This window comes from Arvicanthis niloticus, chromosome 4 (assembly GCF_011762505.2).
Source record: "Arvicanthis niloticus isolate mArvNil1 chromosome 4, mArvNil1.pat.X, whole genome shotgun sequence".
Taxonomy (NCBI): domain Eukaryota; kingdom Metazoa; phylum Chordata; class Mammalia; order Rodentia; family Muridae; genus Arvicanthis; species Arvicanthis niloticus.
Window position 1 is genome coordinate 127534872 of NC_047661.1, and position 72089 is coordinate 127606960.

At 40.7% G+C, this 72089-nt stretch overlaps 1 protein-coding gene across 3 annotated transcripts; it reads right to left on the bottom strand.

The window, feature by feature from the left end:
• Positions 1-11882: 11882 nt before the first annotated feature.
• Positions 11883-49870, bottom strand: Ptgfr (prostaglandin F receptor). Of its 3 annotated transcripts, none has more exons than XM_034500532.2 (3): positions 49061-49870; positions 46789-47658; positions 11883-15757 (listed from the first exon to the last, which is right to left on the bottom strand). In XM_034500532.2, the coding sequence occupies exons 2-3, from the start codon at positions 47584-47586 to the stop codon at positions 15455-15457; spliced, it is 1101 nt and encodes a 366-aa protein (XP_034356423.1). In that variant the 5' UTR covers positions 47587-47658; positions 49061-49870; the 3' UTR covers positions 11883-15454. The 3 variants fall into 3 exon arrangements, with proteins under 3 accessions (XP_034356423.1, XP_076789524.1, XP_076789523.1); XM_076933409.1 differs by lacking the exon at positions 49061-49870 and adding an exon at positions 48468-49044; XM_076933408.1 differs by lacking the exon at positions 49061-49870 and adding an exon at positions 48089-48441.
• Positions 49871-72089: the final 22219 nt, after the last annotated feature.

The following is a 72089-nucleotide window of genomic DNA, read 5'->3' on the forward strand; positions in this document are numbered from 1 at the left end:
AAACGAGGCTTTACTCTGTAACACACACGTGGAAAACGCGGAAGGACACGGAAGGGCGGAAGGGAGCGGAAGGGCTGAGACGCGGAAGGGGCCTAGCTTAAAATACACCCTAGAGTGACGTATTCACTTCTGATTGGCTGTTCGCTCACCACCCAATATTACGCCTCAGGATTGGCCAGTGACTTTGGTGGGCTTTCTGCCTTTGCAGCTGCACAGTTACTTGTTTACTACTGGGAAGACAGGAGGCCAGCGCCATCTTGGGATGGCAGATTATACCACTGTTAACAGCGGCTTCCTACACAAAGTAAAGAGCAGAGACTGAAGGAAAGGCTGTCCAGAGACTGCCCTACCTGGGCATCCATTCCATATAGAGTCACCAAACCCAGACACTATTGTGGATGCCAAGAAGTGCTTGCTAACAGGAGCCTGATATACCTGACTCCTGAGAGGCTCTGCCAGAGCTTGACAAATTCAGAGGCAGATGCTTGCAGCCAACCATTGGACTGAGTACCGGAACTTCAATGGAGGAGTGAAAGGACTGAAGGAGCTAAATGGAACTGCAACCCCATATGAAGAAAAACAATATCAACCAACCAGAACCCCCAGAGCTCCCAGGGACTAAACCACCAACCAAAGAGTACACATGGAGGGACCCATGGCTCCAGCTGCATGTGTAGCAGAGGATGGCCTTGTGTGTCATCAATGGGAGAAGAGGCCTTTGGTCCTGTGAAGGTTTGATGCCCTAGTGTATGGGAATTTGGGGAGTGAATAGGTGGGTGGGGGAGCACCCTCATAGAAACAGGGGTAGAGGGGGATGGGATAAGAGGTTTCCAGAGGGGAAACCGGGAAAAGAAATAACAATTGAAATGTAAATAACTGAAATACCCAATAAAAAAAATAAAAAGTAAAAAGTAATTTTTTTAAAAAAAGAGGTAAATACGTTAAAATTTGTTGTAGAGATGGACCCTAATCCAGTTCTGACTAGTAACATATAGGGGAACACAGACACAGAGGGAGAACGGTGCGAGGTCACAGCATAGGCCAACTGTCAGTAAGACAATGAGAGAGGCCTTACGAGGAACCATACTTGCTGGTATTTTGATCCTGTAGTTATAGTTTCTAGAACTGTTAGAAATGAGTTTCTCTTTTAAGTCCTCAGCTTAGAAAGTGTCTTATGGGAAACCCAGCAAGCCAGTATTCTCATTTTACTCTTGCAACAGAAATAAAAATCACTTTCATGTATAAAGTATGAGCTGCAGAGTAGAAATATAGCAAAGATCTTGCAGTAAAATCCAACATGTGCAAAGTGCTAGAGTATACAAGTGGCCACGGGCTTTGATTGATTTGGTTTGGTTTTTTTCTAAAATAAGAAACATTTAAGACTTACTCTTCACAGTGACCTCCATGTGTATGCACCACCATATTCAAGCATGTTTGTTTCCTTGTTGTTTAGTGTTAAGACTTATTGGACACCAGATCTTCATCAGATATTTGATTTGCAAATACTTTCGAATTACTGTCTTTTATTTGCTGAGCAATGTGCTTTACTAAGAAAATTATTTTATTTAAATAATGTCTGGCTTCTCACTGGAAAGAGCCAAGATGTCCCTCAACAGAAGAATGGATACAAAAAATATGGTACATCTACACAATGGAGTATTACTCGGCTATTAAAAATAATGAATTCGAGAAATTTTTAGGTAAATGGATGGATCTAGAAATTATCATCCTGAGCGAGTTAACCCAATCCCAAAAGAACACACATGGTATTTATTCACTGTTAAGCGGATGTTAGCCCAAAAGCTTGGATTAGCGAAGACTCAACCCACATATCACATGAAGCTCATGAAGAAGGAAGACCAAGAGGGGATGCCTCAGTTCTACTTAGAACGAGTAACAAAAATACTCAAGGGAGCAAATATGGAAACAAAACATGGAACAGAAACTGAAGGAGGGGCCATCAGGAGACCATTACACCTGGGTATTCATCCCATGTACAGTCACCTAAGCTAGACACTGATGTGGATGGCTGGAAATGCATGCCGTCAAGAATATAATATAGCTGTCTACTTAGAGGTCTGCCAAAGACTAACACACTCAGAGGATGATGCTCACAGCTAACCACTAATATGATCAAGGGATTCCCAATGGAGAACTTAGAGAGAAGACTGAAGGAGCAGAAAGGGTTTGTGACCCCAGGAGGAAAGTAACAATACCAAACAACCAGAGCCCCCCAGGGTCTAAACCACCAGCCTGGGAGCACATAGGGAAGGACCCATGACTCCAGCAGTATATGTAGGGGAGAATGGCCTTATTGGGCATAGGTGGGAGAGGAGTTTCTTGGTCCCATAAAAAACAAACACAGAGTGGGGGGTGGGAATCTGAGGGTGGGAGAAGGTAGTGGGGGGATAGGTGCAGGCACTGCCTCATAGAAGCATGAGGAGGGGGGATGGGAAAGGAGGTTTCTGGGTGGTGGGAGGAAGTGGGGTAAGGGGATAAAATCTGAAAGGTAAATGTAATACACAATTTTTTTTTAAAAGATGAAAAAAAGGGGGGAAAGGAGAAAAAAGAGAAAAAAGAAAGAAAAAATAGGAGATTTAATAACATAAAGGGAAGGATTTAAAAATTTAGGTGGCAATTTATGTTAATGGAAACAACATCATAGAAGCTGGAAAATCACACCATCATAGAAGCACAAGGAGGGGGGATGGGATAAGGGGTTCCTGGGTGGTGGGGGGAATGGGATAAGGGGATAAAATTTGAAATGTAAATATTACAGCCAATGTTTAAAAGGGGGGAAAAAAAGAAAAGTTGCTGGAACCAACATCTTTAAAAAAATGTCAACACTCCAGGAAAAAAAATTTTTTTCTTAATACTAAAACAGAATACACAGCCTTGGTGTATCTACTCATCAAGCATACTGAGCAGACCTGCCCAAACCTCTGATGTCCTGGAATTCCACCTGGATGCAGTGAAGACACAGCGTCAGAGGCTTATCAATTTACTCTTCCCCCCACCCCTCTTCTAATATCTCAATACCCTTAATCAGCTTGAAGAAGTTAAAGAAGAGTCAGCGCCCCTATTCCCTGGGCTTGGGGACTAAGGTGGTTAATATTGGTCTGTCTTTCTAGGGAAAAGTAGTGGTTTTGTTGGAACAGGGAGGATTAGCTAGGACTCATTGCATAGCCATAACCTATTGGTAGAAATCTGTATAATTAATATCAAAATGAAGGTATAATTTCTTAAATGGTACAAAATTTACTTTGATTTCAAATTTAAGGTTTTTATTGGTATGAGCTTCTTATTGATATAAAAGTGAGATGAATATTGATACTCTCATGGGCATTGTGCCTGTATAACACATTTAGGAATACAAGGCTTAGACCCAGTCCTTCTTTAACTTTTTTAAACTGATTTGGGATGGTTAGCCTATTATTTAAGGGACTATAGCAAATCCATGGCTTTGAGTTTATTGTTAGGGTGTTTTCCATATTTTATTTAGAAATAGCTGAGAGGAGTTACCTTACATGGATAGTTGGTTTTCAAAACATCAGAAGTCCATAAAATCGACATTACAAATATTTCTATATTAATGTTAATTTTGATCAGAGACCTGTCTGCTCCTGACAGCTTCCTGTCATGGATTTTAAGAAGAAATTGAGCATCCTTGGAGTTACTCCAGTTGTGCAGTGACAACCACTAGGCAAGAATTGCCTCTTTCCATCTACAGACAAATTACTGTCCAGAAAAGGACACACTTGCAGAATAGTCGACTGATTTATCTGCCTAGACAGAGTAATCAGCCCTTAATAATTCTGCATCACTAATGTCTGTCAGATGATTCTGGGCCAGAAGGCTGAAAATTTGATGCTCCAACATTCAGTAGTATAGGGGCTTTCCAGGTGTTCAGCGGTCTCTATAAATTGGCTATGTTTTAGAAGCTATGCTTAGTGCTTCCCATAATTTTAGTTAACTCAGTCATTCTGGATTTCTGACGGGGTGAAGACCTATAGTCTCATAGCCAATCCTGGCTATTTACTTTGAGAGAACAGATCTGAGTGGATGGTTTTCAGCTGACATTCATCCTAAAGCCAAGTAAAAAGCCAGGTTCAAAACTAAGTGCTTTAGTTAGGACAGATGACAGAGGTTCTGGTTAGTCAACAAAATGATGGACTGGGTATTAGGACTATCCTGTACCTCACTGGTACAATTAGGAATACCTATGCTCTAATTGCATTTTGAGAGAAAAGTTTTATTTTAACAGGAAGGGTGAAGCTAGGTGATGAGAGAGAGAAAGAGAGAGAAGGGGGGGCATGGAGGCAGATGTTCACGTGTCTCCACCAGTCAAAGATAGTTGATATATCTAGGTTGGGTATTGGGTTACTCTTCTGATTGAGCATTACCAAACTTATAAAGCCTTTGATTAACATTTTTAAAAAGTGTATAAAAGCAAAAAGGAAAAGGGGGCATGGATAGGGGTTTTCTGGGGGGGGAGGGGAATGGGGAAAGGGGATGGCATCTGAAATGTAAATAAAATATTAAATAAATAAATAAATAAATAAATAAATAAATAAATAAAAGAAATGAAAAAAACTGTCTGGCTTCTCATTCTTTCTTTGGTGAATTGTGCTTTTGACATTATATCCAAAGCTCATTATCAAAACAAAGAAAATCGTGGGTTTCTGCTATGCTTCTTTTCTGAGTCTTGAAACTTTGTATCTTACATGTAAGTTTCTCATGTAGTGGGTTAATTTTTATATAGTCTGAGGTATGTGTTGAGGCTTTTTCTTGCTTGTGGTGTTAAATGCCAGTCTTTTCATAGTAATTAAACATCAATTTGACTATATGTCTATTGCATGCAAGACATGTTATACGTAGGGCCCAAGTAAAAAACGCAAATACAATGTTCTATGTTCAAAATTATTAAGAAGTTTAATACTGACCTCAAAACATTAAATCAAGCACAGCCTGCATCTGCGGTCAGACATGTCTCACAGCCATGAATCTGACCTTCTCCGCATATCTGTTCTTTCAATTGTACCAATGTGCCTTCCTTCATTGTCGAGGAAAAGCCAAAGATCAGATGGTGTTCCTTCTTCACCCATACTCTTCAGAAATTCTCTACTACTCTGTTTCTTTGACTATTCAGCTATGAATACCCACAAAATAGCTTGCCTTGCTGAGACATTCATTGGGGTTATGAATCGTTAGTTGAAATTGAGAAAAATTGGCAGCTTAATGCTGAGTCTTCCGATCCACAAAATTTCCTACTGATTTGTATTTTTTAAATATCTTTATTAAGTTACTAATTTCAGCATATAGATCCTGTATATATTTCATTTTATTTCTATGTAAAAGGGTCATTTTGTTGATACCATTTTGAAGTGAGATTTGTGTGGGCTTTTTTAAAATTTCTAACTGGAGTTGTTCGTTACTGATAGAGCGATTGATGTTTATCTGTCGATCTTGTAGGCCACGACACTGCTAATCCCATCTCTAAATCCTAAGAAATGTTGGAGGTTTTTCCATATAGATACAGTGAGAACAGAGATAACTGTGCTTCCCCACCCATTCCCATTCACACGCACATCCCCACCGTCCTCTGCAGACCCACGAACTCTGTAAGCTTTTTCTCGAGTTGCTGAAATGGATATTATAACCAATAATACTAGTAAATTTGATCAATGTGCTTTTGTGTCTCTTAAAGAAGCTAGCAATTATATTAAAGCAGCTTAAATTTAATGAGCAGATCTCTTCACTCTGCCATCCGTTTCTTGTCTCTATGCCAACAGAGTACCAGTCATCCTTGCCTGTTAACTCATGCATCAGACTCCGTCTTTGTATTTCTGTACCTGCCTCTACAGCCTGGTTGGTTTTTTTTATTTAATCACACTTATAAGAATGATCATCTTTATTCCCAACTGAATGTTTAAATTATCCACACAAATTTTTGTTTTGTTTCATGAGACTAGAGTTCTTAAACAATCCACCATAATTTCTATACTTTCTTCTAGCTCAGTGACCTAGGCCTTTTCTTTCCTTTCATTCTTTTTTTCTGAAAAAGGAGTAAGTTTATAGAAAGTCAGATATACAGATTCCCAGTTGAACTATTGCTTTTACAGGTAATGTAAAATGTACAGTTGTTTCTCTCTGATTCGCTACTTGGCCAGTCCACTGGACAACTGATTATCATTTCTCCCTGCTCCTGGCCTTCCTTTTTAGCCAGGAATGGAATTCGTTTACATAGATATGTTATAGAACAGGTGGTAGAAATTTTAAGAGGAAACTAGACAATTAACTCTTTTCTCAGCAAGTCCCTTTCTGCTGACAACTCATATAGCTGTGATTCAAGTGGGTCCTGGCTGACTAACCAAGAACCTGAGCCAGTCCTCTAGCTTGATGCTCTCAGGAAATTATTCACTTTGCTTTCTCAGTAACAGGTCTTGTACTGCTTCCCTGTTTTCAGACTGTTGATCTTAATCTGTTAAGGTCTCCATTCTATATGACCACAGACAGTGTGGCATGAACAACAAGAATTCATTTCTTATACTTCTGAGAGCTGATAGACTGGTATTTAGGTGCTGGCCCATCCTGTGTCTGGTGAAGGCCTGCATCCATATTTGAAGGTGGCTATCTTCTTAACTCTTCACACAGAGGACACAAAAGAAAGACAACCCCTCTCTTGTCTCTTCTTATATAAGTAGTAATCCCACTCTTGGGGCTCCACCCTGATCACCCCCACGTAACTAGATACCAACAAAGTCCCTACCTCCATCTTCCACTACAGTGGGGATTGGAGTTTTAGTTTCTGAATTCAGAGAAATGCTAATGTTCCGTTCATATCACTGTTGTTGATATTACTTAGTAATATTTTATTTTAAGTTTTAAAGTAAGTTTTTCAGAGCTTCCTAGAAACTAATCAATTATCTCAGGTACATATATTATAGTATTATATATAGATATATACATATATATATACATATGTGTATATACATATATGTATATGCATATAATACATAATTATATATGATAGACAGATAGACAGATAGATAGAGATAAAGAGATTGAATTCTATCATCGCTGAGTAAGTTAAAGTAAAATGAAGAGGTCAAATTATTGCTAGAGTGTCTAGTGCATAGAACTATACCAGTACTTAGGGGGTCAGTTATGTAACAATGCAGCCCTTAGATATTCATAAAAGTATCAAGATGAAAAAACCTAAAAACACCAAAAAGTCCCTTATGTCTATTCATAAATTGGAGACTCCCTTTAATTACTATGTAAGAATTATTTATTTCCTCTCCACTCCCTCTACCAATTTGTTTGTTCAATCATCTGTATCAATGTACAACATATATATATATATATATATATATATATAAAACATTATATTATTGTATATTATATAATATATATTGTATATGTTGTTCATTCTTCAGCTTTGGTTGTGAATGCTTTCACATTGGTGCCTTTGTCTGTTTAACATAGGCTAGTGTTTGGTTTTATTTCAGTTACTATGAGATACTACAGGCTCCTTGTATTTTCTCTGACCTGATCCAAGAAGCAATCATTATCCCAAGAAGCACATGACTAATTTCACTCCAATATGACACAGATAAGCCAATATTTAGGCACTGGGAAAGAATTTGACATAATTTGGAACCAGCCAGCAATATTCACTCAGAGACTTCACCAAGAGCAGGATGCCAAGGACTGTCAGCCGGAACAATAAGCAAACAGGATGCAGCACTAATTAAAATAAGTAAGCCTGTGGTTGCCAGGTCAGTGGGAGATGCAGCACTAATTAAAACAAATAAGCCTGTGGTTGGCAGGTCAGTGGGAGATGGGGAGACAGAACTTAGAGTTGAGGCATCATTAAAATATAAGATGTTCTTCTTGGAAATTTGAGTAGGCCATTACTTCTTACTACAGTCCATGGAGTTGCTATGTATCCTTGGGAAACAATTCATGCAGAGAGAGTGGAAAACTGCTTAATATTGTATGAATAAATTCCACTACTGCTGCCTGCCTATTTTCTCAGAACTGAAACACTTCCCTTACAAAGAAGAAGAAAACTCACACTAGTTACCTACCTCAGGAAGCTCAAAAGTGACAGGGTTCACAAGGCCTCTCCCCAAGCTTAAAAGCAGTGAGTAATTGTAGGGGAGACAAGTCTATAGATTCCACGTGTGTGTGTGTGTGTGTGTGTGTGTGTGTGTGTGTATTAAATTGTTTTGTTATTGTTGCTAATATTATTTTTGTTTGTTAGTTGGGCTTTTTTTGTTTGTGTTTTTATTTCCTTAAGAATACCATTTAGATATATTAAAACTTTTATAAATAAATCTCTTCAGGATGAGATTTGATTGTCAATTTATTCTTATTTTGTTTTCATCCACTGATGCCATTTTGATTCCATTTTGTAGAATCCATTGTAATAATTTACTTGCCATAGAACAAAAGTATTACCCTCTCATTTTATTTGGAAATAAATACTCAGTGTTCATCTAGAAAGCCAACATGAATTAAAGAGGTTTTTTTTTTTTTTCCTACAGTCGGAAGTGATTTTAAAACCAACTAAACTCAAACAAAAGTTGAAACTACAAAGATCAAAGAAGAATAGCAATACTATAAACAATGGAATTGTACAGGGGAAACATGAAATCAATCCAAATGGCCTTGAATTCTTTCAAGAAGAAAGGAATGGAGAAAGACACCAAAAGAAAAAAGTTGAGCTACAAAATCAAAGTCCAAACAATATTCTAAGAGACTAGTGTAGAAATTTTGTCTGCTTTCTAAACAATCTTTTGGAAGCTAGCAAGAGACTAGATACCAGCTACCCCTTGTTTCACTGCTTTTTGGGGTTGTTTTATACAACTTCTTGTCTGTGTTCTTTCTGCATTTTTTTCCTATTCAATTTGCTTAGGGTTAGGGAAAACCCAGGCTGGGTATGAACTCTCCAGTATGAAAAATGGTGGTGCGATTTTGCATTTTTACAAAGCTTCTTTGCTCTTTGTGCATTTCATGCCACAACATATGTCTGGTTAAGCTCATGCTCAAGTGGGATTAGGTCAGCCTTTTCCAGAGTGTGCCCGTCAGACTAGCATTGCCTGATGCCCTCATCTGAAATCCCATTGCAAATAAATTCCCTACAACCCCAGACATACCAAATCAGTCAAGGTAGCTGGTCACAGCAATCTGATTTCATAAATACCCATGCCCAAGTGATGCACCCCAACATTCGAGACTCAGCCCCTGTGTGTCAGTCACTGTAGCTTCATATTAATATCACTGTCTGTTCTGCTACTATAAACTGAATTGTGATCCTCTAGATGTCATGTATTGTAATTTCTTTTGTTAGTAGGATCCTCAGAGTTAGGATTCCTCAGAACTCATGTAAAGGCCAGACAGCCTTGGTGGCTCCCCTGTAATTCTTGCCTTGCAAGATGAAGACAGGGAATTCTCTGAACAAACTAGCCAGACTAACTGAATTGGTGATCCCTGGGTTCAATTGGGAGACTCTGATTGAGTGAATAAGGTGAAGAGGGAGCAAGAAAGTCTCCTGGCATCAGTCTTGGACCTCTATACAAATGTGTCCGAATATGTTACCCACACAAACATGGATTTGCACACACACGCACACACATGCACACACCCTTCTCAGAAAAAACAAAAGGCCTAATGGCAATCTCAAGTTGGACATTCTTTGAAGAATATAAATGAATAAGAGAGAGGGAGAGGTGACTTTTTTTTTACATTTAGATACCATTACATAAGATGGATGTACCGTAATTTAAGCAGTTTTCTTCTTGTAGAGGTAACAAGTTTCTCAGTACTTACAAACAAGGACTCCTAGATATTATTCATGCTTAAACTGAGAAACAAAAATCAAACAAATAGTTAAGTAGGCTTTGTTTGATGCTTTTAAGAAGCTAAGAGTGGTTTGTTTTTATCTATGTTGAAATCATTGGTGTTGTCTACCAGTCATTTCTGAGCTATAGGATACTTTATTCCATCCTTACCTGTCCCCATTGAGATCAGACAGCTGCATCACTTGCTTTATCTGGAGATGGGTGATTGAAGCTCATCCCTCCAATCAAGGCCTTAACAGCCTGTTAGATGCTCCACACTCTCTTCCCTCTGGAATGAACAGCATCGTGTAATGTTGGCTAATTCATGTTTGAGTTCTCTGAGCCCAGTGACCAAATGGCTGACTAGACAGGAGCCACAGGCAAGGAACACACCGTTGTGAGGATAACGGCTCTGACATTTGAGGCTGTTTGACATGATGGACATCTGTAGACCACTTGACTGTTCCTACCCTATCAGATTTTAGGATCAGTGAGATCTGAACTATGGCATGCCTAGGGAAAGTGAAGCTCAGATAAAAGAACCCCAAAGGTCACAGAAGAGTGGGCAAGAAAGGAGAAACAAAAGCATGAAAAGCAAATTGAAGTTCTTCCCTCTCAACAACAAACATAAATGAAAATTCCCCTGTAAGAGTCCCACATTTGTATGACTTTCTAAAGCTAACCTCTCATGGTAAATACTCATCTATGCTGATCATAAAAACATTTAAAGTTTCAAGCTAGCCAAAACTTTTAAATAACATGCAGTGCATCCTAATGCAAGTAACAGTATATACATATCTTTATCATTTACTCTTCTTCTACAAGTATGAAGAACACAAAATAAATTTATTTACGTAACAAAAAACACTCACTTCCTCTCCAATTGAAATGTGTCAGAAATGACTTGAAGTCCAATACTATTTATCAGGTGGTAAATTCTTCTGACAACCACGTGAAGAATTAAGAAAATGTATAGTTCCAGTCTTTATATTCTGACCGTAGAAAACAGTTCTTGTGTAGCTCTTGCTGGTACACAGTAAAGCAGGCAAGTAACTGTTTACACCATCTCGTTCCACATGTTTAGTGATTGCCCTTATTTATGTCCTAACCTCACACTAGGCACAAAAACAGGGCAGGATTGCCTTTTAAGTCTGAATGTGAGAAACGAAAACTATTTATTACATAACAGATATATCCATTTATGTGTGTATTGACATCTAGAAATTCTCTGCTTCACAGTCAATTAGAAGCAGCATCCTGTCTTTAGAATATTTCTATTCCCTCATTAAATGGGGGCGGAAACAGCTGGGGAACCTCAGGGTTCATCACGCCAGTCTGTGTGTAGTTGCTGGGAACCCCCTGGGTTCCTCCAGCTGGAAGTTAGGCCAGGCTGCTCAATAACTAAAGGCCTCTCCACGGTTCCTCACGGCGCAGCCCCAACACACGAGGAAGTCCTTGGGTTTCCAAAACCAGTTTTGGAATGACGGATGGTGGATGGATCTGGATGCACACCCCCTAAAACTCAGGGCGGACCTGAGTTAAATAGGGAGGGGAAGAGAGGGGCGGGGCTGGGGAGGAATGCTTAATTGGCTCCACCCTCTGGCCTTCAGGTACCTTATTATAAATAAGGTAAATCTCTCTATGTAAATCTCTCTAGGGCCTGGGGCCTGTTTATCCCACCGACCTGTGTATGTGACTTAAGGGTAAAGGTGGAATGGAGATTAGACCTCATGTCAGGCCCAACAATTAAACCCACTACAAAGTGTCTTGTTTGGGGGTCATACCCATAGCTAATTAAAATTCAGTATTCTTTCTGTATATGCAATTCTTGAAAAATGTGATATGTATTTTATTTCATTTTCATAAGAGATTTTAAAAAGACTCCAAAAGGTTTAATGTTTAGTGTTTGTTTGCTTATTAAGATTGCAATTCTCCAGAAACCCAATAGTTGGAAAATATGTAAAGTTGTGCGGACAATAGTTTACCTCATACAACAAACTATAAATGTCAAAACAGCTTAAACACTCACATTAGTGAGCTTGTTAGAACAACTTGTACTATTTATTTTAATGAATAAGAAAAAACACACTTTCACTCAGGTCTATGAAAGTTATCAGCAAACACATTGCTGATAACTATTGCTCACTGCACAGTAAACTGTATACAACAGCCACTGTAACAAATAGAAATTTAGAGTCAGGTATAACATGAAACTTTTTCAATTTTTTATATTTACACTGTGGGTTATCCTCATCATAAGATCAGTTATTTTGCCCTAAGAGTATACTTAGGTGGTGTAGATAAATCTTCCAGAATATGCACTGAATAAGCTCCTTAGCACTTCCCAGAGTTTTGCCTTCATCACAGAATGATGTTAAAAGATGGTCTCATTGTAGACATCACAGCAGTAGAGGAACAGTTGTGTCCATACCAGAGGCTCACATTGAAGAGAACTGGAGCCTTGAAGCAGGTTCCTGCTCGGTGCCTTTCCTCGGCTGAAATGCATGGTAATGTTAGTTGCAGAGTTTTACCAACTATGACTAGAGAAGACAGAGATTTGGCTCCTCGTGCCTCAGTTTTTGAGATGCCAACATCGTATTGCTGTGGGGAATAAATCCGCTTGGAAAGTAAGTGAACTGTCCAAAAGTTTTTCTGAGCTTTGAGTACTCTTGAAATTAAAAATGATAACATTTACATAATATAACAGCAATCATAAATTGCAATGCTTTTTTACAATCATATGCATTATACACATAAATGCACATACATATACACATATATCATAAACACTTGCATGCATTCACATAGGAACACACATACATATATGTATACATATATACATCACAATAACCAACATGTAGCTGTCAGCTTAAGTTTAAATTGTGCACACTCTTTACAACTGCAGGCTCAATTTACACCAAAAATTGTTGTCTAATTCTCTGACATATTGTCTACATGAGAATCAGTTGTGTGATTGATTACTTGTCTTTAAGTTAAGATTATCACATAATAGTGTATATTTCTTTCAAATCACTACAAATAATTTTCTATACATCTTCAAGAAGGCTATTTGCTTAATTTCTTTTAATTTACTTATGAGAATTTACCAAAAGCAGTAACCAAATACAATATAAACTACCAATCCAAAGCAGAAGTTTTTGAAAATACTCCTTTGAGTCTATTGAATTCAGAGTTCCTAGAATCTAAAATCATTCTTACAGATAAAAACAATTTGGAAAGGCTGGAGAGGTGGCTCAGCAGTTAAGAACAGTGGCTACTTGAAAATGATGCTTTCATTTCCTCAGATGAAGGGATGAAAGCCATACTCAAGCTGAGTGAACACACAGCTTAGGCTGAACCCAGAGCATTTCTTTCTCTGTTCTAATTATTCCTAGGCCTAGACCTAAAAGCTTCTAGACTCCAAACAATCTAATCTTCCAAACTGACTGATTCAATCTGACTTCTCTCCGCTTCTGCCTGATTGCTTGCTCGGCCTCACACTAACTTTGGCAATAAGTTCTACTCTCCTGGCTCCTTCTCATTCTTTGGTTTTCTCTGTCTTCACCTGTATCCAGCTTGTTCTCCCTACAGCCAATCTATGTAAAACTGTCCTGACAAAACTGCCATAAACACACACCACAGCCGTTGTTGTTGTTGTTGTTGTTGTTGTTGTTGTTGTTGTTGTTGTTCTTCTTCTTCTTCTTCTTCTTCTTCTTCTTCTTCTTCTTCTTCTTCTTCTTCTTTTCCTCTTCCTCCTCCCCCTCCTCCTTCCTCTCTCTCTTTCTTCCTCCTCTTCCTTCTCTTCCTCTTCTTCCTCCCCAGTATACACTCTTTCCTGTGCTGTACTTATGTGAGTTGGGCATATCCTTTCTCTAACTCATTCTATCAATCAAAACTTTCTGATTCATCACTCTGTCTGCCCTTCAATTGGGCATTGCTTTCAAAAGTGAGTACTTCCTTCTACAAACTAATTTTACCTTCATTGTTAGAGATTAAAGGTGCGTACTAAGGGTGTGTCTATATTACAGCCAGATTGTACTACAATCCGGGGTATGTCTGCATTCCATCTAGATCATATAGACTTAGAAGGTCTTCAGATGTGATCTCTTGCCAGAGAAACCATGTTGGAGTTACTATTTTAAGTCTATTGAATTCACAAAGTTGCTGGATTAAAATTCCTCTACAGCTGCTTTTCCAGAGAACCTGGGTTCAATTCCTAGTACCCACAAGGTAACTTACAACCATCTATAACTTCAGTCCAAGGGGATCTGATGCCCTTTTCTGGTTTCAGTAGATTCCAGGAAGGTACATGATGCATGGAAATACATTGAGGTAAAACATCCATACACATTGCAAAAAAAAAAAAAGTAATAATTTTTAAATGAAGCCAAACTTGATGAAAGCAAGGAAAAAGATTTAAATATGAAAATACATGTCTTTATAAAACATAACCACTAATCCTAGTCACTGGATGGACCTGTTTAGATGATTACTGAAATTGATTATCTTTGTGTTAAATTATATAAACAAACAAAGGAGAAGTGTGAATGAAGACTGGGAAACTTGGCAACAGAGTCTTGTCACTTAGCCTCGGGTTAACTGTAGCAATGGGTCCCAACTCCTGGCTAATTTCAGATCTTTCCAGTCCTTACTATTAATATAGGCTTTTGGAAGTGTGGTTCAAATTGCTGTTAACAGAACTTCCTTATGCCTGTGTGTGTAAGGCAGAAAGACAATAGCTGCAAACAGACTTTGAATGTGTCTTGATTGTTTTTCTTTTATTCTCTGACACAGAAACAACAGCTCAGGTAGAGCAATGTTTGCCATGTTCTTCACATGTATAAGTAGGATTTCAATGTTTGCATTATCCATAACAGGGCTTATGATATGCTATCATGAGCTGAATCTGTGCTAAGATAAAGCCTGCATTTCTCTACAATTTTCAGAAGAAAGGGAGATCACTAGACACTGAGAACCTATGACTTTATAGGAGAGTAACAGTCTGGGAACAATAAATGACCTTCATAGCAACAAATGCAAGCAATCACACCTGTGAGTTGTGACAAGAATGATTATCCTCATCAGCTTCACAATGTCAGGCTGAGCAGCCTACATAGTGGCCATCAAAGCCACCATGAGTCTCAGATGTCATGGTCATGCAAATAATGATTGAGGACACATGGGGATAGTAAACAGAGCAGAACTGCACACACAAACACAAAAAGGCTTGTGTTACTTTAAGCTTTGTTTGTAAGTTAGGGGTTCTCAAATGGCAATGTCATTAAGCATTAAGGTGTCTTGGAAAAATAGATCAAATAAAGGCACTGGGCCTCAACAAATTCTCTTATTCCAAGACCACAAGTCACACAGATAAACTCAAATGTGCGTTCTACTCAACTCCACCACATTGTATCTGTTTATCTCTTGTTGACACAAACAAATGAAAATACACAACCATGCAGCAGCCAGCATAACAAAATTCAGAAGCTGCGTCTGACCAGTAGTGTATCCCCGAACTACAGAGGTCCAAATATTCCAGTTACACTGAGTCTGATCAGCTGAGATGTTTCAGAAGTTCCATAACTTTCTTCTAACCCTGCATTGACTTACAGTCCAGCTTCACTAGATGCTTGCTGACTCTCCTTCTCTGCAGCCGGTGACTCAGAAATAGCAGCAACCTTTAAGGAATTCTTGATGGAGCTGAGTTCCCAGATGTGCAAGCTGATGACGTTCACTCCACAGCAGCGACTGGCAAGTTTATACAGGTTCCTAAGGACAGCCTTTCGTAGCAGAATGTAGACCCAGGGGTCTAAGATCTGATTCCACGTTGCCATTCGGAGAGCAAAGAGTGTTGTTTCACAGGTCACTGGGGAATTATTTCCATTTATTGCAATGTTGGCCATTGTTACCTAGAAAACAAGCAAAACAGGGAAAGCTGTTGGTCACAGACATGTCTTCATTCCCACAGTTTTTTCAAGTTGACTACAAATGCAACATGACCTTTGTACATCTCACCAAATACTGCCGTTTTGCAAAATATTGGTGGATATAAATGAATGATGACATAAATCATGGGTGTAGGCCATAGAATATTTGAATTCAAATTGACGTGAAGACTAGAAAAAATGATATTCCACAGCGTACAGACTCAAGGAGAAACAAACATTAATATCAGCAACTAGCCTTATACCTCTGGGAGTAACAGTTTTAAAGCAAATACATATTAGTTTATTCAATAGAAAATGAAAGCATATTTAAGCAAATAAATTATTCATAAGCTTGTGAGTATTTTTGAACAATGAACTTTGCCAGGCACTGTAATACACAAATTCTAAAGATGGGAACAAAAGAATCATGGCTTTATGTCCAGTCTGAGTGCACAGAAAGGGGAAAAAAGACCTTTAGACTTTCCCATTGGTAGCGAAGATGTTCCCCACATTTTCACTTGGTCCCAGCAGCACCACTTTCTTCCTCTGTCTTTACACAGCTAACATTCCCAGGAGGGTGCACAGAACTTTCCAAAGGTTTTATAGAAATGAGTCCCCACTCCAGCTGTGGCTTAATCACATCAATGTCTATTTAGTGTTCTGTGGCCATTTCCTGCACGCATCATTGTAAAGATCATCTGGTTCAGTAAATTCTTGCCACTCTAAGTTAAAATAAAGCAAATGGCCAAGTCCAGCTCTGACCACCACATAAAAAGGTGCACGTGGGAGAAAAGTGGAAACATCCTGACTATCAAAATAAGTAATAAATACATCAATCAGAGATGATTCGAAAAATTAGAAAGACGTTTGGACCATTGTACCATCTGGATTAAAATATAATTTAAAAAACCTGAAAACTCCCCCCAAAATAAAATCAAGACTATTGTCAGAAAAATAAAAGCTGTCTTTATTCATACCAGTGGCATCGATGGCTAAAGGATGGGGCTCCCTTAACAACATGTTTATTGTCTACACAGCACATTCCACAGTGGCTGCTTCATGAATCACCTAAACTTTCTTCTTACAACTTCTTATCTCAGGCCCAGACCCTCTGCTCCCACTACTGGTGAGACCTTGCTTGTACCAGAGATATGGCACCTTTCTGATTACCAGCTTGAACTGCTCTTTTTAAAAACCCACTACTTTATATCTCTCCCCACTAATTCCTACCCATCCTTCAAACTCTCTAAGAATGATCTCATCTTCATGTGATATTCATTGTCTCCATCACAATGGGTGTGCAGCTGTCTCCCCTGTGGTGGTCCTTGTCACTATCCATGTCTACTCAGCCTCTAGTAGATGATAGATTGTCACAGTCCCTACCCATACCTACTCAGCCCCCAGCAGAGTATAAATTATTCTAGTGCTCATGACAACCCTGTACTCGTCTATGCACGTTTGAGTATACTTTTATTTCTATTACCAAGTACAAAGCCTACACTTAAAATGTACTTCATATATTCAGTCACATTTTTATTCCTCAAGGTTGTACTTCAAAGCACAACTTATTATTAGAGAAACCTCTGCCCAATCCTCACAAAGGGTTCAATATTTTGAGGCATTAAAAGTATCTAAGTGTTTCTGTAGCAGCATAAGCTAATAGAAGATTCCAGGTTGGCTTGATATCACCTACAAGAAACAGGATCTTGCAGCCTGAGTAGGTCCCTTGGGAAATGGCTCATTTTCCAGAAAATGATGTATCAAATGAAAATAGTATAACCTGCACAAGAGTACCTGGGTCAGATGCACATTCACGCTATTGCTTCCCCTAATTATACAAAAGCATTGAAAAAAAATGTTCAGGCCCTGATCCTCACAGAAGTGGAACCAAGACTTGCCTGGCGGTTCGAATGAGATAGCTTCACTTTTACATTTTGTCTTCACCGATCAAAGGTTCATTCACCTCCTCTCTAGGCAACGTGCTAGGCACTGAAGACACGGGGAGAACAAAGCAGACACTGTGATATCTATCATCTGCCTGTGAGAACTTTATTGTATTAGTTTTGGTACAAGGGTGAATGAGCAAATATTGATAACGCCTTACAAGTATAAAAAGCATGTACTTTCTATTAGTAAATGAATTGTGCCTCTGGTATCTCATAGCTCAGCCAGACACTGCCCTGTAAATCTGGGAATAAACGTGCTCCCTGGGATTGTATCAGACAGCCTGTCTTGTGCTAGAGATAAGCACATGTAGAGCGCCTCAGTTACATGGCACCGCCTCTCTGGTGCTCCTGTCTCCTGGGACAGTACTTTGATCAACAGGTGCCTGTGAACAGATATTCAGTCATCTGCTGAAGGATCCCAGGTCTCGATTCTCTCTAGAACAGGAAGCCTATGCCCAGCCCGTCTCCCTTTACGCTTTGCCTGAAGCAGTCGCTCCAGGGCCCAGATCATTAATTAGTTAGCCATCAACAGAAAATATAGGTGTAATATTTCTGTTAAAAAAACACCAATTAGGATGTTATTGATATTAGTGCATTTCTGATAGTTTAAGAGCAACCATGATGTCCAACAAAGGATAAATAAATCATGCTCATTTCACAAAGTGGACATTACACGCTCTTGGGACTTAATGTTAGCTTAAAGGAAGCAAGTCACTAAATGGTATTTTATGTGCCCCCAACTCAGAAAAGGAGACTGTTCTTTTGTGCGTATTATCATTGCAATTATTATATACATAGAGGTCGTCATCAATGCTTCATTGTTTGACTCTAGATAATAGAATTCTGATTATTTTCCTTTGTCTTTTATATAATTTACTAATTTTTTAGTGACATCACATGCTGTTTTAATAAGCAGTATCCCTCCCCCAGTAGTTTGTGACAATAACATTTCACTGAAGAACCAGAACACATAGGGCGTTTGCACATCTGTGTATAAGTAAGGTGGTTTTGAAGATGTGCAGAATTGCCTGGAAAGCTGATCTCTGACACAGCTGGCAGGTGTCAGGGAGCCAAGGTTAAGATGAGGAGCACCTGCAAGCTGGGCAGATGAGCACCATCTGTGGTCATGTTCCCTGACCTCTGGCAACACACTCTTCACAAGTCTGGAAACTGCTCTGATGGGCCCACCCAGACTTATATTACAGAAAGCTGTTTTGTTGATGTCTAATTAGTGATCCAGGCCTTGGAACAACTGCTTCTTCAAGCAATGGGTAAAGGGGAGAGTTTTGAGTGGCTGGGCACTGGCTTCCTGTTCTAGAGAGAACTGAGACCTGGGATCCTTCAGCAGATGACTGAATATCTGTTCATAGGCACCTGTTGATCAAAGTACTGTCCCAGGAGACAGGAGAACAGGAGACAGGCGTTGTGATGAACAGACACACCAAGTAGTCTATTATAAAGAAATATAGAAAGGTACATTGTGTTTTCTAAAATATCTCCCTTGGATCTTGCAATGTTGTGTGTGTGTGTGTGTGTGTTTCTTTGTCTCTGTGTGGCTGTGTATTCTGACTGTGTGGCTGTGTATACACATTTGCATGTTTTAGGATACACTGGTATTGTCTAAAGGTGACAGTGGGTGTCTTCTAAGATATATTGAGCTCGTCAATTCAGCTGGTCAAGCTACCCAGGTGGCTTTAGGGATCCCATCTTTGCCTCCCAAGTGCTGGAGTAACAGGGAGACTACCATGCCACCTGGCATTTACCTAGGTGTCAGGGTCATAAACTGCAGTCTAGCAAGCACTGTGCTCAGTAAGATGCCATCCCCCTTTTTCAGTGATTGGAAATTTCAATAAAAAGTAGGTGGCATAAAATGTTTGGATAGTCTATGAAAATAATCCATTATTTACATCTGTAATCTCTCAGATGCTCACAGTAGTGTTATATAAACACACGAGGAGAGGTCACATGCACATCCAGGTTTCAAAGAGTGAAATAAATGACATAATAATATTTTTTGTTCCATTCATGTTATAAAATAAAATTGTGTTGAACATCATAACAGTAATGAATCTTCAACTTTAGTTATCAACAACAGAATCCATGTTAGCTGAATTTTTACTGTAGGAATTATTAAAGCAGCCCACACTCTGTGTGCATGTTGACCTAAGTCAAAGTTCCACTGGCCATTGACAAGTCAGTGCGAGACATGCTGGCACATAAACACTTGAAAGGCTGTGTAAAAGGATCTAAAGTTTGAGAGCAGCGTGGGCTTCATCATAAGCAAGCCTGAGCTGTGTGGTAAAACCCTGTCTCAAAAACAGAAGAGCAAAAACAAATACTAATGGGAAACTCGAGATGAGTGTTTATGCTTCTGTCCCTTTGAGCTTTCAAGAAACAGCAATCCAGCAGTGAGCGAATCTCTCTGTCCAATGTCCAGGCGTTGTGCAAGATGCCAGTGAGGCTGAAGCAAAGCTTTAGGAAAACCCTGGCTAGCAAATGATTAATCTAGCTTCATGATCTAACAAACCATCACACTAAAATATTGTCTCAAAAACGCATGTGATCGTCTGACTGATCCTTAGATCTGTTCCAATCCCAGCTTACGGTCGGACAATCAGTTTCTGTTGTGTGAGTCTGGATGCCTCTAAGTGCACAGACCAACATGCTGTAGTCAGAATACTGCATGGGACACAATAAGGACACCAAAGTTGCTACAAGGAGGGCTGTTTATAAACTTCATCATGAAAATACATGACTTTATAGTTCTGCAGTGCGTCAGCACTTTCGTTTCTTAGGCTTAATTAATTTTAAAGGGCTGGAGGTGTAGCTCGGTGGTTAAATGCTTGCATACTAAGTACAGGCCCTGGTTTTGACCCCAGCAGTATGATATAAAAGAATGCCCCCCCCCCCCCCGGTTATTTGAGCAGTTTTGAACTTAGCATCATTCAGATGTAGAATTGTTTTTCCCTGGCACAACATTTCAAAGTGCCTTCAGTGAAAATATAATGAAGCCATTCCTGGAGAGAAGCCTGTTCTTAGACACCCAGAGCCTTGTGTAATAGTAACAACAACCCTTCTCATGTGCCCAGAGTTATACAAATACACAGAGTTCTCATCCAGTCTTGGAAGCAGGTTACGCTGTCTACTTTTATGTCAACTTGACACAAGTTAGAGTCACCTGAAAGGAGGGAATCTCAACTGAGAAATTCCCTCCACAAAATCCACCTGTAAGACATTTCCTTAATTAGTGATTGACAGGGGAGGGCCCAGCTCATGGTGGGTGGTGTCATCCCTGGGCTGGTGGTTCTGGGTTCTGTAAGAAAGCAGGCTGAGCAAGCCATGTGGAGCAAGCCAGTAAGCAGCACCCCTCCATGGCCTCTGCATCAGTTCCTGCCTCCAGGGTGCTCTCCTCTGAATTCCTGCCCTGCTTCCTTCAGTGATGAAGACATGGGAAATTAAGTGAAATAAACCCTCTCTTCTCCAGCTTGCTTTTGGTCCTTGTATTTTACCACAGCAACAGAAACATAACTGAAACACAGGTGTTTTCTTTGTGCCTGATTTCATATTATCTTACTCCAAGTGGAGCATTTTTTCTCCTATCAGTGTAAGGAAACACTGGTCAGGCTCACAGGGAATTACTTAGCTATAAGTATTACTTAGCTAATTTTCAAACTATCATCATTCATGACTTTGTCACCCAAGGGTGATCTTTAAGTTTACACTGAAACCCAGAAGGCCCATGGTGACAACATGACACCTCAGCTTCGAATTCAATAAAAGACTGTTCCCAGTGCTTTGTGAAAAGACTCCACTGGAGCTCATAGTATTTAGAGAAGTTGACGTTTAAAGGGTGTTTTGGAAATTAAACATATTTGTGGTGATTTAACTCTACATATTGATCCTATTCTTGCAGGCAAAAATCAGTAAAAAAGAGGGTTGCGCTGCACATCTACAAACCCAGCTCTCAGAAGGCAGAAGGCAGACTCTGCTATGCACTGAGTTCAAGGCCAAGGCCAGTCTAAGCACCACACTGAGACTTTGACTCAAAAAAGTAGAATAATTGTGACAAAAACCTGCAGGGGAACAATTCTTACTGTGCAACTTTAGAAATGTGTGTGTGTGTGTGTGTGTGAATTAATATATATTATATAAATTCAAAACTACAAAAAAAAACTCTAAAAACTGTAGACTATGGCATGATAAATGTTTTTTTTATTATGAAGATTTTTCCCTGCTTAAATTGTATAATTTTTATATCTCAATCATTTATTTGTTAAAACCCTTGAATTATGATTTTGTATTTGTTGAGTGATTCGGAGAAAAACGAATATATGACAACAAGAGGAAAAGGGACAAAGGGGTGACAATGTGTGTTTCTGTGCATGACTGTGTCTCTGCATGTGTGCAAGTGTGAGCACATGGAGGTCCCTTGTTCTGGAGTGTGTCCCACGGGATGGTCTCCCGGCTGGGGACAGGGTGAGAGCAGGGAGGGCTCACTACTGTCTCGAGTCTCCACTGTCTATAGGTCTGCGTCTCCACTGTCTGTAGGTTTGCGTCTCCACTGTCTATAGGTCTCCAGCCCGGCCTGTGTCCAAGGACACAGAGTGCAGGCAGGAGGGGAGATTGCCTGCCCCCACTGCTGCTCCTCTTGCTGCCACCTGACCGGTCTCTCCCAGGTGCTGCACCTGTCTCTCTGCGCTGAGCAGGTCTAGGACTGGGCTGGGCCAATAAGAAGCTGGCTAGCTGGCAAGGAGGCAGCTTGGTGTCCCAGGCAGGTTCCAGGAGAACAGAGCTCTCCCCAAGTGTTACAGCTCTTATGACAGAAACTCTCAGATACCAGGATGATTCTTGAGCGCACTTTACTTCCCCTAAATAGAGCCCTTATATACAGTTTTGGGGTGGGTTAGGGTCTGGCAGCAGATAATGTCTATTGGCTTGGCCTGAGAGCTTAGAGATACCTCATCTGCATGGGGGAACCTGATGGTCATAAACCTCTCTGTGGGAGGGGCTGTTGGAGGACTGAAGCTAAGTGAAAAGAACCAGGGATTGGGAGCAGAGCTGAACTCCTGACGTCCAATAATGGTCCGGGGTTCCAAGCTCGTTCTCGGGCAAGCACCCAGCTGCTTCTCACAGCCCACTGCCCTACAAGCACATACGCCTGTGCATGTGTGTGTGATCATAAACACCCTCCTGCACTACAGTGACGCCCTCCCTTACTACAGTGACACCCTCACTTACTACAGTGACACCCTCCCTTACTACAGTGACACCCTCCCTTACTACAGTGATACCCTCACTTACTACAGTGACGCCCTCACTTACTACAGTGACGCCCTCACTTACTACAGTCACGCCCTCACTTACTACAGTCACGCCCTCACTTACTACAGTCACGCCCTCCCTTACTACAGTCACGCCCTCCCTTACTACAGTCACGCCCTCCCTTACTACAGTCACGCCCTCCCTTACTACAGTCACGCCCTCCCTTACTACAGTCACGCCCTCCCTTACTACAGTCACGCCCTCACTTACTACAGTCACGCCCTCCCTTACTACAGTCACGCCCTCCCTTACTACAGTCACGCCCTCACTTACTACAGTCACGCCCTCCCTTACTACAGTCACGCCCTCCCTTACTACAGTCACGCCCTCACTTACTACAGTCACGCCCTCCCTTACTACAGTCACGCCCTCCCTTACTACAGTCACGCCCTCACTTACTACAGTCACGCCCTCCCTTACTACAGTGACGCCCTCCCTTACTACAGTCACGCCCTCCCTTACTACAGTCACGCCCTCACTTACTACAGTCACGCCCTCACTTACTACAGTCACGCCCTCCCTTACTACAGTCACGCCCTCCCTTACTACAGTCACGCCCTCACTTACTACAGTCACGCCCTCACTTACTACAGTCACGCCCTCACTTACTACAGTCACGCCCTCACTTACTACAGTCACGCCCTCACTTACTACAGTCACGCCCTCACTTACTACAGTGACGCCCTCACTTACTACAGTGACGCCCTCACTTACTACAGTGACGCCCTCACTTACTACAGTCACGCCCTCACTTACTACAGTGACGCCCTCACTTACTACAGTGACGCCCTCACTTACTACAGTGACGCCCTCCCTTACTACAGTCACGCCCTCCCTTACTACAGTCACGCCCTCACTTACTACAGTCACGCCCTCACTTACTACAGTCACGCCCTCACTTACTACAGTCACGCCCTCACTTACTACAGTGACGCCCTCACTACAGTGACGCCCTCACTTACTACAGTCACGCCCTCACTTACTACAGTGACGCCCTCACTTACTACAGTGACGCCCTCACTTACTACAGTGACGCCCTCACTTACTACAGTGACGCCCTCACTTACTACAGTCACGCCCTCCCTTACTACAGTCACGCCCTCACTTACTACAGTCACGCCCTCACTTACTACAGTCACGCCCTCACTTACTACAGTCACGCCCTCACTTACTACAGTGACGCCCTCACTTACTACAGTGACGCCCTCACTTACTACAGTGACGCCCTCACTTACTACAGTGACGCCCTCACTTACTACAGTCACGCCCTCACTTACTACAGTGACGCCCTCACTTACTACAGTGACATCCTCACTTACTACAGTGACGCCCTCACTTACTACAGTGACACCCTCACTTACTACAATGACGCCCTCACTTACTACAGTGACGCCCTCACTTACTACAGTGACGCCCTCACTTACTACAGTGACGCCCTCACTACAGTGACGCCCTCACTTACTACAGTGACGCCCTCCCTTACTACAGTGACATACTCCTTTTGCAATATAACAATCCCAAAAGCTCTATAAGCATTTGATACCTTTATACCAGCTAAGAAAATAATGTATGAAATGAACAGTGAACTTCCTCATAAAAGGGATAAGATATACCTTAACTTATTCAAGTATCATAAAACTCTGAGTGGTCCTTGATTATGATGTGAGGCAAAAAATAAAATAAAACCAGAGTTGTTGCCTTGCCCAGGTTTTGATGGCTAGAAAGTGGTCAAGTTGAATCTGTAACCCAAGTCTACCTGCCTGCTATATTACTATTATTAGCATGTATAGGCAGTAATACAAAAGTCAGCTGACTACTCACTCTGCTTCACGGGTCTTACACTATCTACTTAAACCTTTTTCCAAGTATGTAAGAAGTATTATCCCTATTCTAAGATGCTGACACTAAATCCTGAAGTGGTTAACTTATTCAAGGTTACCCAACTAAAATATGATAGAGGACTAAGCAGGAGGGTTAAAAAGCACTTGCTGCTCTTGCAGAGGACCTTAGTCTGATTCCTAGAACCCACATGTACTAGCTGGTTTTGCGTGTCAACTTGACACAAGCTGGAGTTATCACAGTGAAAGGAGCCTCCCTTGAGGAAATGCCTCCATGAGATCCAGCTGTAAGGCTTTTTCTCAATTAGTGAACAAGGCGGGAGGGCCCCTTATGGGTGATGCCATCCCTGGGCTGGCAGTCCTGGGTTCTATAAGAAAGCAAGCTGAGCAAGCCAGAGGAAGCAAGCCAGTAAGTAACATCCCTCCATGGCCTCTGCATCAGCTGCTGCTTTCTGACCTGTTTGAGTTCCAGTCCTGACTTCCTTTGGTGATGAACAGCAATGTAGAAGTGTAAGCTGAATAAACCCATTCCTTCCCAACTTGCTTCTTGGTCATGGTGTTTTGTGCAGGAATAGAAACCCTGACTAACACACCACAGAAGTAGTTCACAATCACCTTTAACTCTAGTTTCAGAAGATCTGACACACTCTTCTCATGTCAGTGGGAATGCACCTATACAAACCCACACATTGACACGGATGCACACATACATATAAATAACTAAAATTTGAAAGAGTTGGGAGCCAGGCAGTGGTGGCACATGCCTTATACTGGGATTACAGTACTTGGGAGGCAGAGTCAGGTGGATTTCTGAGTTCGAGGCCAACCTGGTCTACAGATTGAGTTCCAGGACATCCAGGGCTACACAGAGAAACCCTGTCTCAAAAATCAAAATAAAAACAAAAAAAAAATTGTTGGTATTTGATGGATGTGAATTGGTACATAAGGAATGATGAACTGGCCTCCTTGGCACTGGCAGAGCTTATGTTTCAAGCATGGTGTTTTTATTTCTGTCCACATAGATGTCCTACTGTCTCCCAGATAATATTCCACTGTCACCAGGACCTTTTCTTAAAGCCAGAAAAGTCACTCATAGATGTTTTGCTCTGAATCTCCTGTGCCCATTACCACAGACTTTACTAACTGACCAGATGGGCTGAGCACCTCATAACCAAGGCATCTGTTAGAACATAGATGCCAGGACTGGAGAGACCGGGCAGTGGATAAGAGTGCTTACTATGCAGTCTCAGCCAGGCATCCCTCAAGTACCTGTACCCCCAGCTCCAAGGGCTCTGGTGGCCTCCTCTGGCCTCTTGTATGTAGACACAGGTACATACACATGTGCATACACTCACACATTCATACAGACACACCCAGATACACACACACACACACACAGACACATGCACACAAATAAATCTTTTTTTAAGACAGAAAGAAATACAGTTGTCAAAATGATACAAGGTTAGAATCTGGTCTGGAATGAAAGGGTGATTTGTATAAACTATGAACTAATAAAAAATAAAATGAATTGTTAGCACAAGGCAATGCCAGCATCTCTTCTTTGTTTTGAGACAGGGCCTCACTATGCTGTCCTGGTTGGCCTAAAACCTGCTATGTAGACCAAGATAGCCTCTTGGCATTGCCTCTGCATCCTGAGTGCTGTAACTAAAGGTGTGGCCATCCCTTCTTTTAAGTGTCTTTATATCCTCCTGTGATGAATGGCATGGTTTCTCATTTTGGTAGTCTCCTTCCTCTCATCCTCATATTGTTATTGTTGGACCTTGTTTTTTATTATTTAATTGAAGCAGTCATTATTCTAATTATAATCCTCGCTCCATCATTTCTGTCTTTGCAATGATGACAGTAAAAACTCAATAGGCAGTTTTAGAAGAGGAGAGCTGGTATATATCCAACCACAATCTGAGGCATTTTACTTTTAACTGTGCGTTTTACAGCTCTGTGAATTCTGGTTTCCAGTCATGATGACTGCTATTAAACCCACAGTTAATATTAAAAAATGTTTATATTCTAAATATAGACATAGATATTTTCATCCTAATCAAGAAGTGTTTATAGTTTATGGCTTAACAGAAGTAATCACAAAGATCATGTGTATGGATTATGATGAAAATGACGAGCTGGAAGTTGGTCACAGAATTAGAAAGCCATTGTTTCATGAGCAAAGCTTACATTATTTGACTGTTTACAACACTCCTGTTATAGCAAAAGCAGACGGTACCAATAAGGTGTTTCTGTAAACCATCTGTCCTGAAACACAGAATGTTTTTCCAGAGAGAGAAATTTCCCATTGCCCCAATGGTTTGTTATTACAGTAGTGTGAAAAGATTGCCCAAAGCCTTTCTACGCTCCAGCACAATCATCCATCATTTGATGGGAACTCTTAATGAACTGGGTGTTTTTTTAAAAATAAAAGACATCCATAAATTTCAGAGAAACTGAAGATTTGAAAAAGCTATCCTAAGCTAATAGACCACAAGTACTCTTCACAACTTTCTGAACATTTTTATATCTGTTTTCCAGACAATAAAATGGAACAATGGATTTCACAGCTGGGTCAGGAGAAGAAATAAGGTCTGCCTGACTCGAAAACATAACTCAAGTATAGTCAAAAACAAAATTCACACAGGTTTCTGCTCAAGAATCAGCCCTTGCTCTCAGTCAGTCAGGTCAATTTAAACAACTTTATTATCACAAATTTTTAGTCCATCTGCTTAATGGGCAACAGTGATAAGACAATGTAACATCCTGGTTCTTAGAATCTGAACTAAACACTTTAGGGTCATATAGTTATATTTTGATTTTGCTCTTTGGTTAGTTTTACTCAAGGTTTCAGGTAGCCAAGGCTGGCCTCAAATTCACTATGTAGCCAAAGCTGGCCTTGAATTTCTTTTTGTCTCTACTCTCATTTCTTTTTCCCAATGCCAGGATTTCAGGGAAGTGTCACCATGTACTACATCTGTGCTTTAATTTTCTTCAGAGCAGCAAGTTGAAATTTCTCTTCTTTAGTTTTAACTTAACATGGACACTAGTATGTTCTAGATTACAACTTGTTGACTTGAACCTTTAATCAAATTTGCCTTTGCCCATGTAATTTTCAGCACTTTAAATACCCATCCCTATTGATATGTATAGATATAGACAGGTATGTACATGTATATGTGCACAGATTATATATAGTCTAAAATACTTGGCCATAGAATGCGACCCTCAGTCTAGTTCTATGAAGTATCTAAGTCTATGGTTGGTGGTACAGTCTGGTCATGGGTCACAGGCTTCAGTCCATGGTTATTATATACCAAGACTTTTAGCCTTTGACGACACATCAGATCATGGTAGAATCCTATAGTAGAGAAAATGGTTCACCTAATGACAGCCAGGAGCACAGAGGAACAGAGGGTGGATAGTTCTAATAGCCTCTCAAAGACATGCCTACAATTATCTAATGTCCTTCTATTAGCCACCATCCCTCACAGCTTTTTCCATGGACCAAGCTTTCAATAAGCAGGCCTTGGAGCACATGAACAACGATCCAAAGGATAGCAGTGTTCCTTACGGAAAGTGTTAGAAACAGCATCAGGGGTTAAGAAAATGGCTTAGTGGGTAAGAGCACAATAGTTCTGCACCTGTGAGGACCTGAGTTCAACTCTGGACATCCACATAAAAGCTGGGAGTGGCCACTCATGCCTGTAACTGTAGCATGGAGCAGGGTCAGTGACTGGCAGTTCCTGAAAGCTCACAAGCTGACAAACCTAGCAGAAACAGCAAACAATTCAGTGAGCGTCCATGCCTCTAGGTAATCACGTGGAGAGGAACAAAGGAACACACCCCACCTAAACAGCATCGTAAGGCTTCAGTGTCTGGGTTTTGGCTGCAGAGTCCCCAGGACACACAGCAGAAGGCAGCTATCCAGGTAGCAGTAAGTGAATGAGTCCATCTCAAACTAAGGGCAGAGAGACAGCAAGCTGCCTGTGTCAGGCTTTGTACACTTCTTTCAAGGAACTAACAAAGTATCCCACAAAAACTAACCTCCCAAAGTCATATCAGCAATAACAAAAAGAACTCCTACCAGGTCTCGCCCTCAAACCTGAGGACCAAGCCTTCACCATCAGACCTTTATCCAGGGCAGAGATAGCATTCAATTTCCAAATCATAGCAATCACCAACTTAAGAAATCAGACACTTCTCCATACTCCATACTAGCAACACTAGCAATGTCCTATAAAAAAATAAAATCCCACTTAAAAATATTATTTATAACAGTAATAATCCAGCGATCTAATCAAAGAACAGTATCCCAATATTATTTCTATGAGTATCTATCTGTCCTTCTGTCTGTCCATGTGTATGTTCACAAGCATGTGAGTGCCTAGAGAGGGAAAAGAGAACTTCAAATCTCCGTGGCTAGACTTATAGGCAGATGGGAGGGAGCTGGATATCACGGGTACTAGGCACCAAACTTCAGTTCTTAGAAGACCAAGCGTGCTCAAGAGAAGTTAACTGGTAAGCATTCTCTTCAGTCCCAACAACAGCAACAAGAACAAATTAAAGGACTTAAAATTTTAATTTCTAAATTTTTTAATGTTTTCTGATGAGTATATGTCACTCACTTTGTTCATTACAACATATCTTATCATATATTTTAAAAGATTTATTTACTTATTGTACATGAGTACACTATCACTGTCTTCAGACACACCAGAAGACGGTGTGAATGGCACCGGATCCCATTACAGATGGTTGTGAGCCACCATGTGGTTGCTGAGAATTGAACTCAGGACCTCTGGAAGAGCAGTCAGTGCTCTTAACCACTGAGCCATCGCTCCAGCCCAATATTCAAAATACTTAGAATGTCAGCATAAGTAAGTTAGGACAAAACCACTAGTGGAGCAGAAGCTGAGCCCTATGGAGGTGACAGGATGACCGAGAGCATCACACTCTACAGTCGTTAACCAATTGTTATGTTTTCCTCCTTGAAGTCACTGGAGAGATAAACACTAGACTCCTACTTTCATTATGAACAATTTCTGGAGTACAGGTCTAGGGAGATGGCTGCTGAAATGTTTGCCATGTAAGCATGATAACCTAATTCAATCCCCAGAACTCTCAGAGAACTTGAGCATGGTAGCCCACACTGGCCCTCCAAGCACTTGGGAGGAGACAAGTGGGTTTGTGGGGCTTGCTGTCTAGTCAGCTTATAAATGTGAGAGGTTTTATCTTAAAAAACGAAATGGGTAGAACCTAAGGGATGGCATCTGGGTTGACCTCTGGCCTCCACACACAGGTGAATATATATCCACATGCACCTAAATCCATTCATACACCACACACACACACACGCACACACTCACACACACATGCACACACTCACATGTGGATTTTTCTCTCATTTAATAATTTTCTCATAGCCAATATTATGATTACAACACAAAGGTTAAGATAACTCATATTAGAGGTTGCAGGGAGCAAAAAGGTCTATCACAGAAGGAAGTATGGATCTACAGTTCTAGAGGAGGAGAAATTAAGAAAGGCAGCAAGCCGATGTGACCAGAAAGCAACCAGCAGGATGGCCTTCCTATCCTGCCTGAGGGGAGGGGGTCAAAACCTGATGCTTTTCCCTGCACAAGCTCGGATTATCCCAAAATATAAGCCCTGGAAACCTTGCCCTTACCCAACATCGACTGGAAAATGGCAAAGTTAAGAGGCTTTTCTGGAAGCTTATTCTCAGGCCCCAAGGAGTAATCAAGACAGTGGTTAAAGATCCAACGTCCTTCACCAAGACCTTGGCACAGTTCACCACAGTTAAGCTACATAAATAAACATGCAGAAGAACTCTCAGTGTCAAATTACTCGTACATTGTGAACACACTCAAGACGGGCAGTAGAGACACCTTTGTATGCGTTTTATAATCATTTCCAATTCTGAAGTGTACAGTCACCGACCAATGCCCGTCACTCACTGCTGTCACTCCAAACCACTAATGACTCTCTTCCTGACCTGGAGATGTCGGCAAATAATCAGAAATATTCTTTCTTGTATGACTCTATAAAACTGGGCCCCCAGTTCTTCCACCTTTTTTTCCATTATATTAATTCTGTTATTCTTTCTATCATGTTGCCAGCTCTTGTGGTATTGTTTGCAACACCAGAAAGCCAAGCCTTTCCTCTGAAGTTATGTGGAAGGCATTATATCCTTGAGAGGCTATGCAAATAATACCACAAAATGGACTTGCTCAAGACAACATGGTTTCTCTGCCACAAGCAAGAGAAAATAAATAGAGATGATGTTCTAGATTCAGGTAAACTTTTTAATACAGAAGATGAAGTGAATTAGCACCCAGATGCCCCTGACTGGGTTGACCAGTGGCCAGTGTGAGATTCAAAACTTCTCTAATCCTAAACCCCAAAAGTCTGAATCCAGAAAAGTAATGAAATCTGTTGGCACCTCAGAGAAGAGTCCAGCTCAATAAGCATATGCATATTAAAAAGAGAACTAGGCTAGGGCAGGAGCATCTGATGGCCTGCTACATTTGTGGAGAATAAATGTGTGAGGAAATTATGGGGGTCATTTAACCTATGCAGGAAAAGAAGGTTCATGAATCAACAATAAAACTCAGAAGGTAAGGGAAAACCTCATTTCACAAAACAGAGGTGGTGTGAGCCCAATTTCAAGGGCTTTGGTCAAGAACTCGGTATCTATTCCCTGTAGATTATGATTCTCAGAAATGAGTTCCTTGTAAAACCAGGGACTTCATGGGTCTTTTGTAACAGCTAGTTCTGCCCACACCTCCACAAATAAAGTACACATTCCTTTGAGGTTAAGATCTTATTTTAGTCATATTTATAGGTCCATGTCACAGATGGGAAATGTCTGTTAGGTATTTGGTCAGTATTTTTCATTTACCACTGAATTTTACTGGAGGATAAAGTATGGCCATGGCTATAGTCATGATGAGAATCAGGTAGCATCTTTTATTGGATATTTATGAGGTAATATGTAAAAACTCAGATTGCCCCTTTTCTATTGTTATCCACGTACACTCAAACCTGAATTAAACAAAAATTCTTAATAATTAGTCAAAAGATATTTGGTTATTATGCTCAAAGTTGGTAGTAAGAAAATTATGCAGCCTGCATTGGGCTATAGAAACTCACTTCACGGATAAAGAAGTTCAGCCATGGACAAGGAGATCGGCTTCATCCTCTCATTGAGATCGACTGCATGAATTCTTAAGCAGGGAGTCAGCACTGACAGAGATGTTCACCAACAGCAATCATACAGTTGAGATCTCTACACACAGTGAGTGTCTGACAGTTGTGTGGAAGGGGAACACAGAAGGATCACTGGGTCTCACTGGACACTATCCTGTTTACAGGTTCAGTGAGAAATCCTGCCTCAAGGGAAGAAGGTGAAGATAGCTCAGCTTCGGTCCTCTGGCTTCCTCGTGTACACACATGGATGTGCAGAGCTCTCATACATACACCAAGACCTGTGGTGTCCTCCCACTACAAACATGTCTGGGCAGGAGTGCAAGCCGTGCTACTCTGATCGCAAAGCCATCAGACATTGCAAGACACTTGGAATTGCAATAAGCATGCGGTTTAAGGTGAGATGAAGACATCGAGATAAAGGTTTGCTTGGTTGTAATCAAAGTGCTACAGCTGTCTCCTTGATGCTCCTTCTGGTTTGAATCAAAGCCTGACAGGTCTGGGTCTGCTGTGAACACATGGAGGGGACTTGTGACCTCTGGGTGGGGCTTTTACTTTTCAATGACAGGCGTAAAGATGTTTCTCAAAGGCCAAATTGTCTCCTTACAAAATTAAGAGTGATTTTATTATTCATTGCCAACTAACAGGGCAATCCGGTTTTAAATTTGGAATTTTTAGATTTATTCAGGTAAATTAGAGGTCAGTTTAGATAGAGGAGGGGAAGACCGGAGACTAGGAAGTGCCCCTACTCTATAAAGAAGAGAAAAATTAGTTTTAAAAAAATATTTTAAGTGAAATTTTTAGTAAATTTGTTCAGACAACCCTATAGTCAGACCTACATTATCATAACAATATTATACAAAATGAATACTCCTTTTAATCACATTTATTTTTCTCTACAAATCATGGTCAAATCAAAGTCTTTGTATTTTCCTTGTGTCAGAATACGATTGCCTTATGTCTGGGGATATTTTATTTTTAACCATTATTTTAGACACGATGTGTATGGTTAGTTGTGTTGAGTAATAGCTAAATTACTCAACAATGCTAAATGCAGACACTGAAAACTGTTACATTCTTTGGGTTAAGCCCACCTCCTAATATTTATATTCATTAATGTTTTCTGTATCTGAGAACAAATACAAGGAAACACTGTGAGATTCAACAGGGTGGAATCTACAAGGTACTTCAAGCCTGCTTGCCTGTGTACACGGTAGAAGATAAACAGGCAGGGCTTGCCTTAAGTCATTACTTAATTCCGATTTCTTAAAACAAAACCAACTTTAAAGTGAAACAACCACCACAATGACAGTTTTATAATTATATTTCGAAAAGTTATAACATCTTTCAAAATATAATATTTTCAAACGAAACCTTTATGTGACATCCTGGACACTTAATAACCATTGCCATAGGGATGTTATTTCCTTCGCTAATTGTCTTGGAGATTAAAGGATCCTAAAAGATGAGCTGTGTTTTCCTTAGACCTTTCCAAGCCACATACGAGGTATCAAAGGAAGCAGACTAGAAACAGATGGCATTGGCCATATCACTGGGGAGTTTCTACTAACAGAGAGACAGCCAGTCACAAAACAAACACACTATGAACAGATCATATTTGATCCGTTTTGTCCAAAGTGAGGTAAATGTAAGTTATAATAAATCAGCATAGGTTTCATAGAGAATACAGGAAAGGAAATGAAAGACAAAAATTTCAAGATTGCAATTCAAGTCAATAATTCACTTGGTTTAATATGCTATAATAACATATTATTTTGTTGCTAATTGCTTGTTTGTTTGGTTTGATTTGGTTTAGTTTCATTTGGTTTTCAGTCAGGATCTCACATAGCCCAGGCTGGCCTTGAACTCAATTTGTAGCTGAGGCTGACCCTGAACTCCTAAACCTTCTCCCTCTGCCTTCGAAGGTAGCATAGTCTTAGAATGATTTTCACCAAACACATAGACATTTGGATCTCCTTGTATTTTTTCACGTAAACTTGTACAAGTCTGGCATTTTATCGATGAAAAGATGTGTTTTCTTTTTAAAATTCTATAAGGAAAAATATTATTCAACAGCTAGCATTCAAATTAATTAGTTAATTAATATTAGTTAATTAATATTAACTTATTTGTCTGTTCCTAAAATCACCCTTTTTCAAGACAATAGCCCAGAGGGGCCCAGAGGGGCCCAGAGGGGCCCAGAGGGCCCCAGAGTTCTCCTTTCATACAATGTCCAGTGGCTTCCCATGGACAGGGAACACAAAGTTCATTCCAAAGAGAGACCTTCATCTTTTAAGGCATAGTGTGTTCAGAGTGCTTTGATGGCACTGATGGCCATCTATGATGCCATAGTGGTTCAGAGTGCTGAGATGGCAACAGAGAAATTCCTAAAGACTTCTTGCATGCTAGGACTTTGCTCTATACCAAAACGAAACATGCTTTCTAAGTGCTTTCTTCCTGTCTCCTTACACTGTTTAATGGATGAATAGTTTCTGGTGAGCTGTTCATTTCAGCCTCAGTTTCAAACCCAAACGTCCAAGAGAAAGCTGGTCCATCTTCATGAGCACAAAAGGATGCCTGTCTCCTAATGCCATTCTAAATCAAGGGAGGTGTTGGAGACAAGGAATGCATGTCAAACTTGTTATCTGCCCACTGTTTCAGCCATGCCTAAAATGGTTTTCTAGATCAGCAGTGCAGAATACCAGTCTCATCTGAATATGCAGACTTGCCTTGTGTTGTGAATTTTTATCTTGTGGACACAGATCAAACTTGAGTAATTAGGTAAATGCCAAGAGTGCACATAGATTTCACCCCTGGATAGATCATGGTCTTCCTTCACACCCAGGAACACTTTTGGCAAGTTGGCCTTGACACTGCCCACACATCAGCCTTTTCTAAGTGTGAAAGCCCTCCACCTCCTGCCGCTCAGTTAGGATTGTTTGGACTTTTTTCATCATTGGCACAGTGGTTACTTATATTCCCTTGAAATAAGAGTCAGTCAGCCTTAGCTGTCTTCAGGCTTTCAGAGGAGGGAAAGAACCACCACACACCCCATCAAAGTGTCAGGACCTATCAGTGTTTATACGAGCTTTAGTTTTTTGTTTTTTTAAATATTAGTTAGGGCTAGCACTTTTCTCATTCATGGACAGATATGGCTTTTCTGGTTTAAGATGGTTCTCTTATTCTTGCTCTAATTTCGTTGGTATGATCTAATTATCAACACTATCCACCAACATTGGCAAAGAAGGGCAAGAGGCTGAGATGAACTCATGGATGCAGAGAATGGACCACATACTGGGATAATGTGGAAGCTATCGGTGGCGAAAATATAGGGAAGAGAGAAGTGTTGTGATTAAAGTATGTTCTCAAAATTACAAAATACATAGTTATAAGCGTATGATACTAAACTACATCAGAGATGAATCCACCATTCATTGGAATGATGAAGCTATCTGTGGATCTCTTAGTTGCGGTTAGGAAAAGAAGTAATACACCAGGAAATGAGGAATGTGGAGGCCTTCACAGTCATTTTCCCTCCTATAAGCAATTATATTCAACCCCTTCTGAAAAGGAACATTTTTTATTTAAGCAAACCCTTAGGGTATGCTACAAGGAGGGAAATGCTCAGAAGTTTCTTACTAATACACGGGTCTTGAGCAATACAGAATCCAAACCTTGACAGGACCACAAGAAGAATTGGGGCAGTTCCAGGTACTAGGGACCACTATGGTCAGTACCAAGTTCCAGGAGCTCTTTAAAATCAACTTTTAAAACTGGATTTATCTACACCCTCCCACTCTCTGACTGCTGTCTAGTCTAGTTTACCTTCACACTTCTCTGACTTAGGGTAAAGTAGCAGGTCCAGGCTGCCAAATGGGTTCAGTTACATGGGAAGTTTCTGTTCTTATTTTGCTGTCTTGCTCCCACCTTCAAAAGCCAACTAAAACACACTGAAAGCAAAAGAAAAGAGGAAGAAAATCTTGACCTGTTTTGCTTGAAAGATGTGTTACAGGAGTGTCTATACACAAATACAAAGACGGCTCAGGGCTGTCTGAACATTGACTCAGTGCAATGTGGTTATGCTGTTTATTCCAACATCTTACAGACAAAATAACTGCAACAGCAAAAAAAAATCATGTATTAAATTAATTTGACATTATAAGACCAGTTTTTATTGTTTATACATAATATTGTAAGAAATACGAGTTTTGAGAAACAATGACCTCTCTGGTTTAAGCAAGTGATTCATTCTTCTTGCCCTGATTCCATCAACATGACCAATGATGGCTACCAGCCTTGCCAAAGGAATAGCAGAGAGTGCAGAAGACACTGAGGGGACCACACAAACTGTGAAACAGCTTTGCAGTGTAGAGTAAGCCCTGGCACTCTGAGGGGGCCAGTAACCCAGTCCCAGGCTGTCAATGGTATATAAAGGCAGTCAAAGCTGCCACACAGGCTAACAAGGGCCAGAATGAAATGAAGCTGTGTACCAAGCAACCCTGGCTGTAGTAGGACTTATGAAGACAGGTTTCTCATCTAACCCATGCTGTTTCCAAATACACCTCACAAGAAACTATTATTACCGAATTTCAAAATGCAACCAGTACAATAAAAACAGGACACCAAATTTCCTCAGACAATTTGTGTAAAATTTTGTGAAGAAAAGAATAAAAAGATACATGTGATGGATAAATAGCTGAGCACAGCGACACATACTTTTAATCCAAGTACTTGGGAAACAATGGTATGTGGATCTCTGTGAGTTCAAGGCCAGCCTGGTCTACACAGAGAATTCCAGGATAGCCAGCGCCACAAAGGAAGACCTTTTCTCAGATAGATAGATAGATAGATAGATAGATAGATAGATAGATAGATAGAATTGGCTGATAGGTTCAAAAGATCCAAGCATGTACTATATAAGAATTCCATATATCAGACAGATATATCAGAAATTTAAAGTAATAACTAGTAATTTGGAGACAAGTAGCTATCTATTGAAACTAAAACTCAGATTATTAATGTTTAAATCAAATCAAATCGAGCTATAATTGTACCTAAAACATAAACACAGGGTCTGGGGAATAAGTAGTGCAAAGAGTGCTTTTTCTGGAAGCACGAGGCCCAAAGCTGCAGAAAACAGGCAGGCCTGGCTACAAGTACCTATAATCCAAGCAGGATATGTTGTATATATAGATCCATACATAGAGATTATACTATAGATATGGATGTAGGTATAAACATAGATGATATAGATAAGGAAGTGAGGTAAATATTGTCACATCAGCTTATTCTTAGAAAGCTGCCGCCTACAAATCAAGCAAAAGACATTAACCACAGAAGAAATTGACCAGTTTTCTCTCTACAAAGTGAAGAACTAAATTAAATGCAATAAACATTAAAAAACAATTTTTTTCATACCATTGATTCTCCGATTTTTTTAAACATCAGAATTATCTGTTCCTTGATACCCAAAGAGTTCTTGAAAAACCACTTAGGAATATACACATGCCTTGCACAAAAGTGATGGAACAAAGAATCTTAGTGCATTAATCACAGATCTAAAGTAATACACGCTCATGCTAGCCGAGTAGAAGGTAGTATCCAGAGTGGTGCTTGGGGGAGAGGACTTTAGGAAATTTGTCCCTAACCCATAGCCTACTCTGTTCTTCACAATTTTTTATGTATCTTAAAAGAATGAAATATTTAAAATTAAACGCTCTTCAGCTCGAAGATGTCATCTGTTGACGTGGAGGAAGGCCTCACTTACCAACAGAGTTCCTCAGCAGACCGTGCCCCACACGTGCCAGCCCTCCTCAGCCCTCAGAGCCTTGTCTGCTCTCCAGCCCCTCCCCTGCCCCCACTTCTCAGCCATACACTCATTTCTAACTTGCTTCCTCTTCTGCTGGTCCTGAGCCATGACGGGACTGGAAAGCACAATGATGACCACGTGGTAATCACAGCAGCTAGTCACTGCTGCTGTAGCTGCTACAACTTGTGATTGGTCCTCAGTCGTGTGCGCTTGTGCTCCACCCGGGACTTCACTGCCAGTGAGAGGTTAACCTCCTGGCTTGTTCCAAGCAGATCCAGGAAAATAGAAATTGTTATGTCCATCCCTCATTAAAAAATGGATTTGTATGTAACAATTTCATTTATTGGACAGATTATAGTCGTGGATTAGAAATTATTGTCATTACAAACAAGCATAAGTATTTTTTTAGGGCTGGGAGGTTGAACCTGAGACCCTCTGCATAATAGACAAGAGCTCTAACCACTTGCTAGCACAGTCTGTGAAGGAGCTAGGAGGCTTGATTCTGAGAGATCGTGGCAATTATTCTCCGAGATTGCTTCTCTTTTGTGCTCTCTTCCCTCTACGTGGACACATCCAGGTCTCCCTCAGCAAAGAACTAGCCAATGGAGGACTTAACGAATGAATAAATCAAAGGCCAGGCAAGTCTTTAGTTTCTCCATTTCTATTATCAAAATTCATAGAAATCTAAATTATTTTTCTATTTTTAGTCTTTTCCAATATGTTTTTAGCCTGCATGCTCAGAAAGCATAGAAACTTTGCAGAATCTTTCTCTCCAATGTCTAATGTGTCTTCTACATCCTGAGTCACGTCACCTAGCCAACGATTTATGAAATATCGATTTAATCACTCAATATTTATTATCTGATTTAATTGTTCTAGTGCTTGTTCGTTACTTGAAAAACCAAAACTCTAAATATTAATTCACTAAACACTCATGCTGGGAGGAGTGGAAGGAGGAGAAACTGTGGTAAGGATGTATTGTATGAGAGAAGAATCTATTTTCAATTAAATAATATTAATTCTTTTCTATCTACTGTATTCTAATGTTGTGACAACCTGTCCCAATAGCACTGTCTGACATGCATGCTTTTCTATCTGTAGACAGTGTCCTCTTTCCTTTTGGCTTGAACACTTGCAGACCTTGAGTTTGGGTTTGCATGCCAACTTTTCTTTCTAAATGGTATTCTCTGGACACTTTTCCATTGTATGAATTGTCAAAGGTGATCTCATCCTCAAATATCCACAACAGAATACCTGCTATTACTTTACTTCAACTTCTGACACACGTCCTTTTTAATTTCTTCAAGGACCCTTGCTTGTGACCATAAACTTTATGAACAATTGAGTCATAGTGAATGATATTCTCAGTAATATAACAGTCCCTGCCACATGACAAGTGCCCAGTGGGAATCTGTCAAATCAGTAAAGCAGTACTAGTGAGTCTCCACAGAGGAAGGGACAACTCCTTCTGGATCACTCACTTCATAAACTAGGTACATTTAAAGTCCTTTTGATGATCTCGTAGACAAAATTACTATATGACAGCATCGCCATTTAATAGTACCAGCAACAGTAATAGCATGATAACTGAAAACACAAGACACCAATATACACCAGACACAACATTAAGTGCTTTTTCACACATTAATCTATCCAGTTTTTTGGCACAGACCTATAAAGTGGGTGATATTGAGATACCCACTTTGTATGTGAATAAGTCATTCCAATCACATGGCCAAAGGTGGAAGAAAGAGGGCTGGCAAGCAAACTCTAACCCACTGCACTCACCTCTTCAAGAGCAAAAGCCTACACCCTGTATGTCATCTGAGCTTTTCTCTCTGGGAAAGGAGCTTGTTTGCCCCTGGTCCCACTCACAGCCCCAAGCATGGTGCCTTGTGATAGTCCCAATGAATTTTTGCTAATTTTAACTTGATTTATTACCTACAGTATAAGAAACAGTATTCAAACTGGAGCAAGATACAAATGATCAGCAGGCACCATCTACTTCTGATGAGAATCTGTAATAAGGACCAGAAATAAGTAAAAATCTCCAAAAAAAAAAAAAAGTTTTCTGAAACTAGAATCTTCTACCCTGTTTCTCTGAATCAGCCAGCCCATCTTGATGATGATGGGGGAAACATAAAAAAAATCTGAACTAAACATGATTAATTTAATCAGGATGGTGAGAAGAAATCATGGCAATGGCTTTACAGAGGTTTTTATGTTCTATGTCTACTATGTGCTGGTTTCTCCATTACAGTTTTTAGGAAAGTGAAATTATTTAACTCAAGAATACCTCTGAATAAATATAATTATTGCAAGCAGTTCTCATATGTACAAAATTAAGGTAACTCCAAGTTCATAGCTGAGATGCTGTGGGTGAACCCTGCTAGGATGATTCCTTCTACAGATTCCATTCTTCTTGTCTCCAGCATCACAGCATGGCCCCACTCCCTCTGGGTTTTATTGGGGGATTCAATAGCAAGGGGGAGAGAGGAAACTGCCTCCATCTGTGTGTAAACCACAACTGCATCCAGTCCGATGCAGCATTGACACCCTCAGACACACAGAGAGAGACACACACACAGAGACACACAGAGGTCAGAGAACACACAGAGGGACACACAGAGAGAGACACACAGATGTCAGAGAACACAGAGAGAGACACACACAGAGGGACACACAGAGAGAGATGCACAGAGGTCAGAGAACACACAGAGAGACACACACAGAGAGAGACACACAGAGACACACAGAGGGACACACACAGAGAGACACACAGAGAGAGACACACAGAGGTCAGAGAACACAGAGAGAGAGACACACACACACAGAGACACACAGAGAGACACACAGTGGTCAGAGTTTGCACCAGCTTTAAAAGCTATGATTACAAGAATCAAAAGACAAATTTCTCCCATTCCTTTCTGAACACAGATAAACAATATAGCTATGCCAGGACAAATCAGTGTGACTGTTAACGCCTTCCAAACCAAACACAGATGTGACTGAATTTCATATACCTCCTGTTCACATCAGCCCAAGCACATAAACTTATGTGTGGGAAATCCAGGTAAACCTGGAAGCACTCACGTCTCGAATTATATTGTAAATGTATGGAGGCTTAATAAAAATCCCACACAGTAAACCAGAAGACGTTAACACCCATGAGAGTAAAACTATAATGCACATGTTTGTGATTTGTTTATACTTGAATGGTTCAAGCAATGTTTTGTAAGTGTTGTCTCCATGTCTATGACATCTTTGGGCATTTTTATGTCTTTCTTCTTGAAAACAAGAAATTTTGTTTTGCCAAGAATGAATGAACTTAAAATTTCAAAAACAAAATGTTCAGACCACCATGCTCATCTTAAGAAATTTATTTTTGGGGTAATTCCTCAGCCTAGCAGTGTCTTTTCTTTAACCAACCTTCATTGAACAGATTTTTCCGTGAGGAAAAATGTTACTCTTCTCAATCAAGTTCAGTTCATATGCAGTGGGCAACATGTTTATCTGGTTCTACTTCAATGTGCATGCCATGTGCTTGACATGTAGGTAAGGCATGAGCAGTTACGAATCTCTTTCCCAAGACGAACTCTGCGAGGAATTAGCTTTGAGCTGGAGGTCTGTACACTGAACACTTTCCAAAGCGTGGCACCGCACCGTGCAGGTAGCAGTACCAGGCAGAGGCCAAGCTGTCAAGAAACTGTGAGGGGAGCCCTATGCAGATACCTCAGCAAACCTGGAAGCAGGAAGCACCTTGAGGACATGTCCCAAATGAGACAAGGAGCAGAACTTTCCAGTCTCATATTCATCTATTACTATATAGAATGACCACAGACAGAGACAGTGTCACAATGGTGGGCAAAGCAGCTACCCTCAGCTGAAGAAAATATCCCCCAGCAAGACTGATCCGAAGAGGGTGCCTCTATGGGATGCTTCCACATCCAAAAAAAAAAAATTGTCTGGTTATTCTAAGAAGTGATTTCTACTCTTTCTCTGAAAACCAAGAGCTGGAAACATAAGTCCATTGACACAGTGCTTGTTTAGCACACACAATGTCTTAGAGTCCATCTTCAGCACTGTATGAATCAGGTGTGGGAGCGTACACCTGTCCTCCTAGAACTCAGGAAGTAGAGACAAGTTTGAAGTCATCCTTGGCTGCATAATTAGTTCAAGGCCAGGTGGAATAGTTAATACCTGCCTCGAAAAATATATAAATCAGGATATAGTAGGAAGTTAGGTAGGTAAGTAAGTAGAAAGAGAGAGAGAGAGAGAGAGAGAGAGAGAGAGAGAGAGAGAGAATGATAGATTGATGATAGATAGATAGATAGATAGATAGATAGATAGATAGATAGATATGTATACACACACATATTAATCCAATCAGCCAGTAGAGACATGACATTACAAGGTCAATTTTAGACAAATTTCAACATTTAGAGTAAAAGTTTCATTTTATGGTACTAACCATGCAACATCTGGAACCCTTTATTCAAAGTAATTTTCTCCCCTGTACTCCCTGACAAGACTCCCGCACATGCTGTGGGGGTGTTTGTAGAGAGAGACAACGTTAGAAACTATGGGGATAATATATTACAATACGTTTTTATTGCTTAGTATTTTCCTTTGCCTCAAAACGTCCCACTCAGTGCTTGTTAAATGCATGTTGATAAATGCCTCCCCCATGTTTAGAAACTGAAACACAAACGTCGTAGGACACAACACCAAGAACCACTGAGGCTCACTGAGGAACCGACACATGAATAGATTATTGTAATAGTATAAAAATAAAATCCCAAGCCTGGTTTGTCTATCATTCTGACAAGGTCCTAAATTTTAAGTCAGACTCAAGCTTCAGAATGGCCAGGGTCCTTGCAGGCTCTGTTACTTGGGAACTTCCAGACGGAAGTTTTTCTCCTCCAATTCCAGTCAGGAATTGGAGGTCCAAAACCAACCAGTTCACATATAGAATGCAAGATGAGACAATACAGTCGTGCACCAAGCATTCTTTTGCATGATACTCAGCTGCCACCTACTTTAGAAACCAACCCCAGGTCCAACACTGGTCTAGGAGCTGAGGCAATAGCAATAAACAAGGTCCCCTACCTCTTTGTAGCTTTCATTCAAAAGGCAAAATCCAAGCAACTAGCAGACAAACTAAGAAATATCACATACTTCTTAATGCTTTGAGAAAAATAAAGCAGAGGAATAGAAGAGAGAAGTTGAGAAATGATCATTTTTAAGATAGCGTAGAAGGGGTAACATTTGAGCAACAAGAAACCAGTATGAGCGCTACAGGAATGTCAGAGGAGTGCTCAGTCAAAATGTGCCAAGGTTGGGGACGGGGGAGGGGAGGACTGTGCCCTAGACATTTCAGGTCCACTTCTGTGCCTCCCACTGTCAGCTGATCTGACTTGACATCTATTGCACCATGCCTACCCAGTGTGAGAAGGCTGCCCTCACTTGCATAATTCAAACTTTGCTGGCACACTATCACCTGCCGTGCCTTAAGGACCTGCCAATGGTGTGTGTCTGAGTTGTTGAGTAGTTTTACAGAAGTGGAACCCTGGAGTCACAGATCCTGCCAGGGGCCTACACTGTGACTCCCATATTCCAAACAATGATACCCTGACATTTAGGATGGAAAGCAGCTGAGATAACAGAAGTCGGCAGCAATCCACCTTTTTCCAAGATATGCTGAAATAACGCAGGGAGAGTTTACTTTCCTCTTAATTTCAGTGGGATCCCTCTTATTTGACATGGTCAGACCTAAGGATGTATTTGTTAATATCTTTAATTTTGTAAATACTTTAACAAGTCTGTGTAATCTCTCTGTGTGCACATATATGCATAGATACAAATGTATAGTTTATATGTACATAAATGCATACGGCACTGGAGAGATAACTTAATATTTAAGAGTACTTGCTTATCTTCTGAAGAACCTGAGTTCAATTCTCAATACCTATGTCAGGCTGCTCACAACAATTTGTAACTCCAGCTCCAAAAATGGCCTCAAAGGGTATTTGTGTATACATGGCATAAATTACACACACATACACACACATACACACACACACACACACAAGCACATACATACATATGCATGTACATAATAATAAAATAAGTAAAAATGTAAAGAACATACATTACATATATACTATTTACATACACAAATGCATGCACAGATTTAGACACATAGTATTGGTTTACTGTACCATTTTGTACACAAAATGTCAACAGATTAGAAATGTTTGATATTTTGTCCAGAACAAAATACATGTTTATGGATTTTCATATATTCTTTTCACCTAATACATACAGATATGTATCCCTCTGTTGGGAGCTGACTTTAAGCAGAAAGCGGCTAGATCAACTTTGCAGCCATCTGGAACCATGTACCCTGACGAAAGACTTGGTTTTCAAAAGCCTATAACAGCTGAAGCACACTCTGATAAGTATATTGTTTATCCCACATAGCTTGTTTTGCTGTTTAGTGACCTCAGCTGTATGGTGCACGTGGTAAAATGTTTTCACCTGTGTTCTCCTGCTTGTGCTTATAAATAACCCAGGATTTCCTTGTAAAGGTGGTGTAGTAGTGGAGTAGAGTAGGAATTGTGTGTGTTGAAGACAGTAAAGGAGACTTGACTACAGATCCTCTGGTTTGTTTTCCATTCTTCGAGTTTCTCCCCCTTCTTTCCCCACTCTCTCTCTCTCTCTTGCTAGACCCCGACCTGTGGACAGAGCAGGCCGCAACAGTTTTGGCACCCGAACGTGGAACTAGTGAGGTTCCCAACATCCATCTACCATCCTTTAGTGCTTAAACAAGGGCACAGTTATATAGAAATTCTACTGAGTGTTTTTAAATGATGACAAGCAAAGAGAACAGTCTTGACCTAACAGTCACAGGATAGAGCCCTCCATTCTCATCATTGGCTACTCACTCTATAACAGCTGGCACCTTAGCAATTTCAGTCAAAGTTAACCTAACATCCAATTGATCTGTATCTGATAATCACCCTAGAGACTAAATATTTAACTACAAAGATGACTAGAAAGATTTGCACAAGAGTTACGTCCTGTGAAAAATCAAATTTTGATTCTACATATACAAAAAAAAAATGACACATTTCTCAGGTAAACTTCATTACAAAGGAAATAATTTTGTCCCTCAGATACTTTATGTTTTCCTTCATTTAAAATTATCTGTTTCTAAAGAGATCATAAACCAAACGCCTTTTACAGAGAAATAGCTGGATTTCAACATTCTGTTACTCTACAGGTGCTGACCTGGGAAACATTAAAATTTACCATTTGGTTTCAGTATTTGCTTAACTCATTTTCAAAATTCAGAATCCATTCTGGTCAATCATTTCCAATCTCTTGACATTCATCCTACTTAGGTTTCAATTAACTAGTCAACAAGTATTTATTGCCCTACCAAATTAGAGAAATATGCATAGCAGGTACAGCAAACTCCTTTTAAAGTTATACATTCTATAAAAAAGAACATTAAGAGGTATCATCATATATATATATATATATATATATATATATATATATATATATATATATATGCAAAACAAAGCTTGTACTTGAAGCTGGGCATAGCGGGCATGCATTCAGTTACAGGGCAAGAAGATCACCAGGTGTTCAAGGACTGCCTGGTCCACCTAGAAGTTCCAGGTAAACGTAGCTCGAAAGACCATTTTATAGTTGTTGGACTCTCAGAGTTTGGATGAGCTTGTTTCTATATGGAACTCTAAGCTAAAAGTCTAATGCAGGTTCTTACATTTGTCAGCTGAAATTTTAATTGAGAGAATTTATCTGAGTTAATCGTATTTACAACTACAAAATAGAGATATGAAAAAAAAAACCTAAGTGTTACTAGTAACTAGCACTGCTTCTACCTCCTCCCTGCTTCTCCTCCTGCCTCATTTCCACCTCAGGCCAACCTGGATGTTCATCTCTGGATGCCAGCCTGCTTCCCTGTCACTGCAGCAAAGGTTGGACCCACTTGGCACTCTCCCTTCCTCCTGTAGAAGGGTAGCTCTTCTCTTTAATAACATATTATTATCATTACTCTCATCATACAGTGAATTTGGTGAATCAGCTGGGGCCATGGCTTCCCTTAAGGTTTTTCCTTCTATGTGGAAGGGAATTTGAGTACTTCGCTTCTGTTACAAAATTCCCTTAGTTCCAGATTAAATACCAGGCTGTCACAGGTGCCTGCTGACTACAGAGCATTTAAAGGAATGAAAGTTGTACTCTCATGAATGTCCGATGATGTCTGATCCCCTTGCCAGTCAGACTTCCCCTCACAATGTCCGCATTGCTTTGGGCTCAGTGAACTAGTGACGCCTTGTGCTCATTACCCACAGGGCTGGGTGAGCTCTCCATTAGCTCAGCTTATCCCCAGAGTTGGCAAGCTGTGACTTCATCTTTACATCAAGAACAACCCCACAACTGTTCTCCTCTGTCTGCGAATGAAAATCTGTATCACTTTCTATGAAAGCCTACCTGACCCAATGGTCTATCACAGCCAATCATTCTATCAATCTTTTAGAAGGTAACGTCCAGTATGTTGAAACTACTGCTCGTGTTACTTGACCCTGTCCCACATGGAAGCAGGAAAGATTGTGGCTACACTTCTTAGAAACATATAACTTTTCACTGGAGCCTATGGAAAAATAAACCTGTGGGTCAAACACAACTTAATTCTAAGCCAGAGCTGAGCACTGAAATCAATTTTAGCATTTGAAGGATTGACATTCTAGACCAGAAACCCTGATGATGGCAACAAGCTTTGCACAGAACATAGATAAACCCAAGAGAGCAGAATCCACCAACACTGTCAGATCTTACCAGAAAGGGACTCCAGCAGACACAGGAGACACACATTATGGCCAGGAGCTGAATGACCATCTCCAGGTGGTGAGACCTGCCTTGCCTGTGTTGTTGACTTCTAAACTTCACTCTTAAGAGTGTGACTCCAGTGACAGCGTTGCACAAGAACGAAACACCAAGAGCTAAGAGTCCAAGGAAAGAAAAGAACAAGAGATAAAATCTGTCTTGCCAGTCTTCGATGTGCTCCGTGTTGTAGAAACACCAGGTTCTGGATGCTTGGATTTGATAATCTCTGTGTCCAAGGATGGGCAACAAAGCCACGAAAACAGCAAACATGCACACGCCACCCAGTATCATTTTCACGTGTCTAGATGTGATTTTTGTAGAATGGAATATAGGATTGGTGACCCCGATACATCTCTCAATGGCCATGGCACTGCCTAGAAAAAGTGGGCACAAGCCAGAAAAGACCATGGAGATTCCGAAAATACTGCACAGGATGTTCGACTGATCGAAGCGGATCCAGTCTTTATCGGAAGCATACACAAAGACAGCTATCCCTCCGTTGATGAGGTGGCCAAAGAAGTCTGTGATCACCAGGCCACTAGCCAGGAGCAGGAAGGAAGCCTTTGACTTCTGTCTAAATCTCTGATATGCCTTCATGAGAATGGCGATGGCCAGGCTGTTAGACAAGATCCCCACTGTCATGAAGATAATTGAAAAAAATACTGAGAGCCGATTCTCCGTCTGGCAGGTAGTGTTTGCGATGAGTCCAGCTGTAGGAGACACTGGCTGTTTGGAATTGTTCATGGACATTGTCGTGGAGATAAATGCTGTCCCCTCAAGTCATCTCTCTGTCACAACTGTGCAGTCTCGAAGTGCAGACATCTGCAGCATACAGGACAGGAATTATAAAGACCCAATTACAAGCCATCTGACATTTAGAACCAAGGGCCTCAGCACCCTGGGATGGGATGGGTTTGCCCAGCCTATCATAAGTCAGGCTGCAGAACTCTCTGACACCAGCATGCATCTGCTCCCTGGTTCTGTTTTTCTAAAGATATCACCCAAACTGACACCTGTCAGTTCACTTCCCTAGAAAGAAAGAAATCTCTGACAATAAAAACAAACAAACAAACAAAATAAAAACTCTTGATGTCTTGATGTGTCCTTGACATCTTGAATCATTTGAGGCCTTACTAAAGCACTAACAAGATTAGCTTTCAATCCAATGAAGTTTTTAAAGCATGGCAATCTATTTAAATAACTAATCCTTTAAGATCTTGTGGGACATTGACCCAAGTGGTGACCCACCTACCTGCTGGTCATAAAACCAAGATCCTGAAAGGGCAACACACAGAATCAATCTATCTCTCTCTCTCTCTCTCTCTCTCTCTCTCTCTCTCTCTCTCTCTCTCTCTCTCTCACACACACACACACACACACACACACCCCTCAGTCACACTTTGACTCATGGAAGAGTGTTGAGGCTCTGAGTTCTGATGTAGCCTTCTTTCACGGGGGCAGAAATCCCTTGGCAAGATGAGGAAAGGAGAGAGCAGCTCTCCCTTAATTCCTTGTCCTGAAACATGCTGTCATGTAACCTCCAGTAAGAAGTACTGTTTGCTATTTGGTTTTGTTGCCCCTAATGCTGTGAGTCCTAAGTCCGGGCTGGCTTAAGGACCACAGTCACTCACCACTAGATAATTAGATTGTTTTCCCAAAGCAGCTTTCCGGGAGGGAGGCTGGGGATGCAGTGGCTTTAGGTGCCTGGAGGGAGAGGCTGGCTGCCTCCTCTGTCTTAATCACAATTCCACTTTAGCCAGTTGCAAAGCCCAGACCCCAAGGGGCCTCAGCTTGCAACATTGCCTCTAAACCTAACTAGCTTGCTGAAATTTTTTGCAATTCCTCAAACTCCAGAGAGTTCTTTTCCCTCCCACCCTGGGGGGCGCCAAAGGTCTGCGGCAGCCGGGTAAGGACAACGAAGTGCCGCCAGCAGGGAATCTTGGGGAAAGAAAGGGGCAGTAGCCCTGCGTGCCTGCTTCTCTCCTGAGGCGGGAGGGAATCCTTGCTATTGAGCCCCATTCTTACAGCGAAACCCCCAAAGCCTTCTTTCCCCATAGAACACCACGAATTGAGTCCAAAATCCCTGCGGATCTCAGCCTATCGTGCTCTCCAGAGGGGCTCCTGTATCTGTCGGCACCGGAGTTTATCAACCCTGGATTCGGCTGGAGAATCCAGGGGCCGTGGGAATCCGGCCATGGGAATGCAGCCACGGCATTGATGTTACCTCGGCATCCTGGGCCACCGAGTGGCTGTGTCCGGAGCATAAGAGCGCTGAGCCCCGTGTTCCATGGCGCAACCAGCCCCGCGCAGCCACAACCTCAGGTTCCACCGCTCGCGCCTCCCTAGGACTCTTCTGAGCACTGGATCGCCGACAGGACAGAACCTATTGTGTTCTGGACTCCAGAGCACCTAGAGATGCTCCCAGCTTCTGCGGGGTGGAGGGCTGGGTGACCTCCGCCCCTTCCTTGTCTCTCTCCTCTCCGCCCACTTTCTCTACCCGCACAGGGTGAGGCTGCAGCACGGTCCTGTGATGCTTTGGCCACCGAGAAGCAGAAGACAACGCTTTCGGCCACCAGACAACTACGAAAAGTTTTGCTTTAAACTGGTTTCCAAATGAAAGAGGTTATGTCTGAAGCTGCAGGGCAGAAATGAGGAGAGACAAGGCGTGTTTAGACCCTGGTGTGTGGGTCTGTCGGATACAGCTTATGGGGAATGAATTCATTCCAAGTCCAACCAAAAAGGGATGCAGAAATTGGAGTAAAGGGCTGCCAGTTTGAAAGAGAACTTATAGCAGACATCCACCGGGAGTAAATTAAAGATCTGGCCAACTGCTGTAAGCGGAACGGCGTAGGCTCCACTGTCACTGGATGCAAGTCCATCCAATAAGAGTGTAAGGGGAAGTGTGAGCCGAGCACCTGCTGGCCTGGGGTTCGAGACCTTTTGGGAGCGTCAAAGTCCTTGAGAGAATTTATGGTGACATCCACAACGAAGGATGTGCACCTTACAGATTTTGGAAAAAAAAAAAAAGTACTTTATGTTCGAGTAAAGACGCTCATTTTTCATTGAGTTGTTATTTGAGCTTGTTAAATGTAGAGTGTTGTGTGAACTTGTACAATGTGAGTCCTTTTGCACTGTAATTGATTTTAGCTAATAACACAACCCCCCACACCTGTGAACATGCCATTCCCAACCCAACACTTGTGTGACCCTATTACCGATCTTAATTTCCCTTCTGAACCTAGCAAAACGTCGTCGCTAGCTGTGTGAAGAAACAGTGCCACACTGAAATGAATCTGTTTCTCCATTCCAGAACCAGAAGGTGCTTCCAAATTCCTGAATATCGAAAGGGATCATAAAGTGCAAAAGCGAGATAAAATAAATTAGCCATTAACTGTAGAGAAGTCCAGTTGCACATTTTCTCCCTGTGGTAGAGATAGAGAATGTTTAAATTGATATTATCGTAGCATGTTTAAACTGTGACTTGGGTATGGTCAGAGAGGTGAATGTTTTGATTAGTAGAAAAAATGTTGTACCTGGATGGCCAGTATCCAAAGAGCAACCCTGTCACAAGCCACACTGAAAATGTGACACGGAGTGCCACTCTTTCCTTTAATGATTAACAGTCCTTAGTTGCAGTTCGGCGTGTTGATGGTTTTCCTTGTGTTTCTCTCGTGGAAAATGGCCCTCTATGGGGGTCATCTCTGTCGTTCCCCTATTCTTACTGACGGCAACATCAGAACAGTCACCAAACCTTTGAAGTAATAAATTCTAGAGACAGGATTTTGATTTTGGATCTCTGTAGCTTGGAGACAGGGGCATCTCACACCAGTGCTGTGGCACTGGGTATGGAACGAGGAAACATGCTGGCTCATTCAATGTCAAATTGTAGCAGTTAATAAAATCAAGGCAGTAGTGATTTCTTTTCCAAAGTACTACATAAATTGCATCATATTTTCAATCTATTCTGTACCTGTTATTGGAATTTCTCATTTAGAACCCCATTCCTTAACCAAAAGATAGTTCAGACAAACTAGATACATTGATATTAGCAAGGCAGGCTGCTCTCAAAGAGTGAACAATGAGCAACTTTCAGTGTTGCTCCCAGGGTATGTGCCACTCTAATCTGACTCCCATTTCATATTCCCCAAAGACAGCGTAGCAAAACTGGTTAATCCACAGAAAGAAAAGTTGTCAGACCAAAAACATAAGAGAGGTCGAGAGACTGACCAGCCTTTCTAAAATATAGTTTAGTTTAGTTTTACTGCTGCATGTGAGAAATTGATACTCCTATAAAATCCCTCTGCCAGTACTATTTCTAGGAGACACATATAAACAAATGCTGTGTGAGCGAGCACGGGGCTCTGTATTGTGTGGGTCCTACTACGAGATGAACATGCTTCTGTAGTACACATGTGATGGGGTTTCAGATAACCAGCATTCTCTTTATATTAAATGGAGACAAAGTTGCTGCTAGCTTTGTCTCCACTCGAGGAGACCGGAGAGGAGCGCACTGCATGGGCGCACTGGAGACCGGAGAGGAGCGCACTGTATGGGCGCACTGGAGACCGGAGAGGAGCGCACTGCATGGAGCAACTTAGACAGAAAATGTGCTCACTCCATGACATGGAAATTGAAAGAAAAAAAAATACTCCATAAAAATCAAGGAGGGATGTTGGAAATTGAGATTTGGCGTTTTAATTAAACTGCCTCCAAGGTTTATTGGAATTTGCCACTGAGATTAATGGAGGAAACATGCTCTAATTCAGTTATTTTAAAAATTACAACTTTAGTCTTTTCATTTTATTCTGTGAATACTCGATACATTGAAAGTAATACACAATACATTTGTGAGTGATAAATTATAAGAATGTAATAAAATTAACTAAGAGACTTTCTTTTTTGTTTTGTTTTTGTCTTTATTAATTAAGTTATTTATTTACTGTACATCCTGATCACCGCTCCCCCCCCTTCTTCCTAGTCCCTCCCTCTTCCTTACTCTCCCTCTTCCATCTCGACTCCCTTTCTACCCAGGAGAGAGAAGCCCTCCAATGGATATCCACCAGTCTTGACATGTCAAGTTGCAGTAAGACTAGGAGCATCTATTCAGGCTAGACAGGCAGCCTAGCTAAGGGAATGAGATCCAAAGGCAGACAGTGAGGTCAAAGACAACCCCCTGCTCCTGCTGTTAGGAGTCCCACATGAAGACCCAGATGCACAACTGTTACATCTGTGCAGAGGGCCTAGGTCCATGCCATGCATCCTCTCTAATACAATCTCTATGAACTCCCATAGGTCCAGTTTAGTTGATTGAGACTTACTTTCTAATAAAGGGTGTGTTAGCTTCCTAGAGCTGTGTGTCCAAGTAGCACATAGAGGGCAGTGTGAACAACAGAAATCTGGGTCTCTGGAGTGAGCCACTAGGATCCAAGTTCCAGTTGTGGAGGAGGAAGCATAGCTGAGTGGTTAAACAGGGCCTTCAATGGCCTCCTCCTCTGAGCGAAGCCAAGGAGGTTGGAAGCAGAAGGCATGGTTGGTGTTTAGGACTTTTAAGAACATTTGACTGGACTGTGTCTTGATAAGGAATTGGATTCTAAAGAAGTAATCCCAATAATAGATACAAAGAAGGTTGGCAAAGTAAAGAATTTATGTAGTTCTTTGGAAAAGAAATCACCACTGTTCTAACTTTATTAAACGAGCGCTATGATTTAACACTGGATGAGTGAGTGTTCCTTTTCTCTCCATACCTAGAGTTGTTCAGCAGTGGTGCAAACAGTTCTGCTCACTCTGCTATCTGCCTCATCTCCCCTCTGTATGAGAATGAAAACGACCCAGGCTGCCATTCCTGAGGGAGTGTCCTATGTCACAGGCTGGGCATAGGACAGGTAATCCAAAATATCCTTCTTTCTTTTAAAATACATTTATTTTTAAACTACACTTCTTTGGTCTATGTTTTGCATGCATGTGAGAGGGAGTGTGGGCCATGAGGGTAAGCATATCACAGCATGCACGAGAAAGTCAAAGGACAATCTGGGGAAGTAGGTTCTTTCCTTCTACCAAGTGGCTCGAGGGGATCACACTCAGACCATCAGACTTGTGACGAGGGCCTTTACTCTTGCAGTCTCCCTGGCCCTCCGAAATTCCTTTCTATCCAACTTCTTCTTAACTTTCCTTTCTTCTTATCTGCTAGCCTTTTTACATTGTCACCATAAATAGTTAACAGCAACAGAAAATGACATGGCTGGTCTGAGATATTGTGAAAGAATGTGGATTAGATATTGCAAAACTTTCTGCACTCAAACCAAAACAATGCAGACATCTGTCCTTCTTCTGGTTTAGTTCTCAGCAGCAATCTTGGATATAAAGAACACTGCTTTATGTTTATATTAAAGCCGGGGTTGCATGAAGACTTGGGAAGAGTACCAGTCTGTGGTCAGACACACTTGGTTTTCTCCTCATGTTCCTGCTGTTTGAGAAGCTAAGTTACTCGATGTTTTTGTGTTTAGGATCACACATCTGGTTTAAGTCACTTCATTAACTCATTCATTTATTCATTTGTTCCTGAGACCTACTGTAGTGTGTAAAGCTGCCAATCATACAATGACAGCAGATTGATGGCCTACAAAATAGACATCAATCTTTCTTGTGCAGTACAGATTCCTGAAGAATAACTGGGAGTCAGTTATTATCTGAGTGATTGGGGTGAAGTTGTAAAAGATAGAGAGAATCCTGTATGAAGTCTTACAGATCTCAGAATCTAAGGATGTGGGATGAAGCAAAGACTTGAAAGGGTAAGGAAAAGAGGTAAGGATTTGGGGGAAAGTAACTGAATGGACTGGGAAGAGCACTCAAATCTAGGTTAAGTAGGACAGAGTTGGTAAGCGAGCATCCGGCATAGTATGAACCAATGGGACTAGAATTCTGATGGTCCCATAGAACATTTAGCTACTTTCTAGACGATTGACTATGTCTGTTAATTGTTGGCAATAAAGAATTCTGTCCAACATTTATTTAATTATTATAAACAATAATGATTATTATCCTCTGTGGGCTGAGACTCCAAGGAGTTGTTTGGGGGAATTGGGAATGTATTTCAGTTGTAAACGAAGAACTAATAAAATCACATGATGTTATATAAAGATATATCAACATCTACCCCAGACAGAGCTCTAGATAGCTTTAAACTACTTAATTTGATCCTTGTAACAAGTCTGTAGTGTGGATAGCCATGTTGTGTCTTGTCTTCATTACAAAGAAGAAAACAAGAAGACATCTGGTGATTTCCTTAGCTTACATACCATCATCACTTGTGAAAAAAAAAAAAAAACATATATTTGGTCAATTTTCTTCATGGCGGCCATACTACTGGCTGATAATAGGATACATACCATTAGCTTCATGGGAAGGTCAGAGAAGAGGCAGATGCAACTAAAGACAATGAGGAAGGAGGTTGTTACTGCAGTTCTGGCAAGAGTTATTGCAGATGTAGCCACAACTAGACCATGCTGGCAACAACTTCTCATCCAATATGACTGAGGTCTTTATGCACAGATAACCTGTGATGGTGTACACAGAGGTTTCCCCACACATGTGAAAATCAAGGTAGAACCTGAAGTGATACAGCTACAGAAACAGGACTTCCCGGGATCACCACGCAAGCATCAGGCAGGCAAAGGCAGGGGACAGATTCCCCTATAGCTCTCAGAGAACCTGACCTTACTGTCATCACTAGCAGGCCTACAACCATATGAAACTCTACAGTTTTAACTCACCATGGATCTGAGGATAATCTCGGGCTTCTGATCCCTGTGTTTCATGTCTCAAGTCTGGGGTTTCGGGTGTGAAGTCTTGTACAGTGCTAAGAACAAATTCCGAGCCTTGTATGTGTTAGGTGAGCGTCATAGAATTAGTGGAGCTCCATCCAGCTCCACTTTATGTTATACTATCCAGTTCCTGGTACTTGGTTATCCAGCTCTAGAAAACAAATACAATCCTTTATTGGATATTAGATTCATTGGTTAATTTAATTATATTCTTGACAATCAACACAGCCTCATTGAACATGAGGTCTAATGGTTGCTATGTTTCAAGTCAACACTGGACAGCTCTCAGCCTGACATCTTTATTATTATTATTATTATTATTATTATTATTATTATTATTATTATTATTTTAAGTTTATGTGTTGTAAGTAAACTCCAAGAGATCAATAGAGCATGGCCAGGAACCTGGAGCTTCCCCGAGAAGGGTCTCCCTGAAACAGCTTCTCACCCGGCACTTAGGTTAGAGTAGGCTAGAGAATATTTCTTCCTTCCCTTGGCATTAATGCAAACCAGCTTGAGACGAAACTCTTCCCCAGGGAAGAGTAAAAGCAGTTACTGGGCATGCTTGGGAAAGGAGAAAGAAGAATGTGTAGGGGCTTTGGGATGGGAAATGCATTGCTTGCTGTGCTGAAAGAAGGACCCCAGGAGCCACTGGACTCAGCAAGGCACAGATGCACCCAAACCACTAAGCAGGAGCCTTAGCTGCCTGTGTTAGAGGATCAGTGTTGGTCCCATAAGTATCCCTACATTCCAAGAACTGGCTATCAGCTCTGTGCCTCTGGGGTCCGTTAGTCTTCCTCCTAAACACTGTGATCCTGTCTTGAGTCTTTCTCCTCTAACCACTTAGAATCACAATTGAATAAAATGCCACAGAATAGAAAGTTGCAAAATTCTGATGTTTTTCAAATCAAGTGAAGTGTTCCATTTGTATTTAAATTGGCATTGCACATAAGGACACACAGTAAACTCAAGACAGTAACATGACATTTGAATTTCATCGACTGAGTGCCCCTCCGATGGCCCAACTTCCTTCCCATTAGGCCTCTTCTAAATGTTCCACCGCTTCACGGTAGCTTCACAGGCTGGATACCACACCTTTAGCACAAGGACCTTTGGGGGGGCAGGGGGGCTTCTAAGCTTGAAGTTTTACTATAGAGTAAACAGATGAAAACCATTTCTCTTGATTTATCCAAAGGATAAGCTTGAGAAAATATATAGAGAAAAGTCATTTTCAGCCTGAATTTTCCAGCTGATTCTCAAATCTTCCAAATGCCTCATGTCCACCTATAGCAAAGTGCCATTTTTTTAAGGAGGCCTTCCTCTGACAAGAATAACATGAGCTCTTGTTGGGAAACTTCAGGCTGAAAACCAAAAGCACAGTGTTCAATGGTCATAAGCACCTGTAACTCCAGCTCCATGCAATTCGAACCTCGCCTCTGGTCTCCTTGGGCGCCTGTACTCACTTGCACATGACCTCATATGCCCACAACACACATATACACTTAATCAAAAGTAAATCTTTTTCTTAAATGTGTAAAGGCTAAATCCTAGTGTCTGAGTAGGATTTCTTTGATAATAAAAGGACATTATTTTATGAAAAGGTTAACCATGCAAACTAGTGTCCAATGGTATACCTGAGACCTAAGGTCGGATGTTTTCTCTCCCTGGATAATCATCATGCAGAAACGTCTCCTTCCAGAATTCCTCTCCCCATGTCTACTCCCTTGCAATATCTCTGCCATGGTTAATGGTTTATACAGATACAGCTCCCCGGCGTGGCCATCATCTGTTAACATTAGCAGCAGGTCAGTGTATCAGTCATCACCAATACCTCCTCTCGGGCACTGCATACCTGGTCCATCTTACATAAGTCACCTGACCCATCCGAGTTCCAGATGTCTTATCTGCATCCCAGAGAGCAACATGGAAACTGTTAAGAAGGAAAGAGAGATAGACGAACTACAACTATCCATAAGACTTTCTATTAAGGCTCTCTAGAGAAACAAAGCCAACAAAGCATGTGGTGTGTGTGTGTGTGTGTGTGTGTGTGTGTGTGTGTGTGTGTGTGCACAAGGAAAAACAAGTTAAGGAGTTGGTGTACTCACCTAAGGAGGATAAAAGACAGACTGCAATCCCAAAAGTTCCAGTGATGTCCTCCCAATTCAACTGCATTAGACAGATACCCTGGAAAATAGTCCAGCTCCAATCTGAGGACAATCTCCAGGAGAATTCTCTCACTGGAGGAGGCTGATTCTAGTGTTCTATTTACATTTTTCCATGGTTTGGATTGAGCGTAGTCTTCTTTTCCTAAATGTCAGAAACTAAAATATTAACCTCATACAAAAATATAAGCTGATACATATAATTAACATTTATAGACTCCTTCTACAGCCCAAATACTTTCAAACTAAGTTCCCAAGGCCAACTGATTCTAGCTGTTTTGTTGTTACTCTGTTAAGTCAGTTGGTTTTCTATTGCTATAACAAAATACCAGAAACAGTCAACTTGGGGAAAGGTTTACTTTGGCTCCAGTTTCAGGGGCTCCAGTTCATGATGAATTTCATGTTGTTTGGGCTGTGGTGAGGTACTACATCATGGTAGAAAGTGCATGGTAGTACAGTGTTGACCTTATGATGGCCAGGAAGCAATGAGAAGGAAGAGGGGGAATCTGGAATTTCACTAGCTCCTTGAAAGACATATCACAATCATTCTTTATCTGAACTCTGTCTGCAAAGGGTGCCACCACCTCCTAATAAGGTCATGGACTCTTGAATAAGACTTCTACAATGGAACTCTCAGGGACTTTTGATAGCTAAACCCCAACAGTAGCTGTGAAGGACTTCTTGCATCTGTCTCCTAACCTTGGAGTAATTCCAGTTGCCCAAGATTAGGGCTCCACTGCTTTAAGTTAATCACCCCCAGCCTAATTCCTCTTTCTTCCCACTTCATATCATATCACATGGTGTTGATTAATTAATCTACATGAATTAAGCAAGACAAAAATCTTTCTAAAATTAAAATTTGTGGTTAATGTCTTCAATAATTTCTAATTAACTGTCAGTAAGCATTTGCTCTCTGTAGTTGACAAGACATTTGCCATTTTAGGGTTCATCTTTCTTCTTTCTCTTTACCTGCACACAAACCTGACTGTCTTCCAAACACACCCTAGACTTTCTCAAATCCATGCCTCTTCAGTTCTTCCTCCTTAAACACACTTACCTCGACATGTAAATCTTGCTTATACTTTAAGTCCTATCCAGTGACCATCTTTTCCATCAAACCTTACCGGATTTGCCTTTTACTTATTTCCAACCTGAAACCTGTACCATGAAATGACAACAGATAGAACTTTCTTTCTTCCAAAGTTAAAACTGTGTGTTTTTCAAGATGGATATGTATGTTTTTATCTTATTATTCCTTGTCAATATTAATTTCTTAAGAGCACAGACAACAATTAAATGCTTTAATGGGTAAAGATAGATGTCTCTTTAAGTGGCTATGCAGTGAGATTTTTTTAATAATTAGATCTGATAGGATGATAAAGACTCACTGTATGCATAGAAACATATGTCTGCACGTGTACACAATTGGAGGTATGTAGCTATAGAAAGATGCCTAACACTTATGTTTCTCTGATGAATGCTAACACATTCCTCCAATCCTGTTCTTAAGCTACTGTAAGAAAATCCTTCTCCTTTATACCCTGTAAGTAGCTAGGGATCCAAATGGCAGGGCACTCCAACATATCACCAGAGTCACAAGGGAATTTGGTGTAGAAAAGAATCCGGAAGGAGAGCCTGATTGTCCACAGCAGATGAGCTAGGTAACAGAAGACTCAGCTGAGTAGACCTGCAGAAACTGGAGCTCACACAGGCACCCTGTGTAGGAGGTGTTTTCCAGATCCCTTACTGACACTGTAGGACACTGAAATGCCTTCATTTCATATCAGACCAGACTCAGCAAGCTCTGAAAGGTAAACGTTTACAGAAGCCAGGAAAGGTGGGGATACAACCCCACCCTGCCCCCAGCTAGGGAACACAGTCCCACCCCTACCCAGCCTGGAAAGGCAGGGATACAACCCCAATCCACCCCCCTAGCTAAGGGTTACAACCCCATCCTGCCCCCCCCCAGCTAATTCTAACACTAGTCTATTCATGTAGTCAACAAATATTTGTCTATTTAGCTTGAACAAAATTCTAGATAGAATAATTCCACAGTTTCTGGAGTTTGCATAGATTGTTTTTGCCAAATTTTAAATGAGCAAGATATCATCGATAGACAGAGCATGATAAACATAATCCAAACACAACATGAGAAGAAGGAAGTGAAGTTGAACTCACAATTACACCACATCTGCAGGTGATTTTAGAATTTAATCACATTCAGGGTGTGGATGGAAAATGCATTGGGTAAACCCCACTGTAGTTGAAAGGCCCAAGATACTTGGAATACAAATTAAATGCTGGACCAGCACTGGGCTGGCTCCAGCCGCTGTGTGCTGTGACTTCCCCTTTCCAGGGCAGCTGCTCCAGAAGAGCATGCCAGGCCAACCCAAACTCAGGCACTATTTTTGATATCGTGGTCTCACACAAAGGGTCAGTCATAATTTCAAACTCATCAAATCCATATGTAGATGATACCAAGTGGGAGTCCTATCACCCAAAACTGTACGTTAAAAAAAATTAAGAAATCATTTCAACAGGGTTATCAAATTTTGATTTGAAAACAATCGATTTCATTAAAAACAAAAGAGCATTTATTGGGGAAAAGTTATTCAGCTTCCAGTTGGTTTCTTGTGTATTTACACTCCAAATCTATGAGAAAGTACTTCACTTTCGGCTCTCCAAAATACAAGTTCTACTATAATATGTAACAGAGAACAGTGACTATGGTCACAGTGATTTGCTCTATATCCCAAGTTGTAAAAGTTCCTGAATGTTCTCAATACAAAAATACACAAATGTTTGAAATGACAGAAATGCTAATCACTTGACAAAATCAGTGCACACCATGTTCATGCGCTAAAGTAGCCCACCACACACTGTTAAGTTTCTACAACTAACACCTTTTAATTACAAATAAAAGCTCAAGTAGCTTTGAAAACTATGGAAGCCATCTGCCTGCTGGTTTCTTTCTTCTATGCTGATCATGTTTTTAAATGAACAAGGAATATACCCACATTGCCCCACTGAGAGCGCTGTTTGTTGAAAGCTATTTTACTAAAATGACAAGATAACCAGAAATTTAGTCCTAGATGAGATAAAAATCACTTCTTCTTGCTCAGTGAGGACTTGGCAGTGACTGTGGCAGCCGTAGCAGCTCTAATGTATTTTCTCTGCCTTCACTTTGCTCTCCTTCTCTTCGTTTTTGTTTTTTACTTGTTTGTGTTTTCTTGAATACACCAGGGAGGCTCTGGCTTGGAACTGCCTAAACTGTTCCTTGCTCCACAGACATAGCTAACTCTTGCATCAACTTCACGTCTTCTTGAAAACCTCAGTCTCCAACATGTCTGTTCTGACCCTGTATTTAACGTTGGTGACCCCTCCCCACAGAACTAACACTGAGAACAGCAATCAGCTACTGCCCTTTCTTTCACTATGGCTGCTCAACGCTGATAGCAATTTTTCAGTGTTTCCACATTCTCCTCTACAACAAATTACCATAAGCTCAGTGTCTTAAAATTATTATAAAGACTACTAACTATAAAGACTACTTCAGTTAGGAGTCTTCTCTCCTAACTGAAGAATGAATGAATGAATGAATGAATGAGGATACCTGGCCCAACTTTGACATCACACACAGCAACTCAATTCTCATTCTTGGCTAAACCATAGTAAGTATCAAAGTAAAAAAAAAAAAAAAAAAAAAAAAAAAAACCTAAAGAAATTATTAAGAATTAAAGACCTAGCATAACAAGTCAAATTATGGAGGGCTAATCTTTATCTTATGATCTATAACACTTTTTATATACTGATAAGACTTTCTCACCTTGTAATTTTGTATATTTTTCATATAAATATACTTTTATGAACTAGATGTATAGTTGAACACAGTGGTACACATCTGTAATCCAGCTGTTAAGGAGGCTGAAGCAGAAGAGGAATGAGAACATTACAGACAGCTTAAGCAACTTAATGGGGTCCTGTTTCAAAAATGTGATACTTCTCCAGAACTCACCACTGAATTCTGTGAACATACTTGGTGGTTGAAACCCTTGATTAATACAAATGAGGCCCAGGGTTCAATCCCAGTGTTACAAAAACATGGCTAAGTGGATGGATGGATAAATAGATAGTTTATACATGTATATATTCTATATATAATCATGAGTTTTTCACATTTTTATTTTATTAACACTTTTATCGGTTTTAAATCTGTTTCCACGGAAAATGTCTAACTACATATTGCTCCAGACTTTTGCAAACTAAAAAAAAAAAAAAAAAACCATAATACATACGCCTTAAACAAGTCCTGTTGTAATTCTGTTTTGTGGCTTTTAGAAATTGGCTCAACAACTGAATTATTTACGTCACTTGAAATAGACAAACAGGCAGCAAGACATTTAAAACCTATGACTGTTCCATCTGCTCAGATCCCTGCACTACTCAAGCAGAATACATCTCTATAAGGTTGCATCTCACAATAGCAAACTGTATTTGAGCCCCAATCCTCTTGCTTATGATTTGTGAGGATAATGAAGTATTCCCTTTGGCATTTGTATTTCCCAACATGAGAAATCTCAATATTTGAGATCTGGTATTTAAAACAATAAAATGTTTTCATTACAGAAGATTGAAAGCTAAACATGTATGAGCAAGTATGCATGCACACATACACACACTCGCACACGCATACACTCACACACACACACTCACACTTTTCATTCAGGTTCCTTCCACTATTATTTTAGGCCACCCTTCCACCACTAGTATGCAATAGGTGCCAAAGCTTTGACCTTCAGATTCTTCATGACTCTGATCCAGCTTTGTAACCTGCCTGAATCTAGGTTCACAGGCCTTCACCCACACCTGTCAGATGGTGAAATATCTTGAATGTCATTTCTACCTTATTTGCATGAGGAGTAAATTTTGTATATATTGTTCAATAAGTGCACATTGTCGCTTCTATCAACAATACCTGCTATTCACACACACACACACACACACACACACACACCCGTTAAATATGTTGTCCTTCCTGTTCCCTTTGTATGGAATAGCATGAGGTCATCAAGCTATCTGAAGAACAAAACACATGCTTTCGAGTAGTCTGTCCCAGTGAAGAGAAGTTCAACTGTGAATGGCAGCCTCATCACTATTAAGAAAGCAAGTTTTCCTCAGAACCACGAGGGTGACAATGTTAATAGCTTATGTAATAGGTGATATGACCATATATGAATACAGCTGCAACATTTCTCTCTGTACAATGTGAGCTTTTAAAATATAAATCTCATGTATTTTTCCTGGAGTCAACAGGAGTGTAGTTAAACAGAAAGGACTATTTAACAGCATTGGTGAAACATAAGCAATGTTTCCAAATAATAGTTCGAGGATTTTCAATATGATTGAATACTTGTATGAATAAAAGAGTTGAAGTGTGCAGTTCAATCTAGAAAATATTTTATTTTATTCTTATAAACTGAAGCCCTTGGTTTCTCCTAGAGGCCTTTTTTTCTAAAATTAAAAGGGGTTTTAAGATAGATTTAATATGAAATGTGTAATTTTTCTTTTGGGGGACAAATATTTGGCACATTATATAAAAATGTAAATTAAAAATTATATACATGTTTTTTCTTATCCTTTACTCCTAAATTGCTTAGCCCTTCTTGAACCATGAAAGAGGACTTCGCTAATTTGATTATGCCTAACAATATTTGTTTAAAGAGCAGATTATTTTTGAGATAGTTTTAAAATGGTTTTTTTTTGGTAGGTATTATAAAAGAACATCAAAACATGAAAGGTATTTGGCCAAGTTTCTTAACATATAATAAAATATAACAATGTGCTACTGCTACTTAATATTACCATTTAATTCTTTTTACATTTAACCATTATGTTTACATAATAAAAATTCGGCTTAAAATATTTCCTTATGATAAAATTAAAAACTGGAAGCTATTAATAAATAACAACAGACTTTGCATTTTCGTGTAAGCAAGCTTGTGTGTCTGGGAAAGACACAAGGTAGGTTAAAACAGGTTCGAGATGGATCCATCAGCTGTGAGCTACCGGTAACACCAGATGGCCTAAATGAGTTCATTGTCTTGTAAAAGGTAAGCAACAGTCAGTGGCTGACCTTTTGCTGCTTGCTGTGACAGCATTGTTCCCCAGCCTAGCAGCATTTTCTTTCCGTCAGCCTGCAGACACACTGTATGATTCATCACACTACAAACTCATCCTGGCATTTCCTTGAGGTATAAGGTAACGTAATACAAGCTGAAACTTCCATTCTAGAAGTGTTTCTTCCAGAAAATGGGTGATGTATAAAGCCGCACTGCGCATGCACCAGCATCATTCGAACACTCAGGAAAGCAGAATAAGAAATTCAGAGGAGGAACAATGCAAACACCTCAGTCAAGCTGTTCCCACAACTATAGGCAGAAGCCTGTGCAGGGCTAGTGTGATGGTTTGTATATGTTCGGCCCAGGGAGTCGCACTATTAGAAGGTGCGGCCCTCCTAATACCCAGTCCATCATTTTGTTGACTAAGCAGCACCTCTGTCATCTATCCTAACTAAAACATTTAGTTCGGAACCTGGCTTTAGGATGAATGTCAGCTGACTACCATCCACTCAAATCTTTTCTCTTACAGTAAATAGCTATAAGTTTTCAACCCCGTCAGAAATCCAGAATGACTGAGTTAACTATAATTGTGGGAAGCACAAAGCATAGCTTCTAAAACTTAGCCAATTTATAGAGACCTCTGAACACCTGAAAAGCCCCTATACTACCGAATGTTGGAGCATCAAATCTTCAGCCTTCTGGCCCAGAATCATCTGACAGACCTTGGTGATGCAGGATTATTAAGGACTGATTACTCTGTCTAGGCAGATATAATCAGTCGACTATTCTGCATGTGTGTCCTTTTCTGGACAGTAATTTGTCTGTAGATGGAGAGAGGCAATTCTTGCCTAGTGGCTGTTACCACACAACTGGAGTAACTCCAAGGATGCTCAATTTCTTCTTAGAATCCACGACAGGAAGCTGTCAGGAGCAGACAGGTCTCTAATCAATATGAACATTAATATATAAATATTTGTAGCATCAGTTCTATGGACTTCTGATGTTTTGAAAACCAACTATCCATGTAAGGTAACCTGGACTGTTTTCTGTTAACTCCTCTCAGCTATTTCTAAGTAAAATATGGAAAGCACCCTAACAATAAACTCAAAAATATGAATTTGCTATAGTCCCTTAACTCATAGGTTAACCATCCCAAATCAGTTAAAAAAGGGCTGGGTCTAGGCATTGTATTCCTAAATGTGTTATACAGGCACAATGCCCATGAGTGTATCAATATTCATCTCATTTTTATATTAATAAGAGGCTCGTACCAATGAAAACCTTAAATTTGAGATCAAAGTAAATTTTGTACCATTTAAGAATTTATAACTTCATCTTGATAATAAGTATACAGATTTCTACCAGTAGGTTATGGCTATGCAGTAAGTCCTAGCTAATCCCCACTGTTACAACAAAACCACTACTTGTCCCTAGAAAGACAGACCATTATTAACCACATTAGTCCCCAAGCTCACCTCACTGGTACAAATTGGCATAATTATGCTCTAATTGTATTTTGAGAGAAAAGTTTCATTTTAACAGGAAGGGTGATGTGTAGGAAGAGCTAAGGTAGGAGGAGTACTGAGAGCAAGAAAAGGAGTAAGAAGAGGAGGAGAAGAAGGATAGGAGAAGCTAGGTGATGAAAGAGAGAAAGAGGGGGGAGACAGGGAGGCAGATATTCATGTATCTCCACCAGTCAAAGATAGTTGTTATAGCTAGGTCGGTCAGTGGGTTACACCTCTGATTGAACAATTCCAAACTTATAACGCTTATGATTAACATTATTTTAAAAAAATGTGTAAATGCAAAAAGGAAAAGGGGGCATGTGATAGGGGATTTCTAAGGGGGGTGGGGGAGAATGGGGAAAGGGGATGGCATCTGAAGTGTAAATAAAATATCTAATAAAAAAAAAAGAAAAAAGAAAAAAAAAAGAAGGTGCGGCCCTGTTGGAGTAGGTGTGTCACTGTGGGTGTGGGCTTTAAGACCCTCATCATAGCTGCCTGGGAGAGAGTCATCCACTAGAAGCCTTCAGATGAAGATGGAGAACTCTCAGCTCTGCCTGCACCATGCCTGCCTGAATGCTGTCATGCTTCCCACCTTGATGATAATGGACTGACCTTCTGAACCTGTAAACCAGCCCCAATTAAATGTTGTCCTTATAAGAGTTGCCTTGGTCATGGTGTCTGCTCACAGGAGTAGAACCCTAAGTAAGACAGCCAGCCTGGCCTGAAATGCAAACACCTCAGTCAAGATGTTCCTGGCAGCTGTAGGCAGAAGCCTGTCCAGGGCCAGCCTGGCCTGGGATGCCCTTGTTCCTGTTACACGCATTCTTGAAGAAAAGAAGCAAGTATTAAAACACTTCGAACTAGCTGGCCAGAAGATTCCAGATAAATGCTTGAATACTACTATCATTTTCCTTATTTTTTAAAAAAAAGGAAAAATAAAAAGGTTTCATCTAAAAATAAATAGGCATTTTTTTTTATCAAAAGAAAATCCTAAAACTATGTATGATTCCAATTAAACATTCTTTTTTGAAGCTATAAAATGCAGCTTCTCAGCGGTTGCCAAGAAGAAAGAAAGAAGAAGGAAGAAAGAAAGACATAGAAGTTTAAACTAGCAGCATTGGCAAACACAGGGCAAGATGGCAGCTGGGAAAGACCTCCCATCAATCATCTCTCCACAGAAACTTCAAGTTAAAGTTGTATACACACCAAAGTATCTCCACAGGAGCCTCGGAAACTAGATGAGGGATCCCAGGACCTGGGTTTAGCATATGAGGAAGAGAGCTGCAAGGAGAGATAGAAAGAGTTACTCACATGGCCGTTCCCCACAACTCCATGCACTAGCAGGCTGGTTGGGAGCATCCCCAGCTAGGAGAGAAGGGAAGTGAGTCCAGGATTTAAATTTACAACCTGTACCTAGCAAGCCATGCTGAGGATGAGAAGTGGGTGGGGCTCAAAATACCCTTCAGCTCCACCCCACCCCACCGCACCCCTGCCCCAGCTTCCCATCAGCCAGGTGAGCAAGCCACTGTTTATAGCACCCATCCACAGCTTCAGGCAGGACCAAACACCACAGATAGAACCATCACCTGCAGGGGATAGGATGGAAAAGTTAGAACAGGACTCTGTCTTGGAACTCAGTGGTGTCACACTTACTACAGTAAAACCTGGAATCAGGAAGAATCCAGGGACACCGTGTCCCCTGGCCAGTGTTTGTAAACAGTGTCTGGACCTGCCACAGCACCGAGGAAAGACTGGTGTCACAGCAGGAAAGTCTCATGTTTCACTCTGCACACCCCCAGCTGTGGAATAGGCCTGGGGCACATACCCAGGATTGTGCAGGTTCCTAAAGCCATGAGACTCAGAAGCAACCAAGCTTACTGTCAGCTTTAGCGTCTAAGGTACTGACTGCCCACCTTACCATGCTCCAGCCTCGGGAATCACAACAGACTGAGCAATGTCTACTTGGGGAAAGAAAAAAGAGCTGGATAATAAGTCACGATATGGGGATGTAAATCCAGTCCCTCCTTGATTGAAGCACAGAAGTAAGCAGCTTCCTGCAACACTTGGTCACAGACTAATAACTGTGGGTGAGACCTGTGAGCTGCCCTGGTGCAGGTTCACAGGGGTAAGTAAATCGTTTAAGAACTCCAAGTTCATTTTGAACATAATTACCAACCGCAGCTTTAGGATTGATTCTTGTTTGGTGCCCCCTCCAGTATAAACATTTGACAACACACCAGTCACATACATATAGCCAAACTTTCTTATACAGTACTACCTGGTACTAATTCAGCTGAAGTGACCAGAGTTTCACTAGAATTAGAGGCACAAACCCAAAGGATGCGGATGGGGACAAGCACCTAATTCCTCAAGAAATAAGCAGCTATGTTTACCAACATACACCACAAACTGTCCAAGAACAGAGACTCCACATAGCAAAGTAAGAGACCACAAGCTGAGTCTGTAGCAGACAATATGTGTGGACTCCTGGACAGATAATCCAAGGTTTATTTTAAGTTAGATGTGATGGCACATGCTTTGATCAACCCTGTGATCCCAGACTTTGAGAGCTGCAGAAGGACCATGAGGCTAGCCTCAGTAAGACCAGGTCACAAAATTGTCTCAAAAATTTTTAAAGCTGAAATCACACCAAGAATTTTTTCCAACCACAATGGAATAAAACTAGAAATAAATAAGGAAAACTGATGAAATTATACGAACAAGAAAATCAAACAACTTCTAAAACTCTGACATAATAAATTAGGGAACTTTTAATTATCAAACAAATAAAAGTAGACATTCCTTTGCTTGTGCCTATAGGACACCACAAAGACATTACTAAGGGGAAGTGGCTGATGTTGATGAGAACACCAAGAAGATGAAAAGACATCTATGTCTGTGGATTGAAAGAATCATGTTAGCATTTCCAAATGCCCAAAGTGTCTACACACCATCACCACAATGCGGTCTCTATCAAAACATCAGTGATAGCCTTCACAGAAGCAGCAAACCACAGAACATTCTTCACAGCCAGAGCAGCCTTGAGCAAAGAAGACAAAGCAGGAGACATTATATTACCTCACTTCAAAAATCACTAAAAGGCTTTAGTTGTCAAAAAAAAAAAAAAAATGATATCTGTAAAATACCAGACACATAGAGCAACACCCAATGGAACAAACACCAATGCCAATTCACATCTGCAACCAGCTGAGTCTTAGAAAAAAAAATGCTTCAAGTGTACAATGGATAAAAGATAGCCTCTTCAGTAAATTAGATACCCATAATGCAGAAGGTTAAACTCTACTCCCTCTATCTCATAGTGTAGCACATGACAATCTAAAATATCAAAGGTCTGCAAAGATTTAAGAAAAGAAAGGAAGAAGGAAGGGGAGATGGAGGACACAAGAAGAAAGGAACATAGGGAGGGAGGGAGGAAGGGAGGGAGGGAGGGAGGGAGGGAGGGAGGGAGGGGAGGGAGGGAGGGAGGGAGCAAAGAAGGATGGAGAAGGAAGTAAAGAAAATCAAGCCATGATGAAAATTCTTCAAGATGTGGTACAAGCTAAGATTTTTTTTATAAGACCCCAAAAGCATAAGCAAAAATAAACAAACAAAAAGTATTCTATTCCTTGTTCTTCACTGAAATGAAATACCTGAGTTAATCAGATTTTGAAGAAGAAAGGTTGAGTAGGGTTCAGTTCACAGTTCAAGGGTCCTATATCTTTAGACTCATGGAGAGAAAACAGATCACCACAGAAAACACGAAAGAACAAAAACTTTACCTCATGACTTGGGAAGCAAAATGAAGAGAAACGCGGGGTTCCACCATCCCCTTCAGAGGCACTGTCCCCTAAAATGTCCCCAACTAGGCCCCACCTCTTATCTGGCCTGCCACTTCCTAGTCCGCAGCATGTACATTAGCTGTTTAATACATGGGCCCAGGGACCAGACCAAACTCAGACAGTTCTTTATAGCAAAGGAAACAATCACAACTAAAGAGATAGCCAGGAAAATGCAAAGAGTGAAATCTATTTGGCCAACAGTATATATGGAACCCAAGACCTCAAAAGTTACAAAAAAAAAAAAAATATTTTTTAAAATCCTACAAACAGACAAAAAGCAAATGAATAATTCTCATTATCACCATGAAAATGATGTCATCTCATCTATTTCAAAAGGACCCTAAACAGAGGCAGGGGCTGTGTCTTAGTAGCCTAGCATCTGCCTGGTGTGCACAGACCTATGTTCATCCCAGTAGCACAAAAAAAATCACTAAAAAGACATAAAGGCAACTATGGATGCATAGAAAGGGATACTTTTATGCACTGCTGATAGAAATGTAGAACGTACATATTGTGGGAAACAGCATGGCTATTCCTCAAAAGAAACCTGATAGTAAATTATTGTACCATCTAGCATATAATCTACTGCTCTGTATCCATCAAAGAAAATAAAATCAGTATGTTAAAGAAATACATGAATTCCCCATGTATAACAAAGAATGCTTCACAACAACCAAGACACAGAGTCAACACGGATTTCAACCATCAGGCAAATGGATAAAGATATATATTCAATATAAACACACGGCAGACTCCTGGGGCTGGAGAGGTGGACTGGCAGTTAAGAGTATTTTCTGTTCTTGCAGAAGACCCAGATTCAGTTCCCAGAACCACAGGGTAGCTCCCATCTGCCTGTAACTCTCCAATCCCCAGGGATACCATGCCCTCTTCTAAATTCTAAGGGCATCAGGCATACCTGTAGTGCACAAACATTCATTCAGGCAAAACACTCATGCCCAGAAAATAAAGTAAATAAATCTGTTTTTAAATTTAAAATAAAATAGAAAATATAACAGACTATTAGCAGCCATATATAAGAATCTGTTGCCACCAGCAGCAACAATTGAACCGGGTTCACCTGTAAGAAAGGCTGAGGATAGGGAAAGGGCGGGAAGAGATGAAGCCAGGACAAAGTTCTCTGATCGAGGCTCGAAGTTTAATAATTTGCTTTCACATCTAAAGGGGAAGCCCCACTCCCCAGTCTCTTCTTGGTTCAGCCCAGGGGCTGGGCAAGGAGATAGCAGTCCTGAAGGTGTCAAGGCTAGCTCAGCAGGCAGACCATTCTTCTTAGCTCAGGTAGCAGGCTCCAAGGCACCAAGGCTGGTAATGCAATGCATCTCCTAGGTCCTACTGTTGCTTGGTCTAGTGTGGTAAATGACTTTGCAGGCCTGCTCAGGCCTGGGGGAAGGGCACAAGAATCCTATCATCTTGCAGCAACACCCCTGGCCCAGGAGACTCTATTTTCTATGCAGTAAGCAACACATAGCAAGGCAAATACCTCATGATGTCACTGAAGGGAGAGAGGAAAGAAAGAACTATTAGATGACCATCAGCAATTCATGTAGACAGAGGAACTGGTCTTGAGCTTTATTAAAAGTAAGGTAAACATGGTGTATTTCACAATAATTCACAAAAGAGCCCTAAGGTTTCCCAAGCAATGCTTACAGGTATAAGCTAGGGAGATAGCTCAGTAAGCGAAGTGCTTGCTCTATGAGTGTGGGGACATGAAATATGATTTCCGGAACTCATATTCCGGGATGAATGACAGTATACCTCTTCAATTAGAGCTCCTGAGGGAAGATGGAACAAACATATAGCAGAATCCCAGCTAAGGCGTACGCCAGCTAGATTAGTGTACACAGAAGCAGATATGCTGCCTCAGACAAGGTAGAATGCAAGGACGGACAGCCAAGGTACATATGCACACAAGCACACATGCACACACACACAGTAGGGTAGGGTAGATAAAGAGACAAGCAGACAAGCAGACAAGCAGAGAGAAACACACAGAGTAAGGCAGAGAGACAGAGACAAGATAGATTAAAGGAAGAATAAACCATATTTTTGAGGTGATAAAAATAGACTACCCCGATTTGATCACATATATGATCACACTATAAATCATAAATATGTAAAAATGCAATGTCAGTTGAAAGTTAATTAATTAAAAAACTGGAAAATAGTAACTGTAAGAGAACACTATCTGTCCATTAACACAAAGCCTAGATATGTCAGAACTTCTTAAACCATATGCTCTGGCTCTCTGTCGCAGTTACAGTGACAGGAAGTGTCATTCTGCACCCTAAGAAGGGTAAGGGCAGCCAGAGCAGAGGCTGTTGTTCTTGCCTTAAGCAAACTGAGACATTTTTGCAGTCTATGTACTATCATTTTTTTTCAAACATCAATTGTGTTATCAAAACCCACTGGGAAGCAAGTCATGAATCAAAATTCAGACCTGGATTTTCTTGCTTGTGGTTGTTTGAATAGGTATGACACTCATAGACTCATGTGTTTGAATGCTTGGCCCATAGACAGTGGCACTATTAGGAAGTGTGGCCTTGTTGGAGGAAGTGTGTCACTGTGGGAGTAGGCTTTGAGGTCTCCTATGCTCAAGCTATGCCCAGTGTGACACCACAGTCTCCTTCTGCTGTGCTGCCCATAGATCAAAGTGTAGAACTCATGTGCCTGCACACTGTTATACTTCCAGCCATGATGATAATGGGCTAACCCTCTTAAACTGTAAGCCGGCCCTAAATGTTTTATTTTATATGAGTTGCTGTGGTCACAGTATCTCCTCACATCAATAGAAACCCTACTAAGACATTGCCCAAATCTCATTTTCTTACACTCTTCTAAGTGACTCGTGGAAGACAGCTCATCCTCCAGGTTGGTAGCCATTCCTTTCACAGCATCACTCAAATGCTCTTATTCTGTTTCTCAAATTGGATAATGATAACTTTGAGATAACTTGTCACGTTATAGGATTGATTTTCAGTGTATATACTTCAAGCTGAAAAGACATCAAAACTGGGATTTCTGTCTACTACATAATGGATTCACAATACCTTAGCTGAAATCAGAAAAGTTAGAAGGATACCTGCTTGATTAGAAACAGTTTTCTAGTTTCAAAGATGGACAGAGAACAAACTTATTCCTGGTGTGGCATGAGGCTTTGCGTAGATAGTGTGGGTGTCATGTGAAGCAAGAGCCAGCCTCTGTGATTCCCACCATCTTCCTAGGAGCACTGAGCAGAGATGGGGGACAGAGACAAGCCATAACTTACAAAAGAGGCTGGTGCTATTCTGAGTCTGATGAGTCATGTGGTCAGGAAAATGACAGTTGACTGAGAGAAGGCTAGCAGGCACAAAGGAACAGCATCATAAAAAGTGGATGTTTTGTCTTCCACTGTCCTAGAAATGTCAAAGAACTCTAGGCTTGGGACACACTAAGGATTGTGTTTAGTCCTCTGAAAAGCAAAGAAAGTAGATGCGCTGGGTGTGGTTTGTACAGACATAAGGAATCCACAGATACTTCGAATGCATTTTACTAAACTCTGTATCGCAAACATGATGTCCAAAACTAGGTTTAAAAAATATGTAGTGTTTGCTTGCTTTTTAACGCCAGTAAGCTTTATTTAACTTGAATAAGGAACGAAAGTTTCATTAAAATCTAGCATGTGGAGTAAAATGCAGGCACCGGAGAATCCCTCCTCATATTAGAAGAATCTGAAAAAAATAATCAGAATGAAAGATAACAACACAGCAATAAAAAATGTGAAAAGAATTATAAGGCAGTGAAGAAACAGGAA

Coding starts and splice junctions, on each gene's coding strand:
- Ptgfr (XM_034500532.2), bottom strand. CDS start 47,586: ATGTCCATGAACAATTCCAAACAGCCAGTGTCTCCTACAGCTGGACTC. Junction 15,758..46,788: donor TCTGCTGGAGTCCCTTTCTG/GTAAGATCTGAC, acceptor CTTGTTTTCTAG/GTAACAATGGCCAACATTGC.